The following is a 58,765-nucleotide window of genomic DNA, read 5'->3' as shown; positions in this document are numbered from 1 at the left end:
ACCACATCCCCTCTGGTTCTGTTTGATGACTAGACCACATCCCCTCTGGCTCTGTTTGATGACTAGACCACATCCCCTCGGTTCTGTTTGATGACTAGACCACATCCCCTCGGTTCTGTTGATGACTAGACCACATCCCCTCTGGCTCTGTTTGATGACTAGACCACATCCCATCTGTTTGATGACTGGACCACATCCCCTCTGGTTCTGTTTGATGACTAGACCACATCCCCTCTGGCTCTGTTTGATGACTAGACCACATCCCCTCTGTTTGATGACTAGACCACATCCCCTCTGATGACTAGACCACATCCCCTCTGTTTGATGACTGGACCACATCCCCTCTGGTTCTGTTTGATGACTAGACCACATCCCCTCTGGTTCTGTTTGATGACTAGACCACATCCCTCTGGTTCTGTTTGATGACTAGACCACACCCCCTCTGGTTCTGTTTGATGACTAGACCACATCCCCTCTGGTTCTGTTTGATGACTAGACCACATCCCCTCTGGTTCTGTTTGATGTCTAGACCACATCCCCTCTGGCTCTGTTTGATGACTAGACCACATCCCCTCTGGTTCTGTTTGATGACTAGACCACATCCCCTCTGTTTGATGACTAGACCACATCCCCTCTGGTTCTGTTTGATGACTAGACCACATCCCCTCTGTTTGATGACTAGACCACATCCCCTCTGGTTCTGTTTGATGACTAGACCACATCCCCTCTGGTTCTGTTTGATGACTAGACCACATCCCCTCTGGTTCTGTTTGATGACTAGACCACATCCCCTCTGTTTGATGACTAGACCACATCCCCTCTGTTTGATGACTGGACCACATCCCCTCTGGTTTCTGTTTGATGACTTGACCACATCCCCTCTGGTTCTGTTTGATGACTAGACCACATCCCCTCTGGTTCTGTTTGATGACTAGACCACATCCCCTCTGGTTCTGTTTGATGACTAGACCACATCCCCTCTGGTTCTGTTTGATGTCTAGACCACATCCCCTCTGTTTGATGACTAGACCACATCCCCTCCGGTTCTGTTTGATGACTAGACCACATCCCCTCTGGCTCTGTTTGATGTCTAGACCACACCCCCTCCGGTTCTGTTTGATGACTAGACCACATCCCCTCTGGCTCTGTTTGATGACTAGACCACATCCCCTCTGGTTCTGTTTGATGACTAGACCACATCCCCTCTGGCTCTGTTTGATGACTAGACCACATCCCCTCTGTTTGATGACTAGACCACATCCCCTCTGGTTGATGACTAGACCACATCCCCTCTGGTTCTGTTTGATGACTAGACCACATCCCCTCTGGTTCTGTTTGATGACTAGACCACATCCCCTCCACCTCTGTTTGATGACTAGACCACATCCCCTCCACCTCTGTTTGATGACTAGACCACATCCCCTCTGGCTCTGTTTGATGACTAGACCACATCCCCTCTGGCTCTGTTTGATGACTAGACCACATCCCCTCTGTTTGATGACTAGACCACATCCCCTCTGGTTGATGACTAGACCACATCCCCTCTGGCTCTGTTTGATGTCTAGACTACATCCCCTCTGGTTCTGTTTGATGTCTAGACCACATCCCCTCTCGCTCTGTTTGATGACTAGACCACATCCCCCCTGTTTGATGACTAGACCACATCCCCTCTGGCTCTGTTTGATGACTAGACCACATCCCCTCTGGTTCTGGTTGATGACTAGACCACATCCCCTCTGGTTCTGGTTGATGACTAGACCACATCCCCTCTGGCTCTGTTTGATGACTAGACCACATCCCCTCTGGTTCTGTTTGATGACTAGACCACATCCCCTCTGGCTCTGTTTGATGACTAGACCACATCCCCTCTGGTTCTGTTTGATGACTAGACCACATCCCCTCTGGCTCTGTTTGATGACTAGACCACATCCCCTCTGGTTCTGTTTGATGACTAGACCACATCCCCTCTGGTTCTGTTTGATGACTAGACCACATCCCCTCTGTTTGATGACTAGACCACATCCCCTCTGGTTGATGACTAGACCACATCCCCTCTGGCTCTGTTTGATGTCTAGACCACACCCCCTCCGATTCTGGTTGATGACTAGACCACATCCCCTCTGGTTCTGTTTGATGTCTAGACCACATCCCCTCTGGTTCTGTTTGATGACTGAACCACATCACCTCTGGCTCTGTTTGATGACTGGACCACATCCCCTCTGGTTCTGTTTGATGACTAGACCACATCCCCTCTGGTTCTGTTTGATGACTAGACCACATCCCCTCTGTTTGATGACTAGACCACATCCCCTCTGGTTGATGACTAGACCACACCCCCTCTGGTTCTGTTTGATGACTAGACCACATCCCCTCTGGTTCTGTTTGATGACTAGACCACATCCCCTCTGGTTCTGTTTGATGACTAGACCACATCCCCTCTGTTTGATGACTAGACCACATCCCCTCTGGTTCTGTTTGTTGACTAGACCACATCCCCTCTGGTTCTGTTTGATGACTAGACCACATCCCCTCTGGTTCTGTTTGATGACTAGACCACACCCCCTCTGGTTCTGTTTGATGACTAGACCACATCCCCTCTGGTTCTGTTTGATGACTAGACCACATCCCCTCTGGTTCTGTTTGATGACTAGACCACATCCCCTCTGGCTCTGTTTGATGACTAGACCACATCCCCTCTGTTTGATGACTAGACCACATCCCCTCTGGTTCTGTTTGATGACTAGACCACATCCCCTCTGGTTCTGTTTGATGACTAGACCACACCCCCTCTGGTTCTGTTTGATGACTAGACCACATCCCCTCTGGTTCTGTTTGATGACTAGACCACATCCCCTCTGTTTGATGACTAGACCACATCCCCTCTGTTTGATGACTAGACCACATCCCCTCTGGCTCTGTTTGATGACTAGACCACATCCCCTCTGGTTCTGTTTGATGACTAGACCACATCCCCTCTGTTTGATGACTAGACCACATCCCCTCTGGTTCTGTTTGATGACTAGACCACACCCCCTCTGGTTCTGTTTGATGACTAGACCACACCCCCTCTGGTTCTGTTTGATGACTAGACCACATCCCCTCTGGTTCTGTTTGATGACTAGACCACATCCCCTCTGGTTCTGTTTGATGACTAGACCACATCCCCTCTGTTTGATGACTAGACCACATCCCCTCTGTTTGATGACTAGACCACATCCCCTCTGTTTGATGACTAGACCACATCCCCTCTGTTTGATGACTAGACCACATCCCCTCTGTTTGATGACTAGACCACATCCCCTCTGTTTGATGACTAGACCACATCCCCTCTGGCTCTGTTTGATGACTAGACCACACCCCCTCTGGTTCTGTTTGATGACTAGACCACATCCCCTCTGGTTCTGTTTGATGACTAGACCACATCCCCTCTGGTTCTGTTTGATGACTAGACCACATCCCCTCTGGTTCTGTTTGATGACTAGACCACATCCCCTCTGTTTGATGACTAGACCACATCCCCTCTGGTTGATGACTAGACCTCATCCCCTCTGGTTGATGACTAGACCTCATCCCCTCTGGCTCTGGTTGATGACTAGACCATATCCCCTCTGGCTCTGTTTGATGACTAGACCACATCCCCTCTGGTTCTGTTTGATGACTAGACCACATCCCCTCTGGTTCTGTTTGATGACTAGACCACACCCCCTCTGGTTCTGTTTGATGACTAGACCACATCCCCTCTGGTTCTGTTTGATGACTAGACCACATCCCCTCTGGTTCTGTTTGATGACTAGACCACATCCCCTCTGTTTGATGACTAGACCTCATCCCCTCTGGTTCTGTTTGATGACTAGACCACATCCCCTCTGGTTCTGTTTGATGACTAGACCACATCCCCTCTGGTTCTGTTTGATGACTAGACCACATCCCCTCTGGTTCTGTTTGATGACTAGACCACATCCCCTCTGTTTGATGACTAGACCACATCCCCTCTGGTTCTGTTTGATGACTAGACCACATCCCCTCTGGTTCTGTTTGATGACTAGACCACATCCCCTCTGGTTCTGTTTGATGACTAGACCACATCCCCTCTGTTTGATGACTAGACCACATCCCCTCTGGTTGATGACTAGACCTCATCCCCTCTGGTTCTGTTTGTTGACTAGACCTCATCCCCTCTGGTTGATGACTAGACCACATCCCCTCTGGCTCTGTTTGATGACTAGACCACATCCCCTCTGGTTCTGTTTGATGACTAGACCACATCCCCTCTGGTTCTGTTTGATGACTAGACCACATCCCCTCTGGCTCTGTTTGATGACTAGACCACATCCCCTCTGGTTCTGTTTGATGACTAGACCACATCCCCTCTGTTTGATGACTAGACCACATCCCCTCTGTTTGATGACTAGACCACATCCCCTCTGGTTCTGTTTGATGACTAGACCACATCCCCTCTGGCTCTGTTTGATGACTAGACCACATCCCCTCTGGCTCTGTTTGATGACTAGACCACATCCCCTCTGGTTCTGTTTGATGACTAGACCACATCCCCTCTGTTTGATGACTAGACCACATCCCCTCTGGTTCTGGCTCTGTTTGATGACTAGACCACATCCCCTCTGGTTCTGTTTGATGACTAGACCACATCCCCTCTGGTTCTGTTTGATGTCTAGACCACATCCCCTCTGGTTCTGTTTGATGACTAGACCACATCCCCTCTGGTTCTGTTTGATGACTAGACCACATCCCCTCTGGTTCTGTTTGATGACTAGACCACATCCCCTCTGGTTCTGTTTGATGACTAGACCACATCCCCTCTGGTTCTGTTTGATGACTAGACCACATCCCCTCTGGCTCTGTTTGATGACTAGACCACATCCCCTCTGGTTCTGTTTGATGACTAGACCACATCCCCTCTGGCTCTGTTTGATGACTAGACCACATCCCCTCTGGTTCTGTTTGATGACTAGACCACATCCCCTCTGGCTCTGTTTGATGACTAGACCACATCCCCTCTGGCTCTGTTTGATGACTAGACCACATCCCCTCTGGCTCTGTTTGATGACTAGTATATATTTTCATATATGCCAAATGTCTACCTTGTTTTAGTTTCTGTGTAAACAATGCGTTTACTAAAAACAAACGGTGTGTTTACTAAAAACAAACGGTGTGTTTACTAAAAACAAACGGTGTGTTTACTAAAAACAACCGGTGCGTTTACTAAAAACAAACGGTGCGTTTACTAAAAACAAACGGTGCGTTTACTAAAAACAAACGGTGCGTTTACTAAAAACAAACGGTGCGTTTACTAAAAACAAACGGTGCGTTTACTAAAAACAAACGGTGCGTTTACTAAAAACAAACGGTGCGTTTACTAAAAACAAACGGTGCGTTTACTAAAAACAAACGGTGCGTTTACTAAAAACAAACGGTCCGTTTACTAAAAACAAACGGTGCGTTTACTAAAAACAAATGGTGCGTTTACTAAAAACAAATGGTGCGTTTACTAAAAACAACCGGTGCGTTTACTAATAATAAACAGCCTATCAGTAAAGCCTTCAATATAACGTGTTCTTGTCTCCGTCTCAGGTACTGTAGGAGAGTTCATGTTGCCGTTTGAGGAGGAGATTGGCCAACGCACGTCTCTACAGGAACTGCAGGATGTGGTCGTTCACAAGAAGATGAGGCCGGTCTTCAAGGACACCTGGCTCAAACACCCGGTCAGGAACACTGTCAGGAACACCGGGATACAATACTGGGATGGTACACTAGGATGGTAGACTGGGATACAATACTGGGATGGTACACTAGGATGGTAGACTGGGATACAATACTGGGATGGTACACTAGGATGGTAGACTGGGAGAATACACTGTGATAAAATACTGGGATAGTACACTAGGATGGTAGACTGGGATACAATACTGGGATGGTACACTAGGATGGTAGACTGGGAGAATACACTGTGATAAAATACTGGGATAGTACACTAGGATGGTAGACTGGGAGAATACACTGTGATAAAATACTGGGATAATACACTAGGATGGTAGACTGGGAGAATACACTGTGATAAAATACTGGGATAGTACACTAGGATGGAACACTGTCTGTAATACTGGGAGAATATTCTAGGATAGTACACTAGGATGGAACACTGTCAATAATACTGGGAGAATATTCTGGGATAGTACACTAGGTTGGTACACTGTCAGTAATACTGGGAGAATATTCTAGGATAGTACACTAGGATGGAACACTGTCAATAATACTGGGAGAATATTCTGGGATAGTACACTAGGATGGAACACTGTCAATAATACTGGGAGAATATTCTGGGATAGTACACTATGATGGAACACTGTCAGTAATACTGGGAGAATATTCTAGGATAGTACACTAGGATGGAACACTGTCAGTAATACTGGGAGAATATTCTGGGATAGTACACTAGGATGGAACACTGTCAATAATACTGGGAGAATATTCTGGGATAGTACACTAGGATGGAACACTGTCAGTAATACTGGGAGAATATTCTGGGATAGTACACTAGGATGGAACACTGTCAGTAATACTGGGAGAATATTCTGGGATAGTACACTAGGATGGTACACTGTCAGTAATACTGGGAGAATATTCTAGGATAGTACACTAGGATGGAACACTAGGATGGAACACTGTCAGTAATACTGGGAGAATATTCTGGGATAGTACACTAGGTTAGTACACTAGGATAGTACACTAGGATGGAACACTGTCAGTAATACTGGGAGAATATTCTGGGATAGTACACTAGGTTAGTACACTAGGATAGTACACTAGGATGGAACACTGTCAGTAATACTGGGAGAATATTCTGGGATAGTACACTAGGATGGTACACTGTCAGTAATACTGGGAGAATATTCTAGGATAGTACACTAGGATGGAACACTGTCAATAATACTGGGAGAATATTATGGGATAGTACACTAGGATGGAACACTGTCAGTAATACTGGGAGAATATTCTGGGATAGTACACTAGGTTGGTACACTGTCAGTAATACTGGGAGAATATTCTGGGATAGTACACTAGGTTAGTACACTAGGATGGTACACTAGGATGGTACACTGTCAATAATACTGGGAGAATATTCTGGGATAGTACACTAGGATAGTACACTGTCAGTAATACTGGGAGAATATTCTGGGATAGTACACTAGGATGGTACACTGTCAATAATACTAGGATGGTACACTGGAGCAGTGGTTCCCAACTCCAGTCCTCCTGTTCCTCCACCAGCACTAATGTCTGTTGTAGTTCCTCCATAAACTCACCTGATTCAACTCGTTAAGAGCTTGATGATTAGTTGACCAGTTGAATCAGGTGTGTTTGTCCGGAGCCACGACAACAACGTGTTCTGTTCGGGGGTACTGGAGGACTGGAGAAAATATTCAACTCTTTGGGGACTTCAAAAACTCTTGTTTGTTTATTAGCCTTTTCTGTTGTATTTCCTGTAACCTCCTGGTTTCTTGCTGTGTGTGTCGGTGCTACAGGGTCTGTCTCAGTTGTGTGAGACTATAGAGGAGTGTTGGGACCATGACGCCGAGGCTCGTCTCTCCGCCGGCTGTGTCGAGGAACGCATCTCCCAGATCACCAAGACAACCGTCGGCACTACCTCAGACTGCCCAGTTGCCATAGTAATGTCGGTAACCGACGACGACGACCTACCTCCCAAAGAGTCCAGCACCTGAGTTCTGTGTTATTGTGACGTCATCACGGAAGTGGAACGGTGCTCCTGACTTTTCTAGCATAAACTTTTAAACAACTTGAATACAGCTGCTATTTTTATAATCTTGATATTGGTATTATTGTTTTTAAGACTTTTTTATGTTATTTTAGATCAAGTCTTCTCTTCCATCTGTCTTCTGTAGTTTTCACTGAGAAAAGAATATGACAGAAATAAGACATATATGCTGGACAAGACCTCTCTTAAGACATTAACTTGTTAAATCTTCTATTCAGTCAATACCTCATGTTGTGTTTAGTGGGTTTGATTATTACCTCGTCCTGTCGTCTGGTCAAGATGGCGGCCAGCCAAAGAAAGCTAACCGTATTCCAAACCTCTGACGTGACGATGCACAGTGTGTGTGTGTATATATATATATATACGTACACTAGATCACACACACCCCGGACGATAGACAGTGTACAGTGGGGAGAACAAGTATTTGATACACTGACGATTTTGCAGGTTTTCCTACTTACAAAGCATGTAGAGGTCTGTAATTTTTATCATAGGTACACTTCAACTGTGAGAGACCGAATCTAAAACAAAAATCCAGAAAATCACATTGTATGATTTTTAAGTAATTCATTTGCATTTTATTGCATGACATAAGTATTTGATACATCAGAAAAGCAGAACTTAATATTTGGTACAGAAACCTTTGTTTGCAATTACAGAGATTATACGTTTCCTGTAGTTCTTGACCAGGTTTGCACACACTGCAGCAGGGATTTTGGCCCACTCCTCCATACAGACCTTCTCCAGATCCTTCAGGTTTCGGGGCTGTCGTTGGGCAATACGGACTTTCAGCTCCCTCCAAAGATTTTCTATTGGGTTCAGGTCTGGAGACTGGCTAGGCCACTCCAGGACCTCGAGATGCTTCTGTGTGTTTCAGGTCGTTGTCATGCTGGAAACCCAGCCACGACCCATCTTCAATGCTCTTACTGAGGGAAGGAGGTTGTTGGCCAAGATCTCCCGATACATGGCCCCATCCATCCTCCCCTCAATACGGTGCAGTCGTCCTGTCCCCTTTGCAGAAAAGCATCCCCAAAGAATGATGTTTCCACCTCCATGCTTCACGGTTGGGATGATGTTCTTGGGGTTGTACTCATCTTTCTTCTTCCTCCAAACACGGCGAGTGGAGTTTAGACCAAAAAGCTCTATTTTTGTCTCATCAGACCACATGACCTTCTCCCATTCCTCCTCTGGATCATCCAGATGGTCATTGGCAAACTTCAGACGGGCCTGGACATGCGCTGGCTTGAGCAGGGGGACCTTGCGTGCGCTGCAGGATTTGAATCCATGACGGCGTAGTGTGTTACTCATGGTTTTCTTTGAGACTGTGGTCCCAGCTCTCTTTAGGTCATTGACCAGGTCCTGCCGTGTAGTTCTGGGCTGATCCCTCACCTTCCTCATGATCATTGATGCCCCATGAGGTGAGATCTTGCATGGAGCCCCAGACCGAAGGTGATTGACCGTCATCTTCAACTTCTTCCATTTTCTAATAATTGCACCAACAGTTGTTGCCTTCTCACCAAGCTGCTTGCCTATTGTCCTGTAGCCCATCCCAGCCTTGTGCAGGTCTACAATTTGATCCCTGATGTCCTTACACAGCTCTCTGGTCTTGGGCATTGTGGAGAGTTTGGAGTCTGTTTGATTGAGTGTGTGGACAGGTGTCTTTTATACAGGTAACAAGTTCAAACAGGTGCAGTTAATACAGGTAATGAGTGGAGAACAGGAGGGCTTCTTAAAGAAAAACTAACAGGTCTGTGACAGCCGGAATTCTTACTGGTTGGTAGGTGATCAAATACTTATGTCATGCAATAAAATGCAAATGAATTACTTAAAAATCATACAATGTGATTTTCTGGATTTTTGTTTTAGATTCCGTCTCTCACAGTTGAAGTGTACCGATGATAAAAATTACAGACCTCTACATGCTTTGTAAGTAGGAAAACCTGCAAAATCGGCAGTGTCTCAAATACTTGTTCTCCCCACTGAATATATACACACATACACTAGATCACATACACACACACACACACACACACACAACCCAGACTACACACACACACACACACACACACACACACACACACAAAACCCGGATGATATCGTGTGTATATATACACTCATACACACACAGCCCAGACGATAGACCGTGTATATATACACTCATACACACACAGCCCAGACGATAGCTTACACACTGTAGATCCGCAGAACTCATGTCCGATGAACCACGAGACTGTTCCAACGTATTTATCTTCCTCGGTATTGAAACGTGGCCTCTTTACTCAGCGTTCTGTCGTCCATCTTTGTTTGGCTAGGAACGCCTTTTGAAATAACGACACCGACATGTAAACCAACCGTCCATATAGCCTCTCGATCAGTGCCATCCTGGATCGTTGGGACGTCCCTACTCTAAACCCAGGGCCTAACAGTAGAGTAGTGCAGCGTTTACAGTTAACTAGGGGGGGGGGGGCGGGGCAAGGGGCCCGGACGCTACGCAGGAGTAGCGTTGGACGAACGGACTTGGAAAGGATTAGGACAAAAAATGACACTTGTGGTTTTGGATTGTAACTACTACATCTCAGGATTCCAGCCAATTGGAACATTTATCTACACATGTAGAGACGCCAAGCTATCAGGGTTTCATTGGACACACCTTTTATCTGACATTACTCAATGAAATCTGAAATTTAAATGTTATACATTCTGGATGTAACTTTTTTTTGTGCGTATGTGTTTTGTACGTGTGTATGGAAGGAAGGAAGGAAGGAAGGAAGGAAGGAAGGAAGGAAGGAAGGAAGGAAGGAAGGAAGGAAGGAAGGAAGGAAGGAAGGAAGGAAGGAAGGAAGGAAGGAAGGAAGGAATAGACTGACAGGAGTATTTTTGTGTTTTTTGTCTGAACAGCAGTTGAAGCTGTGAATAAGTATTTGAAGGGCCATGCTTGAGTTGGTTACAAGTCTGTTTTTTTTTTCTCTGTCTGCTCAGTAGACCAGTTTCACAAAGCTATGATTTCCAGTCTTTTATTTTGGAAACAGTTTGTCTGACTTGTGAGACTAAGTTTCAGTTACCTCAGAAACATGTATGTCATTCAGTTACCTCAGAAACATGTATGTCATTCAGTTACCTCAGAAACATGTATGTCATTCAGTTACCTCGGAAACATGTATGTCATTCAGTTACCTCGGAAACATGTATGTCATTCAGTTACCTCGGAAACATGTATGTCATTCAGTTACCTCGGAAACATGTATGTCATTCAGTTACCTCGGCAACCTGTATGTCATTCAGTTACCTCAGAAACATGTATGTCATTCAGTTACCTCAGAAACATGTATGTCATTCAGTTACCTCAGAAACATGTATGTCATTCAGTTACCTCGGAAACATGTATGTCATTCAGTTACCTCGGAAACATGTATGTCATTCAGTTACCTCGGAAACATGTATGTCATTCAGTTACCTCGGCAACATGTATGTCGTTCAGTTACCTCGGAAACATGTATGTCATTCAGTTACCTCGGAAACATGTATGTCATTCAGTTACCTCGGAAACATGTATGTCATTCAGTTACCTCGGAAACATGTATGTCATTCAGTTACCTCGGAAACATGTATGTCATTCAGTTACCTCGGCAACCTGTATGTCATTCAGTTACCTCGGCAACCTGTATGTCGTTCAGTTACCTCGGCAACCTGTATGTCGTTCAGTTACCTCGGCAACCTGTATGTCGTTCAGTTACCTCGGCAACCTGTATGTCGTTCAGTTACCTCGGCAACCTGTATGTCGTTCAGTTACCTCGGCAACCTGTATGTCGTTCAGTTACCTCGGCAACCTGTATGTCGTTCAGTTACCTCGGCAACCTGTATGTCGTTCAGTTACCTCGGCAACCTGTATGTCGTTCAGTTACCTCGGCAACCTGTATGTCGTTCAGTTACCTCGGCAACCTGTATGTCGTTCAGTTACCTCGGCAACCTGTATGTCGTTCAGTTACCTCGGCAACCTGTATGTCGTTCAGTTACCTCGGCAACCTGTATGTCGTTCAGTTACCTCGGAAACATGTATGTCATTCAGTTACCTCGGAAACATGTATGTCATTCAGTTACCTCGGAAACATGTATGTCATTCAGTTACCTCGGAAACATGTATGTCATTCAGTTACCTCGGCAACCTGTATGTCATGCAAGAAAAACTAAACTCAGGGGCTGCCTTTATTTCAACTGCATACCAGACTAGCCTGGTTCCAGATCTGTTTGTGTTGCCTTGCCAACTCCTATGGTCATAACAACACAAACACACCTGGAACCAGGCTTATATGACCAGACTATAACAAACTAGTGAATGTCCACACAATGCTGTTGATACTCACTACCAGGTTTTGTGATCCAGCGGCGGACTGGCAATCTGGCATTTCGGGCAAATTCCATATGGGCTGGTCCATTTTTAGCCCAGTGGGCCTGTCTAACTTGTTGTTCTATTGAGCAAAAATTATAATTATCTGGCTAATAATGGGGCCTAAGGGGGAAAAATGGGCCGGTGTGGGGGCCTTGAGGTAGAAGTCTACGCAGGATTGATTAATTAATCCCGCCATACTGCGCCCACACACACAACCGCTGGCTTTCTGTCCCGACTCCCACCCGCTACCGCAAGAACTGGTCCTGAACCCAACCGCAGTCCTGCAATGGGACTTTAGGCGTATGTGAAGAAGCAGCTCACTTGCCAGCCATGGTCCGAAGTAATTTTGCACCCTGTAGGCAATGGCAAAATGCGCAAAAATAATCTAAGAAATAAATTAAATTACCAGACATGTGGCCCATTTTTATATTAGGCTATTGATATGACTGGGATATATCAGCCAATAGACCTAGACGTAGTTTGAAAAGAGCAGTGTTGGAGAGACGGCCACTTTGTCTCGTTTTATAAGCTTCCCCTGGTTCCTGCGGGTCCCGACAGATCATTGCGACGTGGGCAGCATTCTCCATGCTGCAGTTGGGTGCAGCCCTTTACCTTGATGGGAAAAATGGTTTTGTTTTGGGCCTTCAAGCAAAAACAAATTGCCTTTGTGGGGGCCTCAAGCAAAAACAAATTGCCTTTGTGGGGGCCTCAAGCAAAAACAAATTGCCTTTGTGGGGGCCTCAAGCAAAAACAAATTGCCTTTGTGGGGGCCTCAAGCAAAAACAAATTGCCTTTGTGGGGGCCTCAAGCAAAAACTAATTGCCTTTGTGGGGGCCTCAAGCAAAAACGAATTGCCTTTTGTGGGGGCCTCAAGGAAAATAATGGGCTGCCCTGGGGGCCTCCATGGAATATAATAGTCCAGTGTTTGAAATGCCAGGGCTGATTTCTGGTCCCAGTCCGCCCATGTTGGGATGAATACCATTTAAATTCCTATCAGTTCAGATTGGAATTCCCAATGGAAAATTTTCCGCATTGAAAAGAAATGGAATTTCATTGTACTTCCTGAAATTGAATTGACCCCTACCGTGCCCACTACTCAAGGGTCCTCAACGTTAGGTAATGTTGATGTCGTCATGTATTCTCTGTTCTGTCTTTTAACTGACAACTCTCTCTGTGAATGTACTGTAAGTGATGCTCATTGTAATAATATGTATTTTTATGTTAGTTCTCAACTGTTTACCCTTTTGACATCACATATACCTCAGGTTTTTATACAGATGAATTAATATCTCTGTTATATCACGTTTCTTATCGTGTTTTAGTAGTTGATATATTTTGCTGCAAGTTTTACTTTTGTTTATATTTTTATGTACCATGGAGATTTCAAATTCTATTGGACTGACTAGTTGCATATAGGACGTGTTTAATGTTGTTCAACCCAAATTAGAGGCCTGAACTTGGTATGTAAATACTTGTTGTTGTTGTAATGTACACAGTTGCAGAACACTGATTTTACACCGTATCTTGTTGGGGGAATGTTTTTGTCATTTTACTTGATTGAAAGGGGAATTTGAAGAGTGTCTCTGTGGTTTTTATAATGTGTTTTCTATTTCATTTTCTAAATATCATGGTTCTCCCCTAAATAATATGAGGGACGCTGCACCACCTTGTGGGCTGGCTGCACCGCCTTGTGGGCTGGCTGCACCGCCTTGTGGGCTGGCTGCACCGCCTTGTGGGCTGGCTGCACCGCCTTGTGGGCTGGCTGCACCGCCTTGTGGGCTGGCTGCTCCACCTTGTGGGCTGGCTGCTCCACCTTGTGGGCTGGCTGCTCCACCTTGTGGGCTGGCTGCTCCACCTTGTGGGCTGGCTGCTCCACCTTGTGGGCTGGCTGCTCCACCTTGTGGGCTGGCTGCTCCACCTTGTGGGCTGGCTGCGCCACTATGCAATTTTATATAGTACCAGTCAAAAGTTTGGACACACCTACTCAAAGGGTTTTTCTTTATTTTTACTATTTTCTACATTGTAGAATAATAGTAAATATATCAAAACTGTGTGTTTGTGTGGAGTCATGTAGTAACCAAAAATGTGTTAAACAAATCAAAATATATTTAAGATTCTTCAAAGTAGCCACCCTTTGCTTTGATGACCGCTTTGCACCTGGCGTTCTCACAACTGACTTCATGAGGTAGTCACCTGGAATGCTTTTCCAACAGTCTTGAAGGAGTTCCCACGTATGCTGAACACTTGTTGGCTGCTTTTCCTTCACTCTGCCGTCCAACTCATCCCAAACCATCTCAATTGGGTTGAGGTCAGGTGATTGTGGTGGCCAGGTCATCTGGGTCATTGTCCTGTTAAAAACAACTGATAGCCCCACTAAGCCAAACCAGATGGGACGTTGTATCTCTGCAGAATGCTGTGGTAGCCATGCTGCTTAAGTGTGCCTTGAATTCAAATAAATCACTGACAGTGTCACCAGCAAAGCACCATCACACCTCCATGCTTCACGGTGGGAACTAGACATGCGGAGATCTCACAAAGACATGGCGGTTGGAACCACAAATCAAAAATTTGGACCCATCAGACCAAAGGACAGATTTCCACCGGTCTAATGTTCATTGCTCGTGTTTCTTGGCCCAAGCAAGTCTCTTCTTCTGATTGGTGTCCTTTATTAGTGGTTTATTTGCAGCAATTCAACCATGACGGTCTGATTCACACAGCCTCTTCTGAACAGTTGATGTTGAGATGTGTCTGTTACTTGAAGTCTGTGAAGCATTTATTTGGGCTGCAATTTCTGAGTCTGGTAACTCGAATTAACTTATCTTCTGCAGCAGAGATAACTCTGGGTCTTCCTTTCCTGTGGCGGTCCTCATGAGAGCCAGTTTCATCATAGTGCTTTATGGTTTTTGCGACTGCACTTGAAGAAAAGTTCAAAGTTCTTAATTTTCCATATTGACTGTCATTTCTCTTTACTTATTTGAGCTGTTCTTGCCATAATATGGACTTGGTCTTTTACCAAATAGGGCTATCTTCTGTATACCACCCCTACCTTGTCACAACACAACTGATTGGCTCAAATGCATTAAGAAGGAAAGAAATTCCACAAATTAACTTTTAACATGGCACACCTTTTAAATGAAAAGCATTCCAGGTGACTAGCTCATGAAGCTGGTTGAGAGAATGCCAAGAGTGTGCAAAGCTGTCATTAAGGAAAAGGGTGTCTACGTTGAAGAATCTCAAATATAAAATATTTTGATTTGGTTAACACTTTTGGTTACATGATTCCATATGTGTTATTTCATAGTTTTGATGTCTTCACTATTTTACAATGTAGAAAATAGTAAAAATAAAGAAAAACCCATGAATGAGTAAGTGTCCAAGCTTTTGACTGGTAGTGTGTGTTTGTGAGAAACTTTATTTGTTATCATTTATGGCAATGTTTTGCTCTAGATTTCAGGAAATTGCAGTTACAGGTATTAAAAAATGCAAATTTTAATTATCTCCATTTAATTTACACTTCTTTGATTTGTTAATTTCTATGGTGATGTGATTGGGATCAGGCCATTGGTGTTATTCCAGAGAGCTAGATCATTAAGTTAATACTTAACCAGCAGCTAACTTTTAATAAACAGTCACAGATATCTCTTGATTTTTCTGTTTAATTTAGAAACAGAAACTTGACTATTGGTTGTTTTTGAGTCAATTATACCGTGCTAATTTCAAGTGTAATATTTCTGGAAAATAGGAAGTTATTTCAGAATATTTAGGCTAATTTATTGCTCCTGCTTTCTGGAACAACCCCCGTGAGCCCTGCGGCGTCCGTGGTGCGTATGGATGAATGCTTTCTGGAACACCCCCCGTGAGCCCTGCGGCGTCTGTGGTGCGTATGGATGAATGCTTTCTGGAACAACCCCCGTGAGCCCTGCGGCGTCCGTGGTGCGTATGGATGAATGCTTTCTGGAACAACCCCCGTGAGCCCTGCGGCGTCTGTGGTGCGTATGGATGAATGCTTTCTGGAACAACCCCCGTGAGCCCTGCGGCGTCCGTGGTGCGTATGGATGAATGCTTTCTGGAACAACCCCCGTGAGCCCTGCGGCGTCCGTGGTGCGTATGGATGAATGCTTTCTGGAACAACCCCCGTGAGCCCTGCGGCGTCCGTGGTGCGTATGGATGAATGCTTTCTGGAACAACTCCCGTGAGCCCTGCGGCGTCCGTGGTGCGTATGGATGAATGCTTTCTGGAACAACCCCCGTGAGCCCTGCGGCGTCCGTGGTGCGTATGGATGAATGCTTTCTGGAACAACCTCCGTGAGCCCTGCGAAGTCCGTGGTGCGTATGGATGAATGCTTTCTGGAACAACCCCCGTGAGCCCTGCGTCGTCTGTGGTGCGTATGGATGAATGCTTTCTGGAACAACCCCCGTGAGCCCTGCGGCTTCCGTGGTGCGTATGGATGAATAAACGTCATGTTGACTACAGTGAGCCCTGCGGCTTCCGTGATGCGTATGGATGAATGAACGTCATGTTGACTACAGTGAGCCCTGCGGCTTCCGTGATGCGTATGGATGAATGAACGTCATGTTGACTACAGTGAGCCCTGCGGCTTCCGTGATGCGTATGGATGAATGAACGTCATGTTGACTACAGTGAGCCCTGCGGCTTCCGTGGTGCGTATGGATGAATGAACGTCATGTTGACTACAGTGAGCCCTGCGGCGTCTGTGGTGCGTATGGATGAATGAACGTCATGTTGACTACAGTGAGCCCTGCGGCGTCTGTGGTGCGTATGGATGAATGAACGTCATGTTGACTACAGTGAGCCCTGCGGCGTCTGTGGTGCGTATGGATGAATGAACGTCATGTTGACTACAGTGAGCCCTGCGGCGTCTGTGGTGCGTATGGATGAATGAACGTCATGTTGACTACAGTGAGCCCTGCGGCGTCCGTGGTGCGTATGGATGAATGAACGTCATGTTGACTACAGTGAGCCAGAACATTTAGAAATAACTCGATAAGAATGCATCCTTTTTGTATATTGAAAAAAAATAAAAAAAATAATGACTATTAGCCGTCTGTGTGTTTACTCTCCGACCAATTTTAGTCCCGTGTGTGGACGCATGCACAAAAATACATTTGTAGTCCCATGGTCAAAGACACACAACAGAACCAGTGCACACTAACGTGTTTTTGCGTGTGTGTGTTAGTGTAGACAAGGGCTGTGATTCAATCCCTTCAGCTGTAGATCTGGGTTATAGCACGCTTGACATTTTGAAAGGTAAATATCTGACTGAGCCAATATATGCCGTGTTCGCAGTGAATGTGGGATCGGATTGAATACCTGGCTCACATTTTAAAAAGCAAATATGGATTACACTTCAAATAAAAAAAGGAAAATAAGATAATTGCAAAGCATAGGCTAAAGAATACAAATCATGTGGAACAAAATAATCAATATATCTCACAGTATAGTGTACAGTAGTCTAAATTGTAAGATGTCGACGAAACCATAGACTGGAAGTATCTCTCTTTCTCTCTCGTCCTAACAGGTGTGTGTGTTACTGATGATGCCCAGTAGGGGGCGGCGTCTACTCCATCTTTAACGAGATCTTCCCTGGTATGATCGTGGTGATCATTGACAGCTGCCTTCAAGGACACAAATAAACAATGCTTTCTCGTTACTTAGATCAGTGAAATGTAGGCAGAACTGACAACAGAGTGAAGAGCAGAAATCTCAACTAGCAAGCAAGTCGCAGCAATGAAGAATTAAGTGTGTTCGCTTTCACGCGAAGGGAGGGGTCCTCATTGTGGGGGGAGATTCTGGCAGGGAGGAATTTTCAGCACAACACCGGCTCCAGGCAAAAGCAACAATCTTTTTTAGCATCTCAGTCAGGGTCTCAACTTTCTGTTGAGAGTTAGAATAGTAGAATATACAAGGTACAATGTGTTTTGTGAGTCACTGACAGTCACTCAATTAGCTATGTCAGCTAACAATTTTTAGATTAGTAAATTTAGTCAGTTATCTTAAACTGCATTTTCCTTACTTGACGCCCATGTATGCGTTCGAAATAGGGACGGATCTATCAACGTAGCGTTGCGGACTGCTTCATTGACAACTTCAGTCGAAGCGCAAAGAGTTTGATGCATCTGGTGGACATGCGTTGTCTTATTTTAACCTGGTGTTGTATTTATCTATTTATTGACAATAAATTCTGTTTTGGACTAAAACTGTTTCTGACTTCAAGAAACCTTTTTATGTACACGAGTTAACGGCCAACTTCGTCACGGTGTGTGTGCACTTCCATAGGGAACACACACGTGTTGAGGCCACTTGGTCACGGTGTGTGTGTGTAACAGTATAACTTTAGACCGTCCCCTCGCCCCGACCCGGGCGCGAACCAGGGAACCTCTGCACACATCAACAACTGTCACCCACGAAGCGTCGTTACCCATCGCTCCACAAAGGCCACGGCCCTTGCAGAGCAAGGTGCAACCCTACTTCTAGGTTTCAGAGCAAGTGACGTAACTGATTGAAATGCTACTAGCGCGTACCCGCTAACTAGCTAGCCATTTCACATCCGTTACACTCACCCCCCTTTCAACCTCCTCCTTTTCCGCAGCAACCAGTGATCCGGGTCAACAGCATCAATGTAACAGTATAACTTTAAACCGTCCCCTCGCCCCGACACGGGCGCGAACCAGGGACCTTCTGCACACATCAACAACGGTCGCCCACGAAGCATCGCTACCCATCGCTCCACAAAGGCCACGGCCCTTGCAGAGCAAGGTGCAACCCTACTTCTAGGTTTCAGAGCAAGTGACGTAACTGATTGAAATGCTACTAGCGCGTACCCGCTAACTAGCTAGCCATTTCACATCCGTTACATGTGCACTTCCATAGGGAACACACACGTGTTGAGGCCACTTGGTCACGGTGTGTGTGCACTTCCATAGGGAACACACACGTGTTGAGGCCACTTGGTCACGGTGTGTGTGCACTTCCATAGGGAACACACACGTGTTGAGGCCACTTGGTCACGGTGTGTGTGCACTTCCATAGGGAACACACACGTGTTGAGGCCACTTGAATGCGTCCTGTCTCTGACACAAGATGGAAGGATTTACAAAAATGACTGACCAGTTTTATTACCTTTGGCAATGTAGTTATTAAGGATCCGCCCCATTTTTAAAATCAATTAAAAATCTATCACCGCGGATAGATGCCCACCCAGACCCTCCCCTATAGACTCAGGTTTTGCGGCCGGAGTCCGTACCTTTGGGGGGGGGTACTGTCACGTCCTGACCTTAGAGAGCCTTTTTATATCTCTATTTGGTTTGGTCAGGGTGTGATTTGGGGTGGGCATTCTATGTTTTTGTTTTCTATGATTTTGTATTTCTATGTTTTGGCCGGGTATGGTTCTCAATCAGGGACAGCTGTCTATCGTTGTCTCTGATTGAGAACCATACTTAGGTATCCCTTTTTCCCATCTGTCTTTGTGGGAAGTTAACTTTGTTTGTGGCACTATAGCCTTTAAGCTTCACGGTCGTTTTGTATTGTTTATTGTTTTTGTCGGCGTCATCCTAATAAAAAGGAATATGTACGCTCACCACGCTGCGCTTTGGTCCTCTTCCTTTGATGGCCGTGACAAAGGGACACCGATCCCAAATAAGTTTAACAAGTATAGGCTATACACACTTAGTTTGAACATTATAGCTACATAGGCCTAAATTGTGCATATTACAAAAATGGGACATTAATTAACAGTAATGTAGTAGGCTGTACTATTTGTGTAGGTCACTAAAGTCAATCAAATTTCAATCAAATTTATTTATAAAGCCCTTCTTACATCAGCTGATGTCACAAAGTGCAGCCTAAAATCCCAAACAGCAAGTTACACTGAACAAAAATACGAACGCAACATGTAAATCAAACATGCCAGAAATCTTCCATACGTACAAAAAAGCTTCTTTCTCTCAAATTGTTTGCACAAATTTGTTTACATCCTCTGTTAGTGAGCATTTCTCCTTTGCGAAGATAATCTATAAACCTGACAGGTGTGGCATATCAAGAAGTTGATTAACCAGGATGATCATTACACAGGTGCACCTTGTACTGGGGATAATAAAAGGCCACTCTAAAATGTGCAGTTTTGCCAAACAACACAATGCCACAGATGTCGCAAGTTGTGAGGGAGAGTGTAATTGGCATGCTGACTGTAGGAATGTCCAACAGAGTTGTTGCCAGAAAATGTAATGTTCATTTCTCTACCATGAGCCGCCTCCAACGTCGTTTTAGAGAATTTGGCAGTACGTCCAACCGGCCACAGAACCGCAGACCACATGTAACCACGCCAGTCCAGGACCCCCACATCCGGCTTCTTCACATGCAGGATGGTCTGAGACCAGCCACTCAGACAGCTGATTAAAATGTGGGTTTGCACAACCATAGAATTTCTGCACAAACTGTCAGAAACCATCTCGGGGAAGCTCATATGCGTGCTCGTCATCCTCACCAGGGTCTTGACATGACTGCAGATCCGCGTCGTAACCGACTTCAATGGGAAAATGCTCACCTTCAATGGCCACTGACACGCTGGAGAAGTGTGCTCTTCACGGATTAATCCCTGTTTTAACTGTACCGGGCAGTACGGCGTTGTGTAGGCGAGCGGTTCGCTGATGTCAATGTTGTGAACCGAGTGCCCCATGGTGGGGTTATGGTATGGGCAGGCATAATCTACGGACAACAAACACAATTGCAAACACATCAAAAAGAAAGGAGGACCAAGGCACTATTCGTATAATTAATTAAAAGGCCTTTATTAGTATTAGTGTTTAATAGAAATAGGACAACAAACACAATTGCATTTTATCGATGGCAATTTGAATGAACAGAGATACCGTGATGAGATCCTGAGGCCCTTTGTCGTGCCATTCATCCACCACCATCACCTCATGTTTCAGCATGATAATACACAGCCCCATGTCGCAAGGATCTGTACACAATTCCTGGAAGCTGAAAATGTCCCAGTTCTTCCATGGCCTGCATACACACCAGACATGTCACCCATTGAGCTTGTTTGGGATGCTCTGGATCGACGTGTACAACAGTGTGTTCCAGTTCCCACCAAAATTGCTAGGTAAAGCCCCGCCTTATCTCAGCTCACTGGTCACCATAGCAACACCCACCCGTAGCACACGCTCCAGCAGGTACATTGCACTGGTCATCCCCAAAGCCACTTCCTTTGGCCGCCTTTCCTTCCAGTTCTCTGCTGCCTATGACTGGAACGAATTGCAAAAATCTCTGAAGCTGGAGTCTTATATCTCCCTCTCTAACTTTAAACATCAGCTGTCAGAGCAGGTTACCGATCACTGTACCTGTACACAGCCAATCTGTAAATAGCACACCCAACTACCTCATCCCCATATTGTTATTTATCTTCTTGCTCTTTTGCACCCCAGTATCTCTACTTGCACATCATCATCTGCATATCTATCACTCCAGTATTAATGATAAATTGTAATTATTTTCGACTCTATGGCCTATTTATTGCCTACCTCCCTACTCTTCTACATTTGCACACACTATATATAGATTTTTCAATTTTTATTTTCTATTGTGTTATTTACTGTACGTTTGTTTATGTGTAACTCTGTGTTGTTTTTGTCGCACTGCTTTGCTTTATCTTGGCCAGGTCGCAGTTGTAAATGAGAACTTGTTCTCAACTGGCCCACCTGGTTAAATAAAAAAATATATATATAAAAAATAAACACACTAATGTTAAAATGTACTAAACCACCATCAGGCAACATTACTACATTCTACATCAATCTATTATTTACAGTGCATTTATCACAACACGTGAAATAGTCGTGGTTCACGGACGCGATGTAAAATTTAGCTGGAGGACAGTAGAAGCAACGAGTGTAGATGAAATATTGTAGAAAGTGTTTGAGGGCAGCCAGGAACAAGGAGGCTCCAGCATCACGTGACAGGAGGCTAGAACAGTCAACGGAGATTAAAAGTTGGGAACGCTAAGTGACTCACACTAAATACGAAGAAGCTATTCTCCTTCTGAAAAATGTGATTTTTTCCCCCCCCATTTGTTTTTCATATTGTATAAATAACTTTTTTTGATTGAGAATGTAACTGAAGTACACAAGTCAGGTGAGTTTGTTATGTTTCTGATAGCAAGAAGAAATGTTACTGGCTAGCGCTCGACTCAAGCTAACGGTAGCTAACGGTAGTTGGGATGCCAGCACGGCAGTGTTACAGAGAAGACTCCCTGCTTTATCGATTAGTGCTAACTAGGCGGATATTTTTCGGGTGTAACGTTAGAGCTAGAAATAGACGGTCCCGGTTGATTGTATAGTAGGTGAGGTGGCCTAAAATCAATAACAGCACATTTACATTTGTAGCTAACAGTTGTAAGAACAATGTAACACATGTTTACCAACTCTACACTGTAATTTAACTAGGTAGTTAAGTTAGATATTTAACTTCATGTTACTAATACTTGCTAAATTCTCTTCAACATCTCTTAATCTATTTACACACATAACAAACATGAGATATGACAGAAATAAGCTAAATAACATTGCCAGAAAAGTAGCTAGTCAAACAAACAAACGACACAACATCTAGTGTTTTCGAGCCAACCTGGGACTTAGGATCGGTCAGGACCACCCACATGGGGGCTAACACCACCCTAGTGGCCTGTAGCATACTCTAGGTAGAGTGTCACCGGTGACAAAGGACAGACGGGGCACCAGAACCTGTGGGATGATACGGAAGAGCAGCAGTGGTACTGGAGGAGGAGGAGGAGGAGAAGAAGGGAATAATACAAAACACCAACAGAACAAACATCGCTCCAGCTTCACCACCCAGGGCCCGTGTCGTCTCTCCAACATGGGCCGGAGCTACAGGACCACCAACCCTCTGGGGAGTATGGAGCTTGGGTCCAACAGTTTGGGTCTGGGGTCCACCGTGGTAGGAGCGCCTGGGGTAGATCCGGACTGTGTGCTGCAGCTGGTGAATGACGTACGGAGGTTTTCAGATATGCTGCTCAGCCTTAAAGAAGCCTTCCATTCTGAAGGTGAGTCTGGGTTCATGTCCCAAATTGCACCCTATTCAGTGCACTATCTTTGAGTAGAGATCATAGGGTGAGACCAGGAAGGCCTAGTGGTTACTGTACCTGGTGTGTGGCAGGGTGGGTGGTTGGTTGTGAATTATTTTTTAGGGTAGATACAATAGGCTACATTATGCTATGGTTTCTCAGAAGTAACGTGTGTGTGTGTGTGTGTGTGTGTGTGTGTGTGTGTGTGTGTGTGTGTGTGTGTGTGTGTGTGTGTGTGTGTGTGTGTGTGTGTGTGTGTGTGTACACTGTCCTGTTAAAGCAATATAACAAAGGCAGTGTTAGTCAGAGCCAGCCATATAAAGTGTAAACTCCAGGAGAGGGCTGACAATGTTGGTGCTGACACAGCCTTAATTTAGCACTCCCCTCAGTGACTCCACAGCTACACAGCGTTAGCTTAGCACTCCCCTCAGTGACTCCACAGCTACACAGCGTTAGCTTAGCGCTCCCCTCAGTTACTCCACAGCTACACAGTGTTAGCTTAGTGCTCCCCTCAGTGACTCCACAGCTACACAGCGTTAGCTTAGCGCTCCCCTCAGTGACTCCACAGCTACACAGCGTTAGCTTAGCGCTCCCCTCAGTGACTCCACAGCTACACAGCGTTAGCTTAGCGCTCCCCTCAGTGACTCCACAGCTACACAGCGTTAGCTTAGCGCTCCCCTCAGTTGCTACACAGTGTTAGCTTAGCGCTCCCCTCAGTGACTCCACAGCTACACAGCGTTAGCTTAGCGCTCCCCTCAGTGACTCCACAGCTACACAGCGTTAGCTTAGCGCTCCCCTCAGTGACTCCACAGCTACACAGCGTTAGCTTAGCGCTCCCCTCAGTTACTCCACAGTTACACAGCGTTAGCTTAGCGCTCCCCTCAGTGACTCCACAGCTACACAGCGTTAGCTTAGCGCTCCCCTCAGTGACTCCACAGCTACACAGCCTTAATTTAGCACTCCCCTCAGTGACTGCACAGCTACACAGCGTTAGCTTAGCACTCCCCTCAGTGACTCCACAGCTACACAGCCTTAATTTAGCCCTCCCCTCAGTGACTGCACAGCTACACAGCGTTAGCTTAGCTCTCCCCTCAGTGACTCCACAGCTCCACAGCGTTAGCTTAGCACTCCCCTCAGTGACTCCACAGCTACACAGCGTTAGCTTAGCGCTCCCCTCAGTGACTCCACAGCTACACAGCGTTAGCTTTGCACTCCCCTCAGTGACTCCACAGCTACACAGCGTAAGCTTAGCGCTCCCCTCAGTGACTCCACAGCTACACAGCGTTAGCTTAGCGCTCCCCTCAGTGACTCCACAGCTACACAGCGTTAGCTTAGCACTCCCCTCAGTGACTCCGCAGCTACACAGCGTTAGCTTAGCACTCCCCTCAGTGACTCCACAGCTACACAGCGTTAGCTTAGCGCTCCCCTCTGCTCTCCCTGTCCGGTCCACTAGGTCAGTGACTCCACAGGTCCAGGTCTGGATTACTGTTACGCCCATTCAGGGTTGTGTTCAGTAGGTACTAAACAGGAGAAAACATTTCACAATTTGAAGCTGAAGAGGGATTACTCCAGAACCCCCCAAAAAAGTGTTGTGTTTTCCTCCAGAAAGTCAAGCTACTGATGTTCTATTCCTCCAGACAATGTGGAGGCTATATACAGGGGGTACCGGTACAGAGTCAATGTGGAGGCTATATACAGGGGGTACCGGTACAGAGTCAATGTGGAGACTATATACAGGGGGTACTGGTACAGAGTCAATGTGGAGGCTATATACAGGGGGTACCGGTACAGAGTCAATGTGGAGGCTATATACAGGGGGTACCGGTACAGAGTCAATGTGGAGGCTATATACAGGGGGTACCGGTACAGAGTCAATGTGGAGACTATATACAGGGGGTACCGGTACAGAGTCAATGTGGAGGCTATATACAGGGGGTACCGGCACAGAGTCAATGTGGAGGCTATATACAGGGGGTACCGGTACAGAGTCAATGTGGAGGCTATATACAGGGGGTACCGGTACAGAGTCAATGTGGAGGCTATATACAGGGGGTACCGGTACAGAGTCAATGTGGAGGCTATATACAGGGGGTACCGGTACAGAGTCAATGTGGAGACTATATACAGGGGGTACCGGTACAGAGTCAATGTGGAGGCTATATACAGGGGGTACCGGTACAGAGTCAATGTGGATGCTATATACAGGGTGTACCAGTACAGAGACAATGTGGAGGCCATATACAGGGGGTACCGGTACAGAGTCAATGTGGAGGCTATATACATGGGGTACCGGTACAGAGTCAATGTGGAGGCTATATACAGGGGGTACCGGTACAGAGTCAATGTGGAGGCTATATACAGAGGGTACCGGTACCGAGTCAATGTGGATGCTATATACAGGAGGGTACCAGTACAGAGTCAATGTGTCAGGGCACAGGTTAGTCAAGGTAATTTAGGTAATATGTACATGTAGGTAGAATTAAAGTGACTATGCATAGATAATAAACAGAGAGTAGCAGGGTAAAACAGGGGTCTGGGTAGCCTTTTGATTAGCTGTTTAGGAGTCTTATGGCTTGGGGGGTAGAAGCTGTTAAGAAGCCTTTTGGACCTAGACTTGGCGCTCCGGTACCGCTTGCTGTACAATAGCAGAGAGAACAGTCTATGATTAGGGTGGCTGGAGTCTCTGACGATTTTTTGGGCCTTCCTCTGACACTGCCTGGTATACATGGTCCTGTATGACAGGAAGCTTGGTCCCAGTGATGTACTGGGCCGTACGCACTACCCTCTGTAGGATAAACACCCATATCTACTGGGTGAAATACCACAGTGTGCCATCACAGCAGTGAGATTTGTGACCTGTTGCCACAAGAAAAGGGCAATCAGTGAATAACAAACACTGTTGTAAATACAACCCATACTCATGTTTATTTATTTTCCCTTTTGTACTTTAATTATTTGCACATCATTACAACACTGTATATAGACATAATATGACATTTGAAATGTCTTTATTCCTTTGGAACTTTTGTGAGTGTAATGTTTACTGTTCACTTTTTATTGTTTATTTCACTTTTGTTTATTATCTACTTCACTTGCTTTGGCAATGTAAACATATGTTTCCCCATGCCAATAAAGCTCTTTCAATTGAAAGAGAGATTAAGAGAGGCACATGCTGGCTCTTGTGTTTTTCTGTTCATATTGTGACATGTCAGTGTCACTGGAGTATGGTGTGAAACCTGCACAAAGCTCTCTCTGAAAGACAGGCTTTAACAGGCTCGTGCCAGTCTTTTTAAAATCATTTTTGTTGGATAGAGAGGTTAAAGTTTGAGAAGAAAATACTGAAATAGCAGTGGGCTGGATTCATGTTGGCGCATTCTGGCAACAGTACAGAATAGAGTTCGACACAAGAGTTAATTCATTCCTGTTCTGTCCTCTCAAATTCTTACCCAGTTTTATAACCCGGCAACTTTCTTGTCCTGTCCCGATAAAAATCACTCCGGTCCTGTCCCGTATTCATTTTAACAAGCATAAATCAGAATACAGAGCCCGCTTTAGTCTTTTGGAGGCCCTAAGCGAGATTTGGTCAGGGGCCCTCTAAATCATTATAACGTATTTTTTTGACAGTTTTGAAAATCATACCGTCTGTATTTTGAAATACCTCGGTATATGGTATAAAGAGGACATCGCCCAAGCCTAGTCAGAAGCCACAGACAATATCCCTCTGTCAATTACAAAACCACACTTTAGTTTATTTGCACAAATAGAAAGACAGTTTGTAACAGTGAAAAAAACCCATCAACAGTATGTACGGGAGGGGAAAAAAGCCTAAAATTGCTTGTCGAGTAACCCCCCCCCCCCCCCCCCCCCCCCATTGGTCATTAATCCCACAGTATCAGCAAACAAACAATAACATAAAAACTAGATGCTAAAGAGATAAAGGAATAGAACATCTAAACAGAAAGTCAAGCTACCGGGGGTGCAGACCTGCGATGGACAGTAGGTGCCTCTTAGATTCTTTTTTTTACACCGACGGGGATAGTGGTCACGCCTGCATCCGCTCCCCCTCCCTGGCGCTTGAGGGCGCCAGGCTGCCCATCATTACGCACACCTGTCACCATCGTTATGCGCACCAGTGTGTCTTTGGACTCACCTGGTCTCCATTACTTTGTAGATTGCCCCTCCTATATCTGTCTGTTCCTCAGTTTGATCCCCGTGTCAGCACTATTGTCGTTATGTTTCCCCTGTCCAGACGCAGTCCTTGTTTGCTTCATGTCGGTTATTTTTTAAATGTTCACTTCCTGTACTTGCTTCTCGTCTCCCAGCGTCTGTTCTTGCAGATAGCTTGGCAAAATCAGGTGGGAACGAGTTCCAGACCATAGGGCCTCTATAGATCATTCAAAATTGGTTTCTTCTTGAATATGGGTGACGTAGCTGTTGTCTGTTTCTTGTTTAGTAGTTATGGAATTCATTTGTGGCTGTAAAATAGTTTTTACAGCAGGGTCAGAAGCAACAGCCTTTAACATTTGCCTCCAGTGTAGGGGCGTGAGGGAGAAGTAGGGGCGTGAGGGAGGAGTAGGGGCGTGAGGGAGGAGTAGGGGCGTGAGGGAGGAGTAGGGGCGTGAGGGAGGAGTAGGGGCGTGAGGGTGGAGCAGGGGCGTGAGGGAGGAGCAGGGGCGTGAGGGAGAAGTAGGGGCGTGAGGGAGAAGTAGGGGCGTGAGGGAGAAGCAGGGGCGTGAGGGAAAAGAAGGGGCGTGAGGGAAAAGAAGGGGCGTGAGGGAAAAGAAGGGGCGTGAGGGAAAAGAAGGGGCGTGAGGGAGAAGTAGGGGCGTGAGGGAGGAGTAGGGGCGTGCGGGAGGAGAAGGGGCGTGCGGGAGGAGAAGGGGCGTGCGGGAGGAGAAGGGGCGTGCGGGAGGAGAAGGGGCGTGCGGGAGGAGCAGGGGCGTGCGGGAGGAGCAGGGGCGTGAGGGAGGAGCAGGGGCGTGAGGGAGAAGCAGGGGCGTGAGGGAGGAGTAGGGGCGTGAGGGAGGAGCAGGGGCGTGAGGGAGGAGCAGGGGCGTGAGGGAGGAGCAGGGGCGTGAGGGAGGAGCAGGGGCGTGAGGGAGAAGCAGGGGCGTGAGGGAGAGGAAGGGGCGTGAGGGAGAGGCAGGGGCGTGAGGGAGAAGCAGGGGCGTGAGGGAGAAGCAGGGGCGTGAGGGAGAAGGGGCGTGAGGGAGAAGGGGCGTGAGGGAGAGGAAGGGCGTGAGGGAGGAGGAGGGGCGTGAGGGAGAAGCAGGGGCGTGAGGGAGAAGCAGGGGCGTGAGGGAGAAGCAGGGGCGTGAGGAAGAAGCAGGGGCGTGAGGAAGAAGCAGGGGCGTGAGGGAAAAGAAGGGGCGTGAGGGAAAAGAAGGGGCGTGAGGGAGAAGCAGGGGCGTGAGGGAGAAGCAGGGGCGTGAGGGAGAAGCAGGGGCGTGAGGGAGAAGCAGGGGCGTGAGGGAGAAGCAGGGGCGTGAGGGAGAAGAAGGGGCGTAGGGAGAAGAAGGGGCGTGAGGGAGAAGCAGGGGCGTGAGGGAGAAGAAGGGGCGTGAGGGAGAAGAAGGGGCGTGAGGGAGGAGCAGGGGCGTGAGGGAGGAGCAGGGGCGTGAGGAAGAAGCAGGGGCGTGAGGAAGAAGCAGGGGCGTGAGGGAAAAGAAGGGGCGTGAGGGAGAAGTAGGGGCGTGAGGGAGAAGTAGGTTCTCAATCCATGTCAATGTTAAAATTTAATAAAAAAAAGGCTACTAATTTAGATTTTTTGGTGTGTAATTCCCCTTTAATTGCGCATTTAGCAAGAAAGGAATGTGTCGGTCTAGCGATGTATCTGCTGTTAGGCCTACCACTGCAGAACATGTCAGGACAGAGTTTGCTAAACAATTGGCACCCAATCGATACACATATTCATGATATAGCTGTAGTTCTGTCAGGTCAACCTAATTTGCAATTGACATTTATTTGAGAAGGTTATGGGGAAAGTCTTTCTGTCTACCCACAAGATGCTGGTTATCATTAACACCGCTACTTGGCTACGTACGGTAGACAAACGCGCTAACCCAACAGACAGACGGGAAATATTACTGGAAGTTCATTGGCAGATATTGTGTTGCGTTTTGCTTCTTATTAAGACAATAGTGGCCAACCAGGGATGGGATAATGTCTATTTTGGCTTTGATTGGATAGTAGCCGGGAGCTTTGTGTTTATAACAGGTTGCGATGGAACACATGAAATAATGCATGTACTTTGAGAATTGATTAGCAAAGACTCATAGGTGGGCTGTTCGAATTACATGTTGGAGACCCCTGGTCTAGGTAGATTCTGTTGTAGACCAGGTTGCTGTGGACGGTTAATGAGGTTTAGAGGTAGATTCTGTTGTAGACCAGGTTGCTGTGGATGGTCAATGAGGTTTAGAGGTAGATTCTGTTGTAGACCAGGTTGCTGTGGATGGTCAATGAGGTTTAGAGGTAGATTCTGTTGTAGACCAGGTTGCTGTGGATGGTCAATGAGGTTTAGAGGTAGATTCTGTTGTAGACCAGGTTGCTGTGGATGGTCAATGAGGTTTAGAGGTAGATTCTGTTGTAGACCAGGTTGCTGTGGACGGTTAATGAGGTTTAGAGGTAGATTCTGTTGTAGATCAGGTTGCTGTGGACGGTTAATGAGGTTTAGAGGTAGATTCTGTTGTAGACCAGGTTGCTGTGGACGGTTAATGAGGTTTAGAGGTAGATTCTGTTGTAGACCAGGTTGCTGTGGACGGTTAATGAGGTTTAGAGGTAGATTCTGTTGTAGACCAGGTTGCTGTGGACGGTTAATGAGGTTTAGAGGTAGATTCTGTTGTAGACCAGGTTGCTGTGGACGGTCAATGTGGTCTAGAGGTAGATTCTGTTGTTGTAGACCAGGTTGCTGTGGATGGTCAATGTGGTTTAGAGGTAGATTCTGTTGTAGACCAGGTTGCTGTGGACGGTTAATGAGGTTTAGAGGTAGATTCTGTTGTAGACCAGGTTGCTGTGGACGGTCAATGAGGTCTAGAGGTGGAGTCTTTCTAAGAATTTCTAGACAGTTCACAGTTTGTGTGCTAAAAACACATGTTCATCATCCTAATTTGTGATGTCCTGTTCCTCCTCTCCACTTTTTCCTCTCCTTTTTCCTTGTTAAGAGAGGAGACACACCTCTAGACCAGACACCACACAGTCCAGACTCCACACACCACACAGTCCAGATTCCAGACACCACACAGTCCGGACTCCAGACACCACACAGTCCAGACACCACACAGTCCGGACTCCAGACACCACACAGTCCAGACACCACACAGTCCAGACACCACACAGTCCGGACTCCAGACACCACACAGTCCGGACTCCAGACACCACACAGTCCGGACTCCAGACACCACACAGTCCGGACTCCAGACACCACACAGTCCGGACTCCAGACACCACACAGTCCGGACTCCAGACACCACACAGTCCGGACTCCAGACACCACACAGTCCGGACTCCAGACACCACACAGTCCGGACTCCAGACACCACACAGTCCGGACTCCAGACACCACACAGTCCGGACTCCACACACCACACAGTCCGGACTCCAGACACCACACAGTCCGGACACCACACAGTCCGGACTCCAGACACCACACAGTCCAGACACCACACAGTCCGGACTCCAGACACCACACAGTCCGGACTCCAGACACCACACAGTCCGGACTCCAGACACCACACAGTCCGGACTCCAGACACCACACAGTCCGGACTCCAGACACCACACAGTCCGGACTCCAGACACCACACAGTCCGGACTCCAGACACCACACAGTCCGGACACCACACAGTCCGGACTCCAGATACCACACAGTCCGGACTCCAGACACCACACAGTCCAGACACCACAATAAACCATGATGAGGCAGCAGGCCCAGTAAACCATGATGAGGCAGCAGGCCCAGTAAACCATGATGAGGCAGCAGGCCCAGTAAACCATGACGAGGCAGCAGGCCCAGTAAACCATGACGAGGCAGCAGGCCCAGTAAACCATGACGAGGCAGCAGGCCCAGTAAACCATGACGAGACAGCAGGCCCAGTAAACCATGACGAGGCAGCAGGCCCAGTAATCCATGACGTGGCAGCAGGCCCAGTAAACCATGAAGAGGCATGAGGCCCAGTAAACCATGATGAGGCAGCAGGCCCAGTAAACCATGATGAGGCAGCAGGCCCAGTAAACCATGATGAGGCAGCAGGCCCAGTAAACCATGATGAGGCAGCAGGCCCAGTAAACCATGATGAGGCAGCAGGCCCAATAAACCATGATGAGGCAGCAGGCCCAGTAAACCATGACGAGGCAGCAGGCCCAGTAAACCATGACGAGGCAGCAGGCCCAGTAAACCATGACGAGGCAGCAGGCCCAGTAAACCATGACGAGGCAGCAGGCCCAGTAAACCATGACGAGGCAGCAGGCCCAGTAAACCATGACGAGGCAGCAGGCCCAGTAAACCATGACGAGGCAGCAGGCCCAGTAAACCATGACGAGGCAGCAGGCCCAGTAAACCATGACGAGGCAGCAGGCCCAGTAAACCATGACGAGGCAGCAGGCCCAGTAAACCATGACGAGGCAGCAGGCCCAGTAAACCATGACGAGGCAGCAGGCCCAGTAAACCATGACGAGGCAGCAGGCCCAGTAAACCATGACGAGGCAGCAGGCCCAGTAAACCATGACGAGGCAGCAGGCCCAGTAAACCATGACGAGGCAGCAGGCCCAGTAATCCATGACGTGGCAGCAGGCCCAGTAAACCATGAAGAGGCATGAGGCCCAGTAAACCATGATGAGGCAGCAGGCCCAGTAAACCATGATGAGGCAGCAGGCCCAGTAAACCATGATGAGGCAGCAGGCCCAGTAAACCATGATGAGGCAGCAGGCCCAGTAAACCATGATGAGGCAGCAGGCCCAGTAAACCATGATGAGGCAGCAGGCCCAGTAAACCATAGGCAGGAGGTCAGAGACCTGACAGTGTGGTGCCAGGACAACAACCTCTCCCTCAACGTGATCAAGACAAAGTAGATGATTGTGGACTATAGGAAAAGGAGGACCGAGAACGCCCCGATTCTCATCGACGGGGCTGTAGTGGAGCAGGTTGAGAGTTTCAAGTTCCTTGGCGTCCACATCTACTCTGTACTGGTACCCCCTGTATATAGCCTCCACATTGACTCTGTACCGTAAATAGCCTCTACATTGACTCTGTGCCGGTACCACCTGTATATAGCCTCCACATTGACTCTGTACCGGTACCCCCCTGTATATAGCCTCCACATTGACTCTGTACCGGTACCCCCCTGTATATAGCCTCCACATTGACTCTGTACCGGTACACCCTGTATATAGCCTCCACATTGACTCTGTACCGGTACCCCCTGTATATAGCCTCCACATTGACTCTGTACCGTAATACCCTGTATATAGCCTCCACATTGACTCTGTACCGGTACCCCCTGTATATAGCCTCCACATTGACTCTGTACCGGTACCCCCTGTATATAGCCTCCACATTGACTCTGTACCGGTACCCCCTGTATATAGCCTCCACATTGACTCTGTACCGGTACCCCCTGTATATAGCCTCCACATTGACTCTGTACCGGTACCCCCTGTATATAGCCTCCACATTGACTCTGTACCGGGACCCCCTGTATATAGCCTCCACATTGACTCTGTACCGGTACCCCCTGTATATAGCCTCCACATTGACTCTGTACCGGTACCCCCTGTATATAGCCTCCACATTGACTCTGTACCGGTACCCCCTGTATATAGCCTCCACATTGACTCTGTACCGGGACCCTCTGTATATAGCCTCCACATTGACTCTGTACCGGTACCCCCTGTATATAGCCTCCACATTGACTCTGTACAGGTACCCCCTGTATATAGTCTCCACATTGACTCTGTACCGGTACCCCCTGTATATAGTCTCCACATTGACTCTGTACCGGTACCCCCTGTATATAGTCTCCACATTGACTCTGTACCGGTACCCCCTGTATATAGCCCCGCTATTGTTATTTGCTGCTGCTCTTTAATTATTTGTTATTTTTCATCTCTTACTTTTTTGTGTATTTTCTTAGAACTGCATTGTTGGTTAAAGGGCCTGTAAGTAAGCATTTCACTGTGAGGTCTACTACACCTGTTGTATTCAGCATTTCACTGTGAGGTCTACTACACCTGTTGTATTCAGCATTTCACTGTAAGGTCTACTACACCTGTTGTATTCAGCATTTCACTGTGAGGTCTACTACACCTGTTGTATTCAGCATTTCACTGTAAGGTCTACTACACCTGTTGTATTCAGCATTTCACTGTAAGGTCTACTACACCTGTTGTATTCAGCGTTTCACTGTGAGGTCTACTACACCTGTTGTATTCAGCATTTCACTGTAAGGTCTACTACACCTGTTGTATTCAGCGTTTCACTGTGAGGTCTACTACACCTGTTGTATTCAGCATTTCACTGTGAGGTCTACTACACCTGTTGTATTCAGCATTTCACTGTAAGGTCTACTACACCTGTTGTATTCAGCATTTCACTGTGAGGTCTACTACACCTGTTGTATTCAGCATTTCACTGTGAGGTCTACTACACCTGTTGTATTCAGCATTTCACTGTGAGGTCTACTACACCTGTTGTATTCAGCATTTCACTGTGAGGTCTACTACACCTGTTGTATTCAGCATTTCACTGTAAGGTCTACTACACCTGTTGTATTCAGCATTTCACTGTGAGGTCTACTACACCTGTTGTATTCAGCATTTCACTGTAAGGTCTACTACACCTGTTGTATTCAGCATTTCACTGTAAGGTCTATTACACCTGTTGTATTCAGCGTTTCACTGTGAGGTCTACTACACCTGTTGTATTCAGCATTTCACTGTAAGGTCTACTACACATGTTGTATTCAGCGTTTCACTGTGAGGTCTACTACACCTGTTGTATTCAGCATTTCACTGTGAGGTCTACTACACCTGTTGTATTCAGCATTTCACTGTAAGGTCTACTACACCTGTTGTATTCAGCATTTCACTGTGAGGTCTACTACACCTGTTGTATTCAGCATTTCACTGTGAGGTCTACTACACCTGTTGTATTCAGCATTTCACTGTGAGGTCTACTACACCTGTTGTATTCAGCATTTCACTGTAAGGTCTACTACACCTGTTGTATTCAGCATTTCACTGTGAGGTCTACTACACCTGTTGTATTCAGCATTTCACTGTGAGGTCTACTACACCTGTTGTATTCAGCATTTCACTGTGAGGTCTACTACACCTGTTGTATTCAGCATTTCACTGTAAGGTCTACTACACCTGTTGTATTCAGCATTTCACTGTGAGGTCTACTACACCTGTTGTATTCAGCATTTCACTGTGAGGTCTACTACACCTGTTGTATTCAGCATTTCACTGTGAGGTCTACTACACCTGTTGTATTCAGCATTTCACTGTGAGGTCTACTACACCTGTTGTATTCAGCATTTCACTGTGAGGTCTACTACACCTGTTGTATTCAGCATTTCACTGTGAGGTCTACTACACCTGTTGTATTCAGCATTTCACTGTGAGGTCTACTACACCTGTTGTATTCAGCATTTCACTGTGAGGTCTACTACACCTGTTGTATTCAGCATTTCACTGTAAGGTCTACTACACCTGTTGTATTCAGCATTTCACTGTAAGGTCTACTACACCTGTTGTATTCAGCATTTCACTGTGAGGACTACTACACCTGTTGTATTCAGCATTTCACTGTGAGGTCTACTACACCTGTTGTATTCAGCATTTCACTGTAAGGTCTACTACACCTGTTGTATTCAGCATTTCACTGTGAGGACTACTACACCTGTTGTATTCAGCATTTCACTGTGAGGTCTACTACACCTGTTGTATTCAGTATTTCACTGTAAGGTCTACTACACCTGTTGTATTCAGCATTTCACTGTGAGGTCTACTACACCTGTTGTATTCAGCATTTCACTGTGAGGTCTACTACACCTGATGTATTCAGCATTTCACTGTGAGGTCTACTACACCTGTTGTATTCAGCATTTCACTGTAAGGTCTACTACACCTGTTGTATTCAGCATTTCACTGTGAGGTCTACTACACCTGTTGTATTCAGCATTTCACTGTGAGGTCTACTACACCTGTTGTATTCAGCATTTCACTGTAAGGTCTACTACACCTGTTGTATTCAGCATTTCACTGTGAGGTCTACTACACCTGTTGTATTCAGCATTTCACTGTAAGGTCTACTACACCTGTTGTATTCAGCATTTCACTGTGAGGTCTACTACACCTGTTGTATTCAGCATTTCACTGTGAGGTCTACTACACCTGTTGTATTCAGCATTTCACTGTGAGGTCTACTACACCTGTTGTATTCAGCATTTCACTGTGAGGTCTACTACACCTGTTGTATTCAGCATTTCACTGTGAGGTCTACTACACCTGTTGTATTCAGCATTTCACTGTAAGGTCTACTACACCTGTTGTATTCAGCATTTCACTGTGAGGTCTACTACACCTGTTGTATTCAGCATTTCACTGTGAGGTCTACTACACCTGTTGTATTCAGCATTTCACTGTGAGGTCTACTACACCTGTTGTATTCAGCATTTCAGTGTGAGGTCTACTACACCTGTTGTATTCAGCATTTCACTGTGAGGTCTACTACACCTGTTGTATTCAGCATTTCACTGTAAGGTCTACTACACCTGTTGTATTCAGCATTTCACTGTGAGGTCTACTACACCTGTTGTATTCAGCATTTCACTGTGAGGTCTACTACACCTGTTGTATTCAGCATTTCAGTGTGAGGTCTACTACACCTGTTGTATTCAGCATTTCACTGTGAGGTCTACTACACCTGTTGTATTCAGCATTTCACTGTAAGGTCTACTACACCTGTTGTATTCAGCATTTCACTGTGAGGTCTACTACACCTGTTGTATTCAGCATTTCACTGTGAGGTCTACAACACCTGTTGTATTCAGCATTTCACTGTGAGGTCTACTACACCTGTTGTATTCAGCATTTCACTGTGAGGTCTACTACACCTGTTGTATTCAGCATTTCACTGTGAGGTCTACTACACCTGTTGTATTCAGCATTTCACTGTGAGGTCTACTACACCTGTTGTATTCAGCATTTCACTGTGAGGTCTACTACACCTGTTGTATTCAGCATTTCACTGTGAGGACTACTACACCTGTTGTATTCAGCATTTCACTGTAAGGTCTACAACACCTGTTGTATTCAGCATTTCACTGTGAGGACTACTACACCTGTTGTATTCAGCATTTCACTGTAAGGTCTACTACACCTGTTGTATTCAGCATTTCACTGTGAGGTCTACTACACCTGTTGTATTCAGCATTTCACTGTAAGGTCTACTACACCTGTTGTATTCAGCATTTCACTGTAAGGTCTACTACACCTGTTGTATTCAGCATTTCACTGTAAGGTCTACAACACCTGTTGTATTCAGCATTTCACTGTAAGGTCTACAACACCTGTTGTATTCAGCATTTCACTGTGAGGTCTACTACACCTGTTGTATTCAGCATTTCACTGTGAGGTCTACTACACCTGTTGTATTCAGCATTTCACTGTAAGGTCTACAACACCTGTTGTATTCAGCATTTCACTGTGAGGTCTACTACACCTGTTGTATTCAGCATTTCACTGTAAGGTCTACTACACCTGTTGTATTCAGCATTTCACTGTGAGGTCTACTACACCTGTTGTATTCAGCATTTCACTGTGAGGTCTACTACACCTGTTGTATTCAGCATTTCACTGTGAGGTCTACTACACCTGTTGTATTCAGCATTTCACTGTGAGGTCTACTACACCTGTTGTATTCAGCATTTCACTGTGAGGTCTACTACACCTGTTGTATTCAGCATTTCACTGTGAGGACTACTACACCTGTTGTATTCAGCATTTCACTGTGAGGTCTACTACACCTGTTGTATTCAGCATTTCACTGTGAGGTCTACTACACCTGTTGTATTCAGCATTTCACTGTGAGGTCTACTACACCTGTTGTATTCAGCATTTCACTGTAAGGTCTACTACACCTGTTGTATTCAGCATTTCACTGTAAGGACTACTACACCTGTTGTATTCAGCATTTCACTGTGAGGTCTACTACACCTGTTGTATTCAGCATTTCACTGTGAGGTCTACTACACCTGTTGTATTCAGCATTTCACTGTGAGGTCTACTACACCTGTTGTATTCAGCATTTCACTGTGAGGTCTACTACACCTGTTGTATTCAGCATTTCACTGTGAGGTCTACTACACCTGTTGTATTCAGCATTTCACTGTAAGGTCTACTACACCTGTTGTATTCAGCATTTCACTGTGAGGACTACTACACCTGTTGTATTCAGCATTTCACTGTGAGGTCTACTACACCTGTTGTATTCAGCATTTCACTGTGAGGACTACTACACCTGTTGTATTCAGCATTTCACTGTGAGGTCTACTACACCTGTTGTATTCAGCATTTCACTGTGAGGACTACTACACCTGTTGTATTCAGCATTTCACTGAGAGGTCTACTACACCTGTTGTATTCAGCATTTCACTGTAAGGTCTACAACACCTGTTGTATTCAGCATTTCACTGTGAGGACTACTACACCTGTTGTATTCAGCATTTCACTGTAAGGTCTACTACACCTGTTGTATTCAGCATTTCACTGTAAGGTCTACTACACCTGTTGTATTCAGCATTTCACTGTAAGGTCTACTACACCTGTTGTATTCAGCATTTCACTGTAAGGTCTACTACACCTGTTGTATTCAGCATTTCACTGTGAGGACTACTACACCTGTTGTATTCAGCATTTCACTGTAAGGTCTACTACACCTGTTGTATTCAGCATTTCACTGTGAGGTCTACTACACCTGTTGTATTCAGCATTTCACTGTGAGGTCTACTACACCTGTTGTATTCAGCATTTCACTGTGAGGACTACTACACCTGTTGTATTCAGCATTTCACTGTAAGGTCTACTACACCTGTTGTATTCAGCATTTCACTGTGAGGACTACTACACCTGTCGTATTCGGCGGCATTGTGATAAATAGATTGTGATTTAGTCCCATTAAGCTTCTTCTCTCTGGGTCTATAGGTCTGTAGTCTAGACAGTAAACCACCAGCAGCAGCGTTGCTAGGCTGAGTGTTGCTAAGGTGACACTTGAGGCATCAGACTGTTTTTCTTTTTCAATGGAGATTTGGGATCTAGGATTGACACTGCTGGCGCATGCATAGTCACACACACACGCACACACACACGCAGACACATGCACACACACACACACACACACACACACACACACACACACACACACACACACACACACACACACACACACACACACACACTGACACACACACAGACACACACACTGACCCGCAGGAGCGTTGTGCAAAGCTAAAGGCATTCTCTCATAGTGGAACAGAAGTCCCAGCGGCCAGACAGACACTGACCTCTGACCTGAACACTGAAAGATGGTGTTTCTTCTCCCTGTAGGCTAAAGGCTCACAAAGGACTAGAGAGTAAATATGTTCCAGGCGTCTGAATGGTTTCAACAACGTCTGAGATGGCATGTATGGCATAGAACAGGCTTCAGACCACCAACACCAAGATGTTTGTCTCACATGCTGACCAGACCGGACACGTCGCGTGCGCGAGCGTCGCAAAATAAATTTAGAAATCCATGTTATTCAATTATTGCACCCACACTGCTCGCGCGCGCCAACGAACGTCTGCGACGCCAAGGGCTAAAATAGAACTCATTCCTATTTCTGACGCAGATCGCGCTGCAAAGTCCTGCCTCTCCTATCTCCTCATTGGTTTATAGAAGCAGGTACCCACGTGCCATCTCCTCATTGGTTTATAGAAGCAGGTACCCACGTGCCATCTCCTCATTGGTTTATAGAAGCAGGTACCCACGTGCCATCTCCTCATTGGTTTATAGAAGCAGGTACCCACGTGCCATCTCCTCATTGGTTATACCCACGTGGGTGATAGAAAGACGAACTGTTTTGCCGGTAGTCGTGGTAATACAATGAAAGTTTAGATGCGATCACCATATAATTTAAACGATGAAAAAGCCTGGAAGGAGGAGAGATGACTAGAAACAATTCGGTTGACCGTTTTATGTGGATTAATTGGTGGAGTAGAGGACCTTGTGCATTTCAGGTAAAATAACAACTCAATGTTTATATCCCTGGACAAATTAGCTAGCAACAGCAAGCTAGCTATACAGGACAAATTACCGTTAGCTAGCAAGTGCAAGCTAACTAGCTAAATTGCCATACATGTTTAATGCTTTTCGACCTGTCCCCAAATTAATGTAATTGGTTCAGAGTTTGTTTTGATATTTTAACCTGCGTGTCGTGATCGTGTTTGGTGTGGGGCCCTTCCCTTCCCTGGCCTGCCCTTCCCTGCCCTGCCCTGCCCTTCCCTTCCCTGCCCTGCCCTTCCCTTCCCTGCCCTTCCCTGCCCTTCCCTTCCCTTCCCTGGCCTGCCCTTCCCTTCCCTTCCCTGGCCTGCCCTTCCCTGGCCTGCCCTTCCCTTCCCTGCCCTGCCCTTCCCTTCCCTGGCCTGCCCTTCCCTTCCCTGGCCTGCCCTGCCCTGCCCTTCCCTTCCCTGGCCTGCCCTGCCCTTCCCTTCCCTGGCCTGCCCTTCCCTTCCCTGCCCTGCCCTGCCCTGCCCTTCCCTGCCCTGCCCTGCCCTGCCCTTCCCTGCCCTGCCCTGCCCTCCCCTTCCCTGCCCTGCCCTGCCCTGGCCTGCCCTTCCCTTCCCTGCCCTGCCCTGCCCTGCCCTTCCCTTCCCTGCCCTTCCCTGCCCTTCCCTTCCCTGCCCTGCCCTGCCCTTCCCTGCCCTTCCCTGGCCTGCCCTTCCCTTCCCTGCCCTTCCCTGCCCTTCCCTGGCCTGCCCTTCCCTGCCCTTCCCTGCCCTTCCCTGCCCTTCCCTGGCCTGCCCTTCCCTGCCCTGCCCTTCCCTGCCCTGCCCTTCCCTGCCCTGCCCTGCCCTGCCCTGCCCTTCCCTGCCCTGCCCTGCCCTTCCCTGCCCTTCCCTGCCCTTCCCTTCCCTGCCCTTCCCTGGCCTGCCCTTCCCTGGCCTGCCCTGCCCTTCCCTTCCCTTCCCTGGCCTGCCCTTCCCTTCCCTTCCCTGGCCTGCCCTGCCCTTCCCTGGCCTGCCCTTCCCTTCCCTTCCCTGGCCTGCCCTTCCCTTCCCTTCCCTTCCCTGGCCTGCCCTTCCCTTCCCTGGCCTGCCCTGCCCTTCCCTTCCCTGGCCTGCCCTTCCCTTCCCTGGCCTGCCCTTCCCTGCCCTTCCCTTCCCTGGCCTGCCCTGCCCTTCCCTGGCCTGCCCTTCCCTTCCCTGGCCTGCCCTGCCCTTCCCTTCCCTGGCCTGCCCTTCCCTGCCCTTCCCTTCCCTGCCCTGGCCTGCCCTGCCCTGCCCTTCCCTGCCCTGCCCTTCCCTGGCCTGCCCTTCCCTTCCCTGCCCTTCCCTTCCCTGCCCTTCCCTTCCCTGGCCTTCCCTTCCCTTCCCTGGCCTGCCCTGCCCTGCCCTTCCCTTCCCTTCCCTGGCCTGCCCTGCCCTTCCCTGGCCTGCCCTTCCCTGCCCTGGCCTGCCCTTCCCTGGCCTGGCCTGCCCTGGCCTGCCCTGCCCTGGCCTGGCCTGCCGCAGTATCACTGGCTTCAGATTGACACAGGCTTTATCACACACACAAAGGGCTCAACAAGACCACAGGCATATGGAAGAAGATTTAGACTACAGTATGTTTTTTTTCTTCAATGCTGGATCTGAGATGTGTAATTCCGTGGTAATTAGGGCCCTATAAAATCTGTCACATTTTTTTCTTCAAATTCCCGGTGTCTCTGTTTTGTTTTTCCAGGTTTCTGTTTTTCCCATTTATTTTCAGGTTTTCATGCTCAAGATTACACTTTTTTAAAATAGAAAAACAACACAATTGAGAGAGAGAGATGGAGCGTGAGAGACAGACAGGCAGACAGGGAGAGAGAGAGAGAAACAGGGAGAGAGAGAGAAACAGGGAGAGAGAGAGATGTGAAAGAGAGAGAGGGAGAGACAGAGAGAGAAACAGGGAGACTCAGAGAGAGGTCATGATCAGATGAGCTCCTGCATTTTTCAGCATGTTCTTTAAAAAATATAGATTAAGAGTTAGATAAACGTGGCTTTTTTGTCAGGAACATATACAGGATGCTACCCTCTACAACATAACATTCACTATGTCACCAGGACATATACAGGATACTACCCTCTACAACATAACCTTCACTCTAAATCAAAACTCAAAACCTACAACCTGATTTTGGACGGATCTGCGGAATCACCTGGAAGGTTTACAACTACCAAAGAGTATTATTCCCAAGCTATACAGCCTTTGCTTATTTCTAATTTTAGGTAAAATGTATATGTAATTTAATATTTAAAAAAAATATAGTCTTTAATTTTACACCTAATGGGAGAGGCACCTATGAACTTCAGATGATGTTGGTTCATGGGGTCTTTTACAAGGAACTTTAACACCCCTTTTTGTTAAATGACAGATGTGAAATGCATAAGGTCATTTATACTCTAATTATGAGTTCATTATAACATTGTAAAGTCGATCATTTTTTCCCCCTCAGAAAGAGAAGAGGTTTTTTTCCTCTCAAAGCAATAATAGTCCAGCCAATTCAGGGATTGAATTGCATTCCTATAGAGACATGAGTAAACCTCAACTCTGGTTAACATCGAGACTACTCCCTTGGAAGAGGAAGTGTGTGTGTGTGTGTGTGTGTGTGTGTGTGTGTGTGTGTGTGTGTGTGTGTGTGTGTGTGTGTGTGTGTGTGTGTGTGTGTGTGTGTGTGTGTGTGTGTGTGTGTGTGTGTGTGTGTCGGTTCGTTGAGCAGAGGATCAAGTTGAGAGGCATGGCCTAATCTGGGGGTAAAACAAACCAAAAAAATCTCGAATTGCATTCCTATGGACGGAGGATTTCCATGTCCAAGTGTACAGGAATGTAACTGGAATGGACCTGAACTCTGGTCAGGGTTTAGACTAGCAGGCAGCGTTGGGGGGGAGGTATCACCAAGGGCCTGATCTGGGGGTAAACAAACATTGGACAGACTGAGCGGAAAGCATGGCTGGTTTAGGGGGTCAGATATCTCACTCGACACGAGAAAGGACACACACACACACACACAGAACCGAAAGACAAGGGGCCCTCGGTTGTGTCAGCAGGGGGTCTTCCTCTAAACAATATGGTGTAGAGACCAGCCCAGGGAGTTATAGTGACTAGTCCAGGGAGTTGTAGTGACTAGTCCAGGGAGTTATAGTGACTAGTCCAGGGAGTTATAGTGACTAGTCCAGGGAGTTGTAGTGACTAGTCCAGGGAGTTATAGTGACTAGTCCAGGGAGTTGTAGTGACTAGTCCAGGGAGTTATAGTGACTAGTCCAGGGAGTTATAGTGACTAGTCCAGGGAGTTATAGTGACTAGTCCAGGGAGTTATAGTGACTAGTCCAGGGAGTTGTAGTGACTAGTCCAGGGAGTTGTAGTGACTAGTCCAGGGAGTTGTAGTGACTAGTCCAGGGAGTTATAGTGACTAGTCCAGGGAGTTGTAGTGACTAGTCCAGCCAAGGAGGGTGGGTGAGTGAAGGGTCAGCCAGTTTATTATGTTTAAAAGTTTAGCCTAGCCAATTATCTCCCTTACGTCCTTTACGTCCTTTAAATTGAATAGTAGAGCTGAGGGAGGAAGAGGAGGAGGAGGAAGGGGGGGAGGATGAGGAGGAAGAATAGAAGGAGGAGGAGGGTTGATTAGAGCTAATTTTGTTTGCCTGGAGGATGTTTCTCTGAAGACTTGTTTCTCTTCGTCTCACAGCTGTACTCTTCTCGTGCGGAGTGCTAGCCTGGAGATTCAGCATGTTTCTGTGCTGGAAGCTTCACTATAAACTAGCAGCACTATGTTTAGAAGCCCACCCATTTCTGCATGCTGTATTACTAATACTAAGGTGTGTCACGATGTCTGTAATGAACTGTTAGTTCACCTCAACCACTTCCACCCAAAATATTTTCTGAAAATACTGAACATTTCCTCTGTATATGGGTGGACACCATGCGTGTGTGTGTGTGTGTGTGACTGTATGTGTGTGTGTGAGAGAGAGGGGAGAGAGGGGAGAGAGGACCACCCCCACACCGGCTCTCCCAGTTTTCACTCCCTCTGTAATTCCCTTGCCTTTCCAATACATTCCGCCTCTTCTCCTCATCCTCCTAGTGCAGTGTGTCTGCAGAGGGCTCGGTAGAAAAACAGACCACTCTGATGTTTCATATCGTCAGTCAGTCCTAGGTGATGAGACATGAACTCACCTACTGTCTGGTGACAAAGCCCTAGACCCACAACAGATTACTATAGAACTAGGCTACTACTGATTACGCATCTTGCCAAGCCATAGGCCCGCGTCCCAAATGGCACCCTATTCCCTACATAGTGCACTACTTTTGATGAGATCCCTATAGGTAATAGGGTCCCTTTTGGAACACAGCCCTAGACCCCACTACTGATTACTGCACACAGAGACAAGAAAACATCCCCTCCCGTTTCAGCTGTTTCTGCCCACTGTGTGTCTGTCAACAACCCTGTTAGAATTCAGGGGAGATCCGTCAAACTGTTCGTAGTGAAAGGATAACACATGGGAGATCTGTCAAACTGTTCATAGTGAAGGATAACACAGGGGAGATCTGTCAAACTGTTCATAGTGAAAGGATAACACAGGGGAGATCTGTCAAGACGGTTTGTAGTGAAAGGATAACACATGGGAGATCTGTCAAACTGTTCATAGTGAAGGATAACACAGGGGAGATCTGTCAAGACGGTTTGTAGTGAAAGGATAACACATGGGAGATCTGTCAAACTGTTCATAGTGAAGGATAACTCAGGGGAGATCTGTCAAACTGTTCATAGTGAAGGATAACTCAGGGGAGATCTGTCAAACTGTTCATAGTGAAGGATAACTCAGGGGAGATCTGTCAAACTGTTCATAGTGAAAGGATAACACAGGGGAGATCTGTCAAGACGGTTTGTAGTGAAAGGATAACACATGGGAGATCTGTCAAACTGTTCATAGTGAAGGATAACTCAGGGGAGATCTGTCAAACTGTTCATAGTGAAAGGATAACACAGGGGAGATCTGTCAAGACGGTTTGTAGTGAAAGGATAACACAGGGGAGATCTGTCAAACTGTTCATAGTGAAGGATAACTCAGGGGAGATCTGTCAAACTGTTCATAGTGAAAGGATAACACAGGGGAGATCTGTCAAGACGGTTTGTAGTGAAAGGATAACACATGGGAGATCTGTCAAACTGTTCATAGTGAAGGATAACTCAGGGGAGATCTGTCAAACTGTTCATAGTGAAAGGATAACTCAGGGGAGATCCGTCAAGACGGTTTGTAGTGAAAGGATAACACATGGGAGATCTGTCAAACTGTTCATAGTGAAGGATAACTCAGGGGAGATCTGTCAAACTGTTCATAGTGAAAGGATAACACAGGGGAGATCTGTCAAGACGATTTGTAGTGAAAGGATAATTCAGGGGAGATCCGTCAAGACGGTTTGTAGTGAAAGGATAATTCACGGGAGATCCGTCAAGATGGTTTGTAGTGAAAGGATAACACAGGGGAGATCCGTCAAGACGGTTTGTAGTGAAAGGATAACTCAGGGGAGATCCGTCAAGACGGTTTGTAGTGAAAGGATAACACATGGGAGATCCGTCAAGACGGTTTGTAGTGAAAGGATAACACAGGGGAGATCCGTCAAACTTCTTAGTGAAAGGATAACACAGGGGAGATCTGTCAAGACGGTTTGTAGTGAAAGGATAACTCAGGGGAGATCTGTCAAACTTCGTAGTGAAAGGATAACACATGGGAGATCCGTCAAACTGTTCATAGTGAAAGGATAACACAGGGGAGATCCGTCAAGACGGTTTGTAGTGAAAGGATAACTCAGGGGAGATCTGTCAAACTGTTCATAGTGAAATGATAACACAGGGGAGATCTGTCAAACTGTTCATAGTGAAGGATAACACAGGGGAGATCCGTCAAACTGTTCATAGTGAAAGGATAACACAGGGGAGATCTGTCAAGACGGTTTGTAGTGAAAGGATAACTCAGGGGAGATCTGTCAAACTGTTCATAGTGAAGGATAACTCAGGGGAGATCTGTCAAGACGGTTTGTAGTGAAAGGATAACACATGGGAGATCTGTCAAACTGTTCATAGTGAAAGGATAACACATGGGAGATCTGTCAAACTGTTCATAGTGAAAGGATAACTCAGGGGAGATCTGTCAAGACGGTTTGTAGTGAAAGGATAACACATGGGAGATCCGTCAAGACGGTTTGTAGTGAAAGGATAACACAGGGGATCCGTCTAGATGGTTCGTAGTGAAAGGATAACTCAGGGGAGATCCGTCAAGACGGTTTGTAGTGAAAGGATAACACAGGGGAGATCTGTCAAGAGGGTTCGTAGTAAAAGGATAACTCAGGGGAGATCCGTCAAGATGGTTTGTAGTGAAAGGATAACACAGGGGAGATCCGTCAAGACGGTTTGTAGTGAAAGGATAACTCAGGGGAGATCTGTCAAACTGTTCATAGTGAAATGATAACACAGGGGAGATCTGTCAAACTTCGTAGTGAAAGGATAACACATGGGAGATCCGTCAAACTGTTCATAGTGAAAGGATAACTCAGGGGAGATCTGTCAAACTTCGTAGTGAAAGGATAACACATGGGAGATCCGTCAAACTGTTCATAGTGAAAGGATAACTCAGGGGAGATCTGTCAAGACGGTTTGTAGTGAAAGGATAACTCAGGGGAGATCTGTCAAACTGTTCATAGTGAAGGATAACACAGGGGAGATCCGTCAAACTGTTCATAGTGAAAGGATAACACAGGGGAGATCTGTCAAGACGGTTTGTAGTGAAAGGATAACTCAGGGGAGATCCGTCAAACTGTTCATAGTGAAAGGATAACTCAGGGGAGATCTGTCAAGACGGTTTGTAGTGAAAGGATAACTCAGGGGAGATCTGTCAAACTGTTCGTAGTGAAAGGATAACACATGGGAGATCCGTCAAACTGTTCATAGTGAAAGGATAACACAGGGGAGATCTGTCAAGACGGTTTGTAGTGAAAGGATAACTCAGGGGAGATCCGTCAAACTGTTCATAGTGAAAGGATAACTCAGGGGAGATCTGTCAAGACGGTTTGTAGTGAAAGGATAACTCAGGGGAGATCTGTCAAACTGTTCATAGTGAAAGGATAACACAGGGGAGATCTGTCAAGACGGTTCATAGTGAAAGGATAACTCGGGAGATCCGTCAAGACGGTTTGTAGTGAAAGGATAACTCAGGGGAGATCTGTCAAACTGTTCATAGTGAAGGATAACTCAGGGGAGATCTGTCAAACTGTTCATAGTGAAGGATAACTCAGGGGAGATCTGTCAAACTGTTCGTAGTGAAAGGATAACTCGGGGGATCCGTCTAGATGGTTCATAGTGAAAGGATAACTCAGGGGAGATCCGTCAAGACGGTTTGTAGTGAAAGGATAACTCAGGGGAGATCTGTCAAGACGGTTTGTAGTGAAAGGATAACACATGGGAGATCCGTCAAGACGGTTTGTAGTGAAAGGATAACACAGGGGAGATCCGTCAAGAGGGTTCGTAGTGAAAGATAACACAGGGGAGATCCTCTGTATTAGTACTAGCCTATCACCTGATTGGTTAGTTGAGGCCAATTACTTAACCTAATCATCACTTGTTGCTCTGTACAGTGAGATATTGTGTTACCGTTTAAAACAAAAACTAGTTGGAATAGGGCAGTTTCATTACAAACAGCGTCTTTCAACCACAACTACTTTAGTTTCCTGTCTTACACAACCCCAGTCCGGAGACAGAGAGACAGATATCTACATCGAATGACAATATTGCTGTCCCTAATGTGGGTTTTGGTCAAGTAAAACACAAAAAAACAGAATTCTCTCAGCCAATGGGTGACCTACGGGTCACAATGTAACAGGTCGTCGTTCTGATCCCTCACAGATATGGCTGATTATGTAGTCTAGAATCTATAGTTGTTGAAATTCCAAACTTTAAAAAAATAAATCAAAACGAACATATTTTTTCTAGTCGTACTATAATTCACTACAAAACAGTTAGACCAAACAGGCTGATGGTGGTCACCTGTCCTGTCGGCTTCTCAGTGGGGAACCACGATGCACCTGACATATTTAGGAGTTTGCACTTGGTGACTGTGGTGCAATCATTATTGTTTCAGATTTCTTTCCTATGTTAATATACTTACTTGACAGATCTGTTATTCTTTCACATCTTTTCTTGAAAGCCAGGACGGCTATGACGACTATGTAAATTGGTATTATATTCTGTTTTTAAATAAAAATGTTACTTGACAGATCTGTTTCTCTCTTTGTCCTCTCTTCCAGAAAGCCACGAGGGACTCCCTCAGCAGGTACAGGAGCGGTTGGTCTCCTCTCTTCCAGAAAGCCACGAGGGACTCCCTCAGCAGGTACAGGAGCGGTTGGTCTCCTCTCTTCCAGAAAGCCACGAGGGACTCCCTCAGCAGGTACAGGAGCGGTTGGTCTCCTCTCTTCCAGAAAGCCACGAGGGACTCCCTCAGCGAGTACAGGAGCGGTTGGTCTCCTCTCTTCCAGAAAGCCACGAGGGACTCCCTCAGCGAGTACAGGAGCGGTTGGTCTCCTCTCTTCCAGAAAGCCACGAGGGACTCCCTCAGCGAGTACAGGAGCGGTTGGTCTCCTCTCTTCCAGAAAGCCACGAGGGACTCCCTCAGCAGGTACAGGAGCGGTTGGTCTCCTCTCTTCCAGAAAGCCACGAGGGACTCCCTCAGCGAGTACAGGAGAGGTTGGTCTCCTCTCTTCCAGAAAGCCACGAGGGACTCCCTCAGCAGGTACAGGAGCGGTTGGTCTCCTCTCTTCCAGAAAGCCACGAGGGACTCCCTCAGCAGGTACAGGAGCGGTTGGTCTCCTCTCTTCCAGAAAGCCACGAGGGACTCCCTCAGCAGGTACAGGAGCGGTTGGTCTCCTCTCTTCCAGAAAGCCACGAGGGACTCCCTCAGCGAGTACAGGAGCGGTTGGTCTCCTCTCTTCCAGAAAGCCACGAGGGACTCCCTCAGCAGGTACAGGAGCGGTTGGTCTCCTCTCTTCCAGAAAGCCACGAGGGACTCCCTCAGCGAGTACAGGAGCGGTTGAGGGAGCTGCTCCGTGTTCTCAAGTCTGTCATCGGCAAACACCAGACCCTCAACTCTGTAGACATCCTCAGGGCTGCCGGCACCGTCATCGCTAAGGTCAAAGGTTAGTATCCTTTCATCCGCACATCTTTTCTTTAAATATATACTCAACAAAAAAAGAAACGGACCTTTTTCAGGACCCTGTCTTTCAAAGATAATTTGTAAAAATCCAAATAACTGCACAGATCTTCATTGTAAAGGGTTTAAACACTGTTTCCCATGCTTGTTCAATGAACCATAAACACTTAATGAACATGCACCTGTGGAACGATCGTTAAGACACTAACAGCTTACAGACGGTAGGCAATTAAGGTCACAGTTATGAAAACTTAGGACACTAAAGAGGCCTTTCTACTGACTCTGAAAAACACCAAAAGAAAGATGCCTAGGGTCCCTGCTCATCTGCGTGAACGTGCCTTAGGCATGCTGCAAGGAGGCATGAGGACTGCAGATGTGGCCAGGGCAATAAATTGCAATGTCCGTATTGTGAGACGCCTAAGACAGCGCTACAGGGAGACAGGACGGACAGCTGATCGTCCTCGCAGTGGCAGACCACGTGTAACAACACCTGCACAGGATCGGTACATCCGGACATCATACCTGCCGACATCACACAGGTACAGAATGGCAACAACAACTGCCCGAGTTACACCAGGAATGCACAATCCCTCCATCAGTGCTCAGACTGTCCGCAATAGGCTGAGAGAGGCTGGACTGAGGGCTTGTAGGCCTGTTGTAAGGCAGGTCCTCACCAGACATCACCGGCAACAATGTCGCCTATGGGCACAAACCCACCGTCGCTGGACCAGACAGGACTGGCAAAAAGTGCTCATCACTTACGAGTCCCGGTTTTGTCTCACCAGGGGTGATGGTCAGATTGGCCTGTACTCTGGAGCGGGATCGATTTGGAGGTAGAGGGTCCGTCATGGTCTGGGGCGTTGTGTCACAGCATCATCGGAATGAGCTTGTTGTCATTGCCTGCAATCTCAAAGCTGTGCGTTACAGGGAAGACTTCCTCCTCCCTCATGTGGTACCCTTCCTGCAGGCTCATCCTGACATCACCCTCCAGCATGACAATGCCACCAGCCATACTGCTCGTTCTGTGCGTGATTTCCTGCAAGAAGAGCCCGGATCTTAATCCCATTGAGCACATCTGGGACCTGTTAGATCGGAGGGTGAGGGCTAGGGCCATTCCCCCCAGAAATGTCCGGGAACTTGCAGGTGCCTTGGTGGAAGAGTGGGGTAACATCTCACAGCAAGAACTAGCAAATCTGGTGCAGTCCATGAGGAGGAGATGCACTGCAGTACTAAATGCAGCTGGTGGCCACACCAGATACTGACTGTTACTTTTGATTTTGACCCCCCTTTGTTCAGGGACACATTATTCCATTTCTGTTTGTCACATGTCTGTGGAACTTGTTCAGTTTATGTCTCAGTTGTTGAATCTTATGTTCATACAAATATTTACACATGTTAAGTTTGCTGAAAATAAACGCAGTTGACAGTGAGAGGACGTTCCTTTTTTTGGCTGAGTTTATACGTACTTTATTTTATTGATTTAGGAAAAGTAGGAGAAATTGAGAGTCAGAAGAGTAGTTGTTCAGATTCAGTCCCATGCTGACTCCGGTAGCCTGGGCTGTACATACAGGCCATCTCATGCACACTTCTGATTGGCTTTTCCGAGATATCCACACTTCTGATTGGCTCTTCTGAGATGTGACTTTCTCCCAACAGTACTTTTGATTGTTGAAGATATTTAAGCCTACATATCATGCTCAGCAAGCAATCAGTGTAATTTACCTTATTTGATTTATTTAAACATAAAAAAATAAATAATTACACAACAGTTTCATTCACACATCTAGATTGGCTCTTTTGAAAAGATCCTACCACTCGGTTTCCTTCAACTGTTCATTGGGAAAAATCGATCTAGGAAGATGTCCTTTTGACTGCGTTGTGACGCTGTCACGCCCTGACCTAAGAGAGCCGTTTTATGTCTCTATTTGGTTTGGTCAGGGTGTGATGTGGGGTGGGCATTCTATGTTTTGTTTTCTATGTTTCTTTATTTCTATGTTTTGGTATGGTTCTCAATCAGGGACAGCTGTCTATCGTTGTCTCTGATTGGGAATCATACTTAGGCAGCCCTTTTTTCCCTCCTTTCAATGTGGGAAGTTATCTTTGTTAGTGGCACTATAGCCCTCGGAAGCTTCACAGTCGTTTATTTTGTTTCTTGTTTTTGTTGGCGACATTTTATAATAAAAGGAAATGTACGCCGACCACGCTGCACTTTGGTCTCCTTTCGACGACGGCCGTGACAGTCGCACCTAGCCTAATATTTCTTCTGAAAGTGTGTTCTGATGTGACACAGAACTGATCGTTGTCTGTACGGTGCCACGCTGACAAAGGAACCCACGGTTTCTACTTTCTAGTCTCTTGTCCTGAAACCAGAGAATTTCTGTACACTCCAAGACAATGGACAATAAAGTAGTTTTCTTCTTCTTCAGTCCACCTAAATGATACAAACCAGAGGAATCTCAACTCTGCTATTTTTTTTTTATCTGCTCGAAATGTGATCTTTCCTCTGAGGGGGAGAAATCTTCATTTGGCTTCAGCACAAGAATGTTCCAGAACAGTGTAGAACTGCGTCCCAAATGGCACCTTCTTCTCTACATAGTCCTATGGGCCTTGGTCAAAAGTTGTGCACTATTTAGGGAATCCTGTTCTAGCTATTCCAGGATTTGCATTCCAGCTTCATGCGGCGGTTGGCGTGGCCTTCTCGAAATGTGTGTGACGGCCAAACGTGTACCCATGCAGCTCCATTCTTAGTGCCTTTATGGGTGACTCAAACGCACGCACACGCACACACACACACACACACACACACACACACACACACACACACACACACACACACACACACACTGACTCACTGACTCACTGACTCACAGACAGATAGCTGCCTATCTCTGATCTGAGCATCATTCTGACCCAGAATGCATCTCCCTCATGTTGACACTGAGAGGTGCTTCAAAATATGCTCAGAATGCAGAAAGGGAACCAAGAAGAAGGAATCGTCATCACCATGGAAACAAGGCATCCTGTCAGGTGTTTTCCTTTAGTTCTTCAGTTCCTTCACTAGACCCTCAAGTAGTGAATGTCACGCTAGTGCAGAGGTGTTCAAAGTCAGGGTCGTGACCCGGTAACTGCAGTGGGGTCACCCCAAAAAAGATACAAACATTTTATAAAATGGAACCAAAAAATAAGATTACAGATTATTGTATGGGACAATATATAAACGTTTTTGAGAAAGATCATTTAAATTATTTTTTTGTTGTTGAGTAAATGTGTTTTGGTTTCTTTTAATTTTGATGAAAATGTAATGAATTGAAGATTATTTGTTGATGTAAAAATCTAAATGTACCGATTTTAAGGTCATTAGATTTGGGGTCGCAAGAAATTATTGGGGAAAAAATGGGGTCCCTAGACATTCTGACGGAAAAAATGGGGTCCCTAGACATTCTGACGGAAAAAATGGGGTCCCTAGACATTCTGACGGAAAAAATGGGGTCCCTAGACATTCTGACGGAAAAAATGGGGTCCCTAGACATTCTGACGGAAAAAATGGGGTCCCTAGACATTCTGACGGAAAAAATGGGGTCCCCAGACATTCTGACGGAAAAATGGGGTCCCCAGACATTCTGACGGAAAAATGGGGTCCCCAGACATTCTGACGGAAAAATGGGGTCCCCAGACATTCTGACGGAAAAATGGGGTCCCTAGACATTCTGAAGGAAGAAATGGGGTCCCCAGACATTCTGATGGAAAAAAATGGGTCCCCAGACATTCTGATTCTCTCTTCTCTCTCTCTGCTCTCTCTGCTCTCTCTCTCTTCTCTTTCTGCTCTCTCTCTCTGCTCTCTCTCTCTGCTCTCTCTGCTCTCTCTCTCTCTTTGCGACCCTTTCCTGAGCCTATTCTGCCGTTATTGGATCCCCTGTTATCATATGCAAATGAGCCCAAAAATGGTTGATAGTGCACATCTAACAATAAAAATAAGTGGTACCTACCAAAGACAGAATGACCAGTCGTTAAACACTTTCCCTCACTAAGAAACACACTGCACCGGCTCATTGAGGTCACTGAGTGTTCTCATGCAGTGAGAGAAAGGAGTGTAACAATACCTCCTGGCTCGGGCTTCAATAATGCAGTTCCCATATTTGTCGGGTTGTGATTGGTGGCAACCAGCGGTTGGATCATTGTTGTAGAACTGCAGGATGTCCTGAGGAAGACGCTCCGGGCCTCTACAGGGGCCTCTACAGCACAGCAGCATTCAGGGGCAGGGCCAAGAGGCACCTCTATATACTTCTCTTCCACCCCATTGGTCTCCTGAGGTGCTGCCCTGGCCTGGAACGTGGGTTAACGTGGGCTGTGGGTTGCTTCCTCCTCTCCAACCCCCTTCCGAAGGGTACCAGTAGACAAGACTGTATTTGTAGAGGGACTGAACATGAACAACTACAAACATCAACAGAGATTGATTTGACTTTTAGTTTTGTGTTGTGTTGTGTTGGTTAGTCATCCCTCCTGCATTATCAGGAAAAAAGTGGAAGTGTTAAGAAAGGGTTTTGAAGAGAAGAAGAAGAAGAAGATCTGCTGTACTGGGAGGGGAGAGGAAACTAAGTCAATAACACTGTGGTTCAGACTTCATGGGCTGACCACGATAGAACCAGGAGGTATCAGAGTGTTAGCTCAGATTGATTGACTGAGCAGGCGGGACAGGTGACTAGAAAGAAACAGACGGGGTAAGTTTTACGATGGTCGTTTGAAGATTTTCTCGGTGTCGTCGACGAGTTTTTAAGCTGCCTGAGTCGTTTCCTATGGCGGGGAGACAGGAAGTGAAGTTGGATTTCTGTCTTTCTCTCTCTCACTCTCCCTCTCTCTCTCTCTCTCTCTCTCTCTCTCTCTCTCTCTCTCTCGGGCTGCTTTCTGCAAATGTCCTCTCGCTTACTGAACTGAACTGTTTCCTGTGAGAGAAAGCTAACGTGCGCCGACGTCTTCTCGAAGATTTTGTCGACACTTTCGTTGTCCAAAAAGCGTTTAGACAACATCATTTCGGCATGCTAACAGGAACAGACATGTGGCTGTAATGTTGACAGGCTCAGGGAGTATGTGACTTGTGTTGAAGAGGATTGATTGACACATTGGACACCTAAATTACCACAAGATAATAGATTGGATAGATGGTTTGTTTTTGCACCGTTCTCTTCTACTCTTCAAAAAAGATTTTCAAGACATTTTTATTTGGGACTCACAGAAAGATGGTCCCAAATGGACAACCTTGACTGTGTTTCCGTTAGTCTCTATGTACTGTATGTCTATATCTCTGTGTTTTAACATCCTTGACTGTGTTCCTGTTAGTCTCTATGTACTGTATGTCTATATCTCTGTGTTTTAACATCCTTGACTGTGTTCCTGTTAGTCTCTATGTACTGTATGTCTATATCTCTGTGTTTTAACATCCTTGACTGTGTTTCCGTTAGTCTCTATGTACTGTATGTCTATATCTCTGTGTTTTAACATCCTTGACTGTGTTTCCGTTAGTCTCTATGTACTGTATGTCTATATCTCTGTGTTTTAACATCCTTGACTGTGTTCCTGTTAGTCTCTATGTACTGTATGTCTATATCAGTGTGTTTTAACACCCTTGACTGTGTTCCTGTTAGTCTCTATGTACTGTATGTCTATATCAGTGGGTTTTAACATCCTTGACTGTGTTCCTGTTAGTCTCTATGTACTGTATGTCTATATCTGTGTGTTTTAACACCCTTGACTGTGTTCCTGTTAGTCTCTATGTACTGTATGTCTGTATCTCTGTGTTTTAACACCCTTGACTGTGTTCCTGTTAGTCTCTATGTACTGTATGTCTATATCTCTGTGTTTTAACATCCTTGACTGTGTTCCTGTTAGTCTCTATGTACTGTATGTCTATATCAGTGGGTTTTAACATCCTTGACTGTGTTCCTGTTAGTCTCTATGTACTGTATGTCTATATCAGTGTGTTTTAACACCCTTGACTGTGTTCCTGTTAGTCTCTATGTACTGTATGTCTATATCTCTGTGTTTTAACACCCTTGACTGTGTTCCTGTTAGTCTCTATGTACTGTATGTCTATATCAGTGTGTTTTAACACCCTTGACTGTGTTCCTGTTAGTCTCTATGTACTGTATGTCTATATCAGTGGGTTTTAACATCCTTGACTGTGTTCCTGTTAGTCTCTATGTACTGTATGTCTATATCAGTGGGTTTTAACAATTCTACCCAGTTTATTGTTGAAAGGGACCATCCCTGAATGGTACCATCACACTGATAACCAGCTTTCTGGTGCCATCACAGTTTCATCACGGTCTGCTCAACCAACAGAAAGATAGGAAGTTATGAAATGTAGTCTATTTTGAAATGCTAAACCTAGACCCCAGTGAATTAATGGCTGTTCATTTAATTCCATCAGCCCAGTGAATGAAGTCATTCTAATGTGCTGATCTAATAGGAATCTAATAGGACTACCGTGCTACTTGTTATGACTGTATTGATCTAATAGGAATCTAATAGGACTACCATGCTACTTGTTATGACTGTATTGGTCTAATAAGAATCTAATAGGACTACCATGCTACTTGTTATGACTGTATTGATCTAATAGGAATCTAATAGGACTACCATGCTACTTGTTATGACTGTATTGATCTAATAGGATTACCATGCTACTTGTTATGACTGTATTGATCTGATAGGAATCTAATAGGACTACCATGCTACTTGTTATGACTGTATTGATCTAATAGGATTACCATGCTACTTGTTATGACTGTATTGATCTGATAGGAATCTAATAGGACTACCATGCTACTTGTTATGGCTGTATTGATCTAATAGGACTACCATGCTACTTGTTATGACTGTATTGATCTAATAGGAATCTAATAGGACTACCGTGCTACTTGTTATGACTGTATTGATCTAATAGGAATCTAATAGGACTACCATGCTACTTGTTATGACTGTATTGATCTAATAGGAATCTAATAGGACTACCATGCTACTTGTTATGACTGTATTGATCTAATAGGACTACCGTGCTACTTGTTATGACTGTATTGATCTAATAGGACTACCATGCTACTTGTTATGACTGTGTTGATCTAATAGGACTACCATGCTACTTGTTATGACTGTATTGATCTAATAGGACTACCATTCTACTTGTTATGACTGTATTGATCTGATAGGACTACCATGCTACTTGTTATGACTGTATTGATCTAATAGGACTACCATGCTACTTGTTATGACTGTATTGGTCTAATAGGATTACCATGCTACTTGTTATGACTGTGTTGGTCTAATAGGACTACCATGCTACTTGTTATGACTGTGTTGGTCTAATAGGAATCTAATAGGACTACCATGCTACTTGTTATGACTGTATTGATCTAATAGGACTACCATGCTACTTGTTATGACTGTATTGATCTGATAGGAATCTAATAGGACTACCATGCTACTTGTTATGACTGTATTGATCTAATAGGACTACCATGCTACTTGTTATGACTGTGTTGATCTAATAGGACTACCATGCTACTTGTTATGACTGTATTAATCTAATAGGACTACCATGCTACTTGTTATGACTGTATTGATCTGATAGGACTACCATGCTACTTGTTATGACTGTATTGATCTAATAGGAATCTAATAGGACTACCATGCTACTTGTTATGACTGTATTGATCTAATAGGAATCTAATAGGACTACCATGCTACTTGTTATGCCTGTATTGATCTGATAGGACTACCATGCTACTTGTTATGACTGTATTGGTCTAATAGGACTACCGCGCTACTTGGTATGACTGTGTTGATCTAATAGGACTACCATGCTACTTGTTATGACTGTATTGATCTGATAGGAATCTAATAGGACTACCATGCTACTTGTTATGACTGTATTGATCTAATAGGAATCTAATAGGACTACCATGCTACTTGTTATGACTGTATTGATCTAATAGGAATCTAATAGGACTACCATGCTACTTGTTATGACTGTATTGATCTAATAGGAATCTAATAGGACTACCATGCTACTTGTTATGACTGTATTGGTCTAATAGGAATCTAATAGGACTACCATGCTACTTGTTATGACTGTATTGGTCTAATAGGACTACCATGCTACTTGTTATGACTGTGTTGATCTAATAGGAATCTAATAGGAGTACCATGCTACTTGTTATGACTGTATTGATCTAATAGGACTACCATGCTACTTGTTATGACTGTATTGATCTAATAGGACTACCATGCTACTTGTTATGACTGTGTTGATCTAATAGGAATCTAATAGGACTACCATGCTACTTGTTATGACTGTATTGATCTAATAGGACTACCATGCTACTTGTTATGACTGTATTGATCTAATAGGACTACCATGCTACTTGTTATGACTGTATTGATCTAATAGGACTACCATGCTACTTGTTATGACTGTATTGGTCTAATAGGATTACCATGCTACTTGTTATGACTGTATTGATCTAATAGGACTACCATGCTACTTGTTATGACTGTATTGGTCTAATAGGACTACCATGCTACTTGTTATGACTGTATTGATCTAATAGGAATCTAATAGGACTACCATGCTACTTGTTATGACTGTATTGATCTAATAGGATTACCATGCTACTTGTTATGACTGTGTTGATCTAATAGGACTACCATGCTACTTGTTATGGCTGTATTGATCTAATAGGATTACCATGCTACTTGTTATGACTGTATTGATCTAATAGGAATCTAATAGGACTACCATGCTACTTGTTATGACTGTATTGATCTAATAGGATTACCATGCTACTTGTTATGACTGTGTTGATCTAATAGGACTACCATGCTACTTGTTATGACTGTATTGGTCTAATAGGATTACCATGCTACTTGTTATGACTGTATTGATCTAATAGGATTACCATGCTACTTGTTATGACTGTGTTGTGTGTGTTGGTATGTCGATGACGTACGGCTCCGTTGTGTGTTTTAGCTTAATGACCAGGCTAACTCTATGTCTGCTTTTGTTGACTGTTTGCTGGCTGTTGATGAATGTGATTTGGTCTCTGGTTGAAGTTCTCATGTGGGTTTTAATCACTTTCCAACAGGCGTTAACTTCAAGGAAGTGAACCAAGAAAACAATACGGCTATATTTGGCGAGATATACACGTCCATTGACAGTTTGGCATTCACATTTGGCAATGTGTGAGTACGACGTTTGTTCACCTTTCAACACTGTTGGCTTTGAGTGTCTCTTGTCACAGAGCCAGGGATTTAACCAGGGATTGTGGGAAAGATTTAGGCCTAAGCCTACTAACAGTCAAAAGACTATTACTTTCTTGTAAACAGTACAATTAATGAAAAGGTTCATATTTACTATAACACCACATTAACGTTTTACTTCATCCAAACTGAGCATTGTTAGTTGATGGTATAAGTAAATGTGTAATAACTTTTAATGTTTTACACTTATCTTTACACTATGGTCTTGGACACCTGACATTGTTATTTAATGGCATAGATATGTTATAATCTTTAGACTCGGATCTTTAGTTTCGTTAGTCTTGCTCACTTGACGTTGTTATTTATGCTGACTCGTCCTCTCCCTCCTCAGAGTGTCTGACTTCCTTATGGGAGATGTGGACAGCCAATCAGGGTTGGGGATCCCCCAGACCACGAGAAGCAGGGTAAGCCAATCAGGACTCACACATCAAGGGTGCATTCTGAATACTTGAAATGTAGGCTGAACAGTGTTGAGTTGAATGTTTAGTTTACGGAACCGTATCAGTAGAGTATATAAAAGTGCAATATGTTGGTAGAGTATCAAATGTGTGTATTTTGTTTAATTTCTAGTCTTTTGAGAACCTCTCTGTGGATTCTGAGGGGTATGTTCCAGAGAAGAAAGGCCTTGTGGGTAAGTGTCTCGCTTCCCTCCTTCCTCTTTCTCTTTCTTTTATTGTTTCTCTTCTTATCCCCCCTT

The 58,765-nt window shown here is 45.8% G+C and overlaps 2 protein-coding genes across 2 annotated transcripts; both read left to right on the top strand.

Annotated features, from left to right (window-relative positions):
- Window positions 1-5,592: 5,592 nt before the first annotated feature.
- LOC120037135 (activin receptor type-2B-like) lies at window positions 5,593-8,126 on the top strand (the record flags this gene model as incomplete). Its single annotated transcript, XM_038983308.1, has 2 exons — window positions 5,593-5,723; window positions 7,545-8,126. Coding segments are annotated over 2 exons (329 nt in total), but the record flags the coding sequence as incomplete, so codon positions are not given.
- Window positions 8,127-22,164: 14,038 nt separating this feature from the next.
- LOC120037134 lies at window positions 22,165-58,743 on the top strand (the record flags this gene model as incomplete). The annotated part of the gene is made up of 5 exons (XM_038983307.1): window positions 22,165-23,265; window positions 47,858-48,742; window positions 57,894-57,990; window positions 58,400-58,472; window positions 58,639-58,743. Coding segments are annotated over exons 1-5 (1,473 nt in total), but the record flags the coding sequence as incomplete, so codon positions are not given.
- Between the last annotated feature and the right edge of the window lie 22 nt (window positions 58,744-58,765).

The sequence above is a fragment of the Salvelinus namaycush genome, unplaced genomic scaffold (genome assembly GCF_016432855.1).
Source record: "Salvelinus namaycush isolate Seneca unplaced genomic scaffold, SaNama_1.0 Scaffold1585, whole genome shotgun sequence".
In the NCBI taxonomy this organism is placed as follows: Eukaryota; Metazoa; Chordata; class Actinopteri; order Salmoniformes; family Salmonidae; genus Salvelinus; species Salvelinus namaycush.
This window is presented reverse-complemented; position numbering and strand designations above follow the sequence as displayed.